The sequence below is a fragment of the Somniosus microcephalus genome, chromosome 9 (assembly GCF_052327205.1).
Source record: "Somniosus microcephalus isolate GS21.2 chromosome 9, FLI_Smic_1.0, whole genome shotgun sequence".
Classification (NCBI taxonomy): Eukaryota; Metazoa; Chordata; class Chondrichthyes; order Squaliformes; family Somniosidae; genus Somniosus; species Somniosus microcephalus.
Window position 1 is genome coordinate 178623683 of NC_140995.1, and position 69222 is coordinate 178692904.

The 69222-nt window shown below is 45.0% G+C and overlaps 2 protein-coding genes across 4 annotated transcripts in view; one reads left to right on the forward strand and one right to left on the reverse strand.

Annotated features, from left to right (window-relative positions):
- Nucleotides 1-292: 292 nt before the first annotated feature.
- Nucleotides 293-43998, forward strand: LOC147112875 (gamma-aminobutyric acid receptor subunit rho-1-like). Of its 3 annotated transcripts, XM_085997638.1 has the most exons (10): nucleotides 293-1405; nucleotides 7870-7917; nucleotides 14986-15092; nucleotides 22692-22759; nucleotides 27405-27628; nucleotides 34185-34267; nucleotides 35194-35334; nucleotides 37586-37738; nucleotides 40459-40655; nucleotides 43576-43998. In XM_085997638.1, exons 1-10 carry the CDS (start codon nucleotides 1299-1301, stop codon nucleotides 43873-43875), a joined length of 1428 nt encoding a protein of 475 aa, XP_085853764.1. In that variant the 5' UTR covers nucleotides 293-1298; the 3' UTR covers nucleotides 43876-43998. The 3 variants fall into 3 exon arrangements, with proteins under 3 accessions (XP_085853764.1, XP_085853765.1, XP_085853766.1); XM_085997639.1 differs by lacking the exon at nucleotides 7870-7917; XM_085997640.1 differs by lacking the exons at nucleotides 293-1405; nucleotides 7870-7917 and adding an exon at nucleotides 11594-12243 and having other exon boundaries at nucleotides 43576-43997.
- A 21713-nt stretch (nucleotides 43999-65711) lies between these two features.
- The window catches only part of LOC147112876 (peptidase M20 domain-containing protein 2-like), a 214112-nt gene continuing 210601 nt past the window's right edge, over nucleotides 65712-69222 (reverse strand). The window contains exon 7 of the mRNA XM_085997642.1: nucleotides 65712-66899. Within this exon, the coding sequence (XP_085853768.1) occupies nucleotides 66763-66899 (137 nt within the window). The 3' untranslated portion in view covers nucleotides 65712-66762. The remainder of the gene's footprint in view (nucleotides 66900-69222) is intronic.

Consider the following 69222-nt stretch of genomic DNA (forward strand, 5'->3'; position numbering starts at 1 on the left):
GGACTGTGGGAGGAAACCGGAGCACCCGGAGGAAACCCACGCAAACACGGAGAGAATGTGCAAACTCCACACAGACAGTCACCCGAGGCCGGATTTGAACCCGGGTCCCTGGCGCTGTGAGGCAACAGTGCTAACCACCATGCCACCCAGAAGTTTGAAACCAAAACATTTATAGAGCAGGGAGGAATCTCTGCTCTCTAAATATTCAAATTAAGGTCAGGTAGGCGTACAAGTTGCCCAGGGGGTCCAATACACCTATCTGAACACTTGCAAAGTAGGCTTGACACCTAGGGTTGCTACAAATATTGATCTGTCATAGCTACCTTCTTGGGTTATGGTGGTAATCCAGGGAAATAACAATTGGAGGTTTCATCACAGGACCTCCCACCTCCAACTACCCTGCCCAGTAAAACTGCCTTTTCCCCTATCTCACAGCAGTTTCTAGGAGATTAATCTCCAATTCCTGGTGACTCGAGGGCAATCCTGGAGGGTTGGCAATCATATTGACACCACACTGAACTTATACAGCGTGTGGTGACAAATCAGAGCGATGTGAGATGACCCAATCCAGGGAGTCCCACCTGTCTTTTCTGGGGGGTCAGATCAGGCTCTGATTCCTGGAGCTATGCTTCCAAGCTAGCACTGGTGCAAAGCTGAAATCACCTCGTACCAATGCTAAACTTGCAGTACGGATAACAATACATTTTACAGAATCGGAAAATGCTAACTAAAGTTGACGCGATTCATTCCTAATAATTAGCAAATAATATTTTTGGTTTAGTGGTAATTGTTTGTGACTGTTCTAGAACCGCATTGCTAAAAAATATCCTCACTGCCTAACTTCCAGTTGGCTTTAAGTGGGCAGCAAAGCAATCTGACTATCACCCTCTACATATTGAAGAATCCTGAAAATTCCAGCAGGCTGCCACTAACAGACAAATATACTTATTGGATCTCTGATCAGATCATTTGTTACATGAAGGAGCCAGGTCTGGTTTGGAAACTTATGTATATTTGGCATTGCTGTATCAGTTAAAGGAGGTATCTGCCAATCTCACATGTGTGGAATTAGATTTTAGCTCACTGAAAATCCTCTCATATGACTCAGTGGGATTTACTGGTTTAGTTCAAATTGCTATGACCACAGACAAGATTAAATGTTTCGTGATGTTTTTTTTTCAACATTTGAGCCATCAGTCAGTGAGAACTGAAAGAGAATAGCAGGGTTTGAAAAGAATTAGGATTGTGTGTTTTTTTTCCTTCTTACCCTACCTTATTGTTTGGACTACTCACTCACTATGTGGTTTGGCGATCTCTTGCTCTTTTGCTGCTTTTTTTGGGCTGTAGAAAGCAAATCAGAAAGCCAGAGGAGAGAAGATCAATTGGAAGAATATCGTCAGAGCAGGTAAGAGAAACAACGGCAACCAAAGCTGATAGGAGAACCTGGATTAAGAATAATGGGAATGTGTTGCATTCTTTGTACTACCTGGGTGGTTTTGTCCCTAGCTATCTGAATGATAATGCTCTTTTGATTGATACTCGGTACCATTTTATACACGTAAATATTTAAACTCCTTAAAATTAACATGAATCATTTGATTATGCATACTCTGTAGATATATATTTTATTTAGGTATATATAATGCATAAACATATAGCTGCACAACGTCAAAGATTTTAGCAGACTGACGTACTAGATGCAATGAGCCTTGGCTCAGTGATAGCATTCCCACCTCTGAGTCAGAGGGTTATGGGTTCCAGCCCCACTGTAGACAGCCCTGGCAAGCAGATCTGAGTGTTCCAGTTTCTGAATACCAGGGTTGACATCTAGTGAGGTCTCACGCCTGACGGGTGCAGAGTGGTCCGCCTCCCCCATCGTGCACTCAGCTAGCAGAAGACCAGTGATCCGGCCTCGGACATCCAACGGGGTACCCGCGTCCAATGGGAGCAGAGTAGTGAGCCTGCGCCATTGCATGAAGCTAATCTCCACAGTCAGGTGAATCGCCTGGTCAAATAGAGGTCTTTGTTATGGAAACACCCAGAGCATGACCTGCTGGATGTAAAACTAGCAGGGGAAACAGGATGCCTCTTGTGTCATTAGGCACAGCAGAGAATAAGAAGTTACTAGATACAGAACATCTATTATGGGCAAACAGATCTCAAAGTTACCTAAATAAAGGGAGACACAAAGATTAAGAGAAAATAAAAACAAAATAGGTGGATGCAAAAAAGACAGGTAGATAATCATGTTGACTTAGTAATTGTTTGATTGTTGCATTACATTCTGGTTATCATGACATTAACATTGGGTATTGCTTTTTATGTTACCGTGCTAAAATTCTTGGTATGCTTATCTGGTTTATGTGTATTTCATCAAAATGAAATGTTGCTATTGGAACAAAAAATGAAGCTAGGAGAGTGAGCAGAAATCCAGGTTAATGCCATCTCAAGTATAGTTTCTGCAAACAGAAATCTAGACTAAGGTCATCACCGATGGAGTCTGTGCAAAGCGAAACATTGGCTCGCAGAAACGAAGGAGTGAAAGACCATAGCAAATTGTTTAGTTTATCACTTTTATCAAGAAAGAGACTATGGGGGTGAAATTGCGTCCAGTGATATTTGTATCAATCAGATTAGCATGTTCAATTAAATTCCTTCATTATTATTTTAACACAGGTGTGCCTTTTACTTTAAATGGGTTAATGAATGTGTTAAAATGGTTCACAGAGGAATTCAAAATAAATGTGCTAAAACATTTATTACAAATACTGTTGACAGCAATTTCATCCCAATGTTACCTATTTAATCTAAATATCAATGGTCACTAGCTAGATAAAGATGAGGAAGGCCATTCAGACTACATTAACTCATCCATCCAGAAACACCCTACAGTTCCCCAATACAACAGACAATTGTTTTTTAAAATAGCAATTCCAGCACTCTACCTCAAAGATCATTGCAAATGCTGTTCACTTGTTGTGTGAAAATAAACTTTATGACACCTATTTTCTTCTTAAATGTTAGGCAGTGTGGGCAGGAGCCTTGTTAGTAAGGAAATAAAGTACCTGGGAGGTCGAGCAGACTGCCGGAGTATTTTTCAAAACCAAATTCACATTTTTCAAAATTCATGTGGTGCCAAGCACAAGTGGTGTGAAACAGCTTCCTGGGAGCAGGAGGGAGGGAAGAGGTTTTCTGACCTCTTGATCTCTTGCTGACACCAGATCTAGGACCTGATTCTGGAAATAAGTTGATGCTTTAGCTTCATTGCGCACCCAGAATCACTTCACATTGATGCAAAAGTGCAGCCTCAAACTTGATTGAGGGTGCTTGCCATCTAAATCTGAACACACAGATTTACACCGAGCGAAGGGTTGGAAATTAAAATGGTTTTCCTTTTATGCATGGATTATCCCCATGCAAGCATTATCCACAAGCATTGAATAATTATTGTATTTGGTACTGTATTCTGATCATGTCATAAATATGGTACAAGCTATGATTTAAAAACAAGCCTATAGTCTTAATAATTTTAAAGGAGAAAGGAGTTGCAAGGTACATATCCTAGGTGTGTCCCTAGCATTTTCTGACAATAATTAGTTGTTAAACAGAATGCCGTTTTGAGCCCTGTTGGTACTCAGTGAAAAGGAAAGAGGACATGCCTAGGTGATGTCGGCTAAGGGGATTCCCTGTGTGGACATCCTGTTAATATCAGCGTCAGCGTGATCAGTCTGTTTTCAGAACCATTGTGCGCCTTCTCTTATGGGATCTATAACAGAAAATGAATTGGTAGGAGTATATTAATTCAAAAAAAAAATCTTCTCTATACATCACAGTAGGCCAGCAGTAATTGCCATCCATTCCTGAGTTCCCACTCGTTCTTCAGGAATAGCTTTAAGGGCAAGACAAAACAGACAGTTGCTAGAGTCCCATCACCAGCAAGGGTGGGGGGGGCTCCGGCTAAGCATGCCCCTTACTTTTGTGTACTTTTTAATGTAAAAATCCTATGGTCAAAACTTGCTGTCCTCAGCCTGAGGTCACTCCCGCATGATGGAGTTTTGAAGTCAGGCGAACAATAGCTGATTCCCAAGAGCAGTGATTTTAAATATTTGAATACATTTCTCACATTGCTCAGTAGAAGATATCCCGAGAGAAGATCCTCACAAATATCTTTTAGCACAAGGCTTTGCATCTACTCCTGGGAGCTGCATCCCTTTGATAATTAGCTATGATGTCCCCTTCAAAACAGATTTTTAAAAAGGCAGCTAAACACTGGGATTTTCCATTATTGAGGAATACAGCACACAATTTTCTACCCCCACAATTTTCCCAGGTCAAGGTCCTTTGCATTTATTAGGTGGGATCCATGGTCTGCACCAAAGAATCTGCCTAGGGGAGGGGTGGGCAGAGATAGGCCAAGACTGGCCTCAGAGGTCTGTGCTCCCTCCAGTGCCCATACCCAGGGATGAACAGGTATCTCTTGCACCAACATTGTAATGCACAGATGACAGGAATTATGCCATACATAGAAACATAGAAACATAAAAGATAGGAGCAGGAGTAGGCAATTCGGCCCCTCGAGCCTGTTCCGCCATTTAATGAGATCATGGCTGATCATCCAAATTCAGTAACCTGTCCCTGCTTTCTCCCCATATCCCTTGATCCCTTTAGCCTTAAGAAATATATCTAACTCCTTCTTGAAGATATTTAATGAATTGGCCTCAACTGCCTTCTGTGGTAGAGAATTCCACAGGTTCACCACTCTCTGGGTGAAGAAATTCCTCCTCATCTCTGTCCTAAATGGCTTACCCCTTATCCTTAGACTGTGACTCCTGGTTCTGGACTTGCCCGCCATCGGGAACATCCTTCCTGCATCTAGTCTGTCTAATCCTGTTAGAATTTTATAAGATTCAATGAGATCCCCTCTCATTCTTCTAAACTCTAGCGAATACAAGCCCAATCGACCCAATCTCTCTTCATACGTCATTCCTGCCATCCCAGGTATCAGTCTGGTGAATCTTCGCTGTACTCCCTCCATGGCAAGAACATCCTTCCTCAGATAAGGTGACCAAAACTGCACACAATACTCAAGGTGTGGTCTCACCAAGGCCCTGTACAACTGCAGCAAGACATCCTTGTTCCTGTACTCGAATCCTCTCGCTATGAAGGCCAACATACCATTTGCCTTCTTAATCGCCTGCTGCACCTGCATGCTTATCTTCAGCGACTGGTGCACAAGGACACCCAGGTCTCGTTGCACTTCCCCTTCTCCCAATCTATTGCCGTTCAGATAATAATCTGCCTTCCTGTTTTTGCCACTAAAGTGGATAACCTCACATTTATCCACATTATAATGCATCTGCCATGCATCTGCCCAATCACCCAAACTGTCCGAATCATACTGGAGTTTCTCTGCATGCTCCTCACAGCACACACGCCCACCCAGCTTTGTGTCGTCTGCAAACTTGGAGATATTACATCTAGTTCACTTGTCTAGATCATTAATATAAAATGTGAATAACTGGGGTCCTAGCACCGATCCCTGCGGTACCCCACTAGTCACTGCCTGCCACTCGGAAAAAGACCCATTTATTCCAACTCTTTGCTTCCTGTCTGCCAACCAGTTCTCTATCCAAGTCAGTACCTTACCCCCAATCCCATGTGCTTTAACTTTGCACGCTAATCTCTTATGCGGGACCTTATCGAAAGGTAAAATATATATTTTTTTAAATACGATGTATTGGCCCTTTTTGAGTATACATATAATGGCCCAGAACTTGGTGTCGGGGGCTTGCCGCGCGTGCAAGCCCCCGATCAGCACTCACCCTGCGCGCCGACATCTGAAACCTGGCCCGCAGTGGATTTCCTTTCAGTGGCCAGGTTCTGATGTCGGCGCGCTGTGCTAACCTGACCCAGCGGCGTAGTTAGTGCGATGTGCCGGCTGGGATCAGGTGAGCACTGTTCAGCCAATCAGGGGAGGGGAAACTTCATTCATAAGTTTGAGAGTAAGAACTGTCAAACTCATGAGAAGTACTGCACCCCAAAACACTGCTTAAACTTTAAATAAAATTTTAAAAATCATCGCAATCATTAAATTAAGTATAAATAAGTTTAAAAAAATAATTTAAACAATTTTTTTTTGTTGAAAAAAATAAATGTTTAATAAAAAGGGTCTAAAACTAAACTTACCTTATTGTAGATTCTTTAAAATAATAAACCTGTGGAAAAAGAATTCTAAATTACACTAAAACACCACTTACCTGTAAAAATAAATACTTACGTGTGCTTTTTACAAGCGTAAAGACCGGAGGCCTTTAGACATGCGCAAATCCCCCAAAACAGAGGAAATCCAAGATGCACGCGCTGTCCCCTACAGCGCACGTGCTAGCCTCTTCACCTCTTGGGTTAGAGGAGAGGAAATGCCGGTTTTCAGCGCATGCGCTGTGCATGCTGAAAACCGGCATTTCCTCCGGCCAGACGCGTGAGTACCCCTTCCGTACTCACGTGTTTGGGGAGGAATTACTGCCCCAATATGCCAACACATATGTGGGTGGGCATATTATATACCCACCGGTATTTCTGGCAGAAAATGTCAAAAGTGAGTGGAAAGCCAACAAGTGACTCCCTGCCCAGGCTGCTATCTCATTGATGTTCATGGGATCTTGCTATGTGCAAATTGGTTGTCGCAATTCCTGACATAACAACAGTGACTGTACTTGAAAAATCCTGTGGTACTATTTGAAGAAGAGCAGTGGAGATCTCCCAGTGTCCTGGCCAACATTTATCCTTCAACTGACACCATTTAAAAAGATTATCTGTTCATTTATCTCATTGCTACGTGTCGGTCCTTGCTGTGCACAAATTGTGCCACGTTACCCTACATTACAATAGTGACTCCACTTCAAAGGTACTTCATTGACCACAAAGCTCATCGGGACAGCCTGAGGTCATGAAAAAGTGCTATATAAATGTAAGTTCTTTTCTTTCTTTCCTTCTCTCCTCATTCCCTCCTTCCTATCAAATATTTGTGCAGGTTTAACCTTACCTTTTTGCTTGTACTCTATGCCTCTATTTATAAAACCGAGAATTGCACATGCTTTTCTTTGCAGCTTTATCAATTTGTCCTCAGCAACCAGTCAACTGCTACTAGGAGAGCAGCTAGAAGAAGCCCTAGGTTTGGGTTTAATAAGCATCAATCATACAGGGGCTGAAATTGCTCAGCCATTCCAGTAGACTCCTACTGTAACTCTTGGGGGGTTCACTGGAATGGCTGCAAACTCTGGGCACACTGGGCCCCAGTGTTGTATGGGAGTTTCCTGTGGCCTTGTTTGGGAACAGAGACTCCACCCATCCCAAACAAGGCCATTGATGTGGAAGGGATAAGGTTGCATCTTTAGCCTTACAGGGACCTAGCAAAACTTTAAGAGGCCATGGGTCCTACAACCCTGGACCTCCAAAAAGGAGGCAATGGGAAAAAGAATTTACATTCTTAGTGCGGCCACCAAAGGCATGGTTTGGTCCTTCTGAGGAGGGGAGCCCCAATACAACCCCTTGGCCAAACAACCAATGCAGGTTTCTGGAGCAGGCTGTCATCCAACATGCTTATCCAGTGGTACCCAGTAACGTGGGTGTCCACCAGGATAGTAGTTATCTTACTGGACTAGTAATCCAGTGGCCTGGACTAATTATCCAGCACTGAACGTGCGTTCAAATCCCACCATGGCATTTGAGAATTTGAATTCAGTTCAAAAAAATCTGGAAATAAAAAGCTGGTGTCAGTTAATGTGCCCATGAATCTGTCGGATTGCTTGCGAAGATGATCACTTTCATATAATCTTTCTTTACTAATTGTTTCTGGTTTATGGAGAGCAGATTCCAGAGGCATGGGAGAGATGTTGAAGAAACAAACAAACAGGGCAGGTAAGAGATCAAGGTCTTGGAAGCCCTGTACAACTTATCTGCTATTCTGCCAATCTATCATGGTGACTAGCTTCTAATACCTCCACATGTTTGTGCCAAACATTTGTGTAACTGTTCTTATTTAAAGATTTTTTTTAGTTTGTTATCTTGAGGAATATCAGTACTTAGGAATGAGAAATTAAAAGGTTTCTACATTTTGCATCCTGTGTTAAACCTTTATTGGCCATGTATATCATGGGGTAATTTGAACCTAACCTGCCCAATGGAAAACTGACAAGATTGGATCGCCCGCCCGATTTACACCCCGCCCAATTTAACTTTCCATTGAGTTCAGTGAAAAGTAAACTCAGGCGAGGTGTAAAACAGGCAGCCGATCCAATTCCATCAGCTTCCTGCTGGGCGGGTGAGTGTCAGTTTGGCTCAGTGCCTCTGTAGGTTGTACGTACTGCAGCCACAGTGTGCCGGTGGTGGATATTGAATCCAATGGCAGGGGCACCAATCAAGCAAACTGCTTTATCCCGAATAGTGGCAGTCAGAGAAATCAACGGTTTAAATCAAACATGGCCACAGTAAATAATAATTCAAATAGGTCTAAGAGCGTTAAAAAAATAAGCCTGAAGGCTTTGTGTCTTTAATGCGAGGAGCATTCGTAATAAGGTGGATGAATTGGCTGCGCAAATAGAGGTAAACGAATATGATTTGATTGGGATTACGGAAACGTGGCTCAAGGATGGCCAAGGCTGGGAACTCAACATCCAGGGGTATTCGATATTCAGGAAAGATAGGCAAAAAGGAAAGGGAGGTGGGGTAGCATTACTGGTTAAAGAAGGGATTAACACAATTGTAAGGAAGAATATTAGCTCTGATGATGTGGAATCTGTATGGGTAGAATTGAGAAATACCAAGGGGCAGAAAACGTTAGTGGGAGTGGTATATAGACCTCCAAACAGTAAGGCGGAGGTTGGGGATGGCATTAAAAGGGAAATTAAAGAAGCGTGCAATAAGGGCACAGCAGTCATCATGGGCGACTTTAATCTACATATAGATTGGGCTAACCAAATTAGTAACAATTGTGGAGGAGGAATTCCTGGAATGTGTACGGGATGGTTTCCTGGACCAATATGTTGAGGAACCAACCAGAGATCAGGCCATCTTAGACTGGGTATTATGTAATGAGAAAGGATTAATTAGCAATCTTGTTGTACGAGGCCCCTTGGGTCGGAGCGATCATAATATGATCGAATTCTTCATTAAGATGGAGAATGAAGTAGTTGGCTCAAAGACTAGGGTCCTAAATTTAAATAAAGGAAACCACGATGGTCTGAGGCGCGAGTTGGGTAGGATTGATTGCGGAATGCCACTCAAAGTGTTGGCGGTGGATAGGCAATGGCAAACATTCAAAGACCGCATGGATGAACTACAGAATTTGTTCATCCCAGTTTGGCATAAAAATAAAACAAAAAAGATGACTCAACCATGGCTAACAAGGGAAATTAGGGATAGCGTAAGATCCAAGGAGAGGACATATAAATTGGCCAGAAAAAGCAATAATCCTGAGGATTGGGAGCAATTTAGGATTCAACAAAGGAGGACAAAGGGATTAATTAAGAAGGGGAAAATAGAATATGAGAGTAAGCTTGCAAAGAACATAAAAACTGACTGTAAAAGCTTTTATAGATATGTGAAGAGAAAAAGATTGGTGAAGTCAAGCGTAGGTCCCTTGCAGTCAGAATCAGGGGAATTTATAATGGGGAACAAAGAAATGGCAGACCAACTAAATACATATTTTGGTTCTGTCTTCACAAAGGAGGACACAAATAACCTCCCAGAGATGCCGGGGAACATAGGGTCTGATGAAAGGGAGGAACTGAAAGAAATCAGTATTTGTAGGGAAATGGTGTTAGGGAAATTGATGGGACTGAAGGCCGATAAATCCCCAGGGCCTGATAATCTACGTCCTAGGGTACTTAAGGAAGTGGCCCTAGAAATAGTAGATGCATTGCTGATCATCTTCCAACATTCGATGGAATCTGGAACAGTACCCATGGATTGGAGGGTAGCTAATGTTACCCCACTATTCAAAAAAGGTGGTAGAGAGAAAACGGGGAATTACAGACTGGTAAGCCTGATCGGTAGTGGGGAAAATGCTAGAGTCCATTATAAAAGATGTAATAGCAGAGCACTTGGAAAACAGTGACAGGATCGGACAAAGTCAACATGGATTCACAAAAGGTAAATTGTGCTTGACTAATCTACTGGAATTTTTTGAGGATGTAACTGGTAAAATAGATAAGGGAGAACCAGTGGATGTGGTGTATCTGGACTTTCAGGAGGCCTTCGATAAGGTCCCGCATAAGAGATTAGCGTGTAAAGTTAAGGCACATGGGATTGGGGGCAAGGTATTGACTTGGATAGAGAACTGGTTGGCAGACAGAAAACAAAGAGTTGGAATAAACGGGGCTTTTTCCGAGTGGCGGGCAGTGACTAGTGGGGTACCGCAGGGATCGGTCCTTGGACCCCAGCTATTCACAATATATATTAATGATCTAGAGAAGGGAACTAAATGTAATATCTCCAAATTTGCAGATTACACAAAGCTGGGTGGGCGTGTGTGCTGTGAGGAGGATGTCGAGAAACTCCAGGATGATTTGGACATGTTGGGTGATTGGGTGGAAACATGGCAGATGCAATATTATGTGGATAAATGTGAGGATGTCCACTTTGGTGGCAAAAACAGGAAGGCAGATTATTATCTAAATGGCAATAGATTGGGAGAAGGGGAAGTGCAATGAGACCTGGGTGTCCTTGTGCACCAGTCGCTGAAGGTAAGCATGCAGGTGCAGCAGGCAGTTAAGAAGGCAAATGATATGTTGGCCTTCGTAGCGAGAGGGTTTGAGTACAGGAACAAGGATGTCTTGCTGCAGTTGTACAGGGCCTTGGTGAGGCCACATCTTGAGTATTGTGTGCAGTTTTGGTCGCCTTATTTGAGGAAGGATGTTCTTGCCATGGAAGGAGTTCTGCGAAGATTCACCAGGCTGATACCTGGGATGGCAGGAATGACGTATGAGGAGAGATTGGGTCGATTGGGCTTGTACTCGCTGGAGTTTAGAAGAATGAGAGGTGATCTCATTGAAACTTATAAAATTCTGACAGGACTGGACAGACTAGATGCAGGAAGGATGTTCCCGATGGTCGGGGAGTCCAGAACCAGGGGACACAGTCTAAGGATAAAGGGTAGGCCTTTTAGGACAGAAATGAGGAGGAATTTCTTCACCCAGAGCGTGGTGAACCTGTGGAACTCTCTACCACAGAAGGCGGTGGAGGCCAGTTCATTAAATATATTCAAGAAGGAGTTGGATATATTTCTTAAGGCTAAAAGGATCAAGGGGTATGGGGAGAAAGCAGGGACCGGGTACTGAATTTGGATGATCAGCCATGATCGCATTGAATGGCGGAGCAGGCTCGAGGGGCCGAATGGCCCACTCTTGCTCCTATCTTCTATGTTTCTATGTTTAGTATCGAGCATCTTGAGTGCTGCTGCGACTGCACCCCTGTAGGCGATTGGTGAGTATTGAATCACACTCCTCACAAGCCTTGTAGATGGTGGAGAGGCTTTGAGGAGTCAAGAAGCGAACCATTTGTCAGAATACCCAGTCTCTGCAGGAACATAGGAATTTCTAGATGTAAAATGCCCAAGGTCCATCTAGTTTGCCTTCTGCCATCCTGGTAGTTGCATAATATAACAATAATGGAGCTGTTGACTAATCATAGCAACCAATTGCTACAATTAGTCTGCAACAGACCCAGACATGAGGTGAGGAAAACCCTAATGGTGGAGAGCTTTGGGAACAATAGGTTCGAAGTCACCTGTTTCTCCCAAGCATGCTACACTTACTATATGTTATGTCTCAAATTACTCTTAAACTGTATCCCAAAATATTATTGTCTGAAAGAAATATATCTAATTTGCATTTGAATGAATCAATACTGTCTGCGTCCACCATTTCCCTAGGGAGTCTGTTTCATAGATTGATCACTCACTCACTAAATAATATTTCCGCAGATTAGTTTTGAATTTACCACCCTTCAAGCGCAGGCCATGTTCTCTGATGACTCTTATTGATGATTTGGCCTATTAGAATCCTGGAATTCCCTTTGAGGGGACCACCACCAGCACAGGGACTGCAGCTGTTCAAGGAGAAGGCCCATCACCACTTTCTCAAGACAATTACAGATGGGGAATAAAACCCATTGCCTGCATCGGTTACATCCCAAGAACAATTTATTTTTAAATGTTTCTGGACCTGCCAGCACTGGACCCAAGAGGTAACTCAATGCTGCCAATTCCTGCCCTTTAGGCGGATACCCCAGCTGCACCAATGCTGGCAAGAGAGCCCACCCATTAAATGTTAATTGCTTGACCCAAATTCTGACATGGTCAGGCACGTTAGTCAATGATGGGCTGCAAGTCCCATGCCGCAAAGAAGGTTTTCAGGGGACTGATGGCTCACTTTAAATACCTTAAGCTGCCACAGGTAATCCCACTTTAGGTGCCCTGGCCAATTCTAGTGACAAGTTCAGCTACTTGGATCACTTTCAAAGATGGTACACAACTAAGCAGATATGTCTTAGACACTATATAGGGGGTGATTTTCTCACTGGAGGTGGGTTTCAGTTTGGGTGGGTTTGAAGCCCGCCTCCACTGATAGTTTTCAAAAATTTGCGATTTTCCCCTGATTGGCCAGTTGATTTCAGAGATGTGGGATGCCCTTGGTCAATTAGTGTTCTGGGACTGAAACTTGCCTCAGTTGACAGCACTTTTCCAGTCTGATTTTATGTTTCTTGCTCCCCTGGCTAATTCCACAGGATTTCTGCATATCCTGCACCTCCTGCAACATATTTTGAGAAACCACTATGCCCAATTCCAAGGTAAGGGCCTCCCCGAGGCTCTCGGATGAGGCGCTGCAAAAATTGTTTGAGGGGGTGACAGCTAGCATGGAGGTGCTCTTCCACTCATCTGGGAGGAAGAGGCCTGCCAAAGAAACCTCTATGGGTACGGCTGGCAAGTGATATAACCTCCAGATCTGTGTGCAGATTGGGAGAATGTTTATGTGTATTGATGAAATGCCATCCCTGTTGGAAAGCATTAAAATGATTTGAAGCCAAAATGTTGGTGTTATGGCATCTGTTCTTTCGCCTTGGCAGCTCCACATTGCGGCCTCCGCCACACTTGCGTTGTTAGGTTGGTAGCCTGAGTGAAAGGAGGCCAGAGAGTCATGTCCATTGTCAATGATGTCCTAGGCTGGAGCCAAGGACATGTGCCAACTTGGGCAACCTATGCAAATCTGGCCAGGATAAGTTCATCCCTTGCATCCCGGGCAGCCATGTGCTCGCGTGCTGCCGCTGCCGCTGGTCGATACACCGGCGCTCTGACCTCCTCCTGCTCCTCCTGCTCCTCCTCCTCTTCAGCCTCCTCCTCCTCCTCACCTGAGGTCCATGCAGAAAGAAAATGAATGGTTCCCATGATGCTTGCAGTTGTCTCCTTTGGGGAAGCGCTCATTGCAAGCGGGGAGAGGGTCTTCCAAAGAGGTCCCACAGTTGATTGATTCAAGCTGCAGCACCTCTGACTTCGGAAGGCCTTCTAAAAGTGCTCAGAGACCTTTTAAAGCCAAAGTCTGGCACCTGCAAGTAATCCTTGCTGCAATAAACGATGTCTCGTTAGACCCGCAGTTGCGAGGAGGCCACCCACGAGTCAACCCGCCAGGTTTACCTGGCATGGTTCAGGAGGTGCGTGGAGCATGCCAAAATTGTCGAAAAATCACAAGGACCTTTAAAAATGGGCTTAGAGAGGCCCTTAATGAGCATTTAATGATGACAAGTATCGCTATGCCCAGCTGGAGGCGGGACTGTTTCCCGACCTCCAAAACCGGCACCGGCAAAATCCCGCGGAGGTGGGTTGTAGGCGGCTTCCGAACCCGCCCTCATTGAATCTGATTTTCCCGCCTTTCCCGCCTCCAAACCCGCCTCCTCGGACATCAGAAAAGCACCCCCTATAATTGAAACATTAATTAGCATTAGAAAAGCCTCACTTCCAATTCCTCCCTTTTCCCAATGTGAAAATCAACAGCAAAGAACCTTACAATGAAACTAAGGCCTCTTGTTGTCGTACTATCAGAGTAAGTGTAAGAAGTCACACAACACCAACAGCTTTATTTGAAGTCACAGGCTTTCGGAGCGCTGCTCCTTCGTCAGGTGAAGTGGAGAGATGCATAAAGACACAGCTTATATAGTCAGAGAATAATGTCAGATGTTTACAGATAATCTTTCTAACTGCCATTTATCACACCTCGGCAGAGAGATAATCACAGCAATCAAAGGTATGAATGGTGTCCAAACAGGTCAGTCAGGTCAGTCAGGAAAACATTACATCAAAGAACAATGAGGTGGGGTCACAAGGGGTCAAATGTTGCAGACCCCTTGTGACCCCACCTCATTGTTCTTTGATGTAATGTTTTCCTGACTGACCTGTTTGGATGCCATTCACACCTTTGATTGCTGTGATTATCTCTCTGCTGAGGTGTGATAAATGGCAGTTAGAAAGATTACCTGTAAACATCTGACATTATTCTCTGGCTATATAAGCTGTGTCTTTATGCATCTCTCCACTTCACCTGACGAAGGAGCAGTGCTCCAAAAGCTTGTGACTTCAAATAAAGCTGTTGGACTATAACCTGGTGTTGTGTGACTTCTTACATTTGTCCACCCCAGTCCAACTCCGGCATCTCCACACCATATCAGAGTAAGGACAACGGAATATAAATCATCCTTTGTTTTCTACATAGTGGCAGATTGTAACCTGTGGCCAGTGGCCAGAAATTGTTAATTGTACTTAAGCTCTAGCTCCAGCTCCCATCTATATGTTATAAGAATTAATCGTACAAGTAGCAAAGTGATCCAATATATTAGGTAGGTGGAGAGAGAGAGAGAGAGATAGAGAGATAGCTAGACAGGTAGGTATGGTTACTGCGTTTTCTTCATTGTTGAATTTAATTACATTTTTCCTTCCAGTCCTATAGTAAAGAGGAGCACAGACGTAACAAAATCTTATTTGACAAAATCTGAGCAACTTCTCAGAGTGGATGATCATGATTTTACAATGAGACCTGGATTTGGAGGTAGGAACCAATGCCTAAGCTTGTGCCCTGTAATATTGAAAGCCCATTGTATGGAGTTGAAGTTTCCAGACATGTTATAGCACAGCTGTATTTTTGGTTTTAAGCATTTAGTTTGAATAGTTAATAGTCAGATGAGCAGGTTAACATTTCACAGGGTGTAAAAGGGAAAACGAATTAAGCCTGTGAACTCTCACAGACAAGCCTGACTGATGTTTAAAATTACCACTTACTTCTAAGGAGCCGTTGTCACCACTTTTGTTGAGACTACCACTACTCTCATGCCACACTCTTGTGGACATTTCAAGGTTGGCTTTCTTTTCTCTGTTAGGGAAGTCAAAAATTAAAATGAATTTTAAAGAGGTCAGAGCCCAGTTGTTTTCCACAGATATATAACCCAATATTTAATACAGTAATGTTTCAATTTCTAGGTTGCTCCATTGAAGAACATGTAGCATAAGAGCTATTTTTCTCTTAACAAGTGGCATGGTGCAATGAGCTAGGATGGTGGAGCTCCAATTGCAGTGTCACATGGGTGGGCACAGGTTCACCCGCTCTCTAAGCAGAGCTCTCATGATATGCATCACAGCAGGGAAAAGAGGTCAAATCAGAGGGAGTGCCTTCTCTTGTGCATCTCTTAGCAACCAGCTCAGAATAGCATTGGCAGAGGCTTTTAAGGCGCCACCCTTCATTCTTAGCTACCGTGGGTCTATGATCCGAGAAGACCCAGGGATGAGGGTCAGAGCTGGGCAAAAAAAAGTGAAAATCATACCCTCAAATGCATTTCATAAAAAAAAATATATTTCCTCTTTCTTATTTGCATTGAATAACATTAGTGTAAAGGAAAATTTTCTTATTTGTTCTTGTAAAAATTCTACTCATCCCTATGAGGAATTTGAGAATTTACTTTTAAATGTTCACGGTTTTGTCAATAGATGAAGAAGCTGTAAGTACATTTTTCTCTGTATGCAAAGCTAGAGTTCCACAGGGGCTCTCCTGATTATCCATTGTAGCTTCTGTTAAAGGTCTGTGGAAACATTAAAGAAACACGGTTTCTCCAGGATTTCCGCAGATCTTCCGCCAAAATTTTGGTAGACAAATCTACCGCAGAGAATAGTGAGAATTCCCGCAGATATTCAACCCCAAATTTGTTTACTAAACTGATATTATAAACCTCCCCAGTTTAGTTAAAAAATCTCTTTGACTTTACACACAGAACAAATTATGTCCTGATTTTGAATCCCCAAGGCCACTATTTGAGTTTATGGTACAGGTCTAAACTCTGAGAACCTGCAGAGTTCCCAAATATCTGTACGTTTTTCAATCATTTTTGGATTTGATTAGTTTTTAAATGAGAGCATTTTATTTTCCCTTCCTCATTGCCTAAGGGCTAGGAGCGCAGCACTCACATGTCATCTCCTGGTCTGAGAGTAGTACATATCCTGTGAAGTAACAAGCTCAGAGCAGAAACTAAAATAAAAGGGGAGGGGGTAAAAGGCAGGATTTGTATTTGTTAAGTTAAAGAAAGAAAGTCATGCATTTATATCGCGCTTTTTACGTCCTCAGGACATCCCAAAGCACTTTACAACCGATGAAGTACTTTTGAAGTGTAGTCACTGCTGTACTGTTGGGAAATGTGGCAGCCAATTTGGACATAGCGTGGTCTCACAAATAGCAATGAGATAAATTACTAAATAATCTTTTTTAGCGGCATTGGTTGAAGGATAAATGTTGAATAGGACACTGGGAGATCTCCCCTGCTCTTCTTCAAATAGTGCCGTAGGATCTTTTATGCCCACCTAAGAGGGGAAACAGGCCTTGATTTAAAATATCCTGACAGTGTAGCACCTCCTCAGTAGTGCGCTGAAGTGCCAGTCTAGATTATGTGCTCTGGTCTCTTGGGCTTGAACCCACAACCTTCTGACTCAGAAGCTAGAGTATGACCACAGAGCCAAAGCTGGCACCTCAATTATTCATGAAAATCTCAACATTATTTTACAGTAAACATTATGGGCCAGAACTTCGGGTCCCCACGGGTGAGTACGCGCTGGGTACTCACGGGTAGGCCCAACGAAAGTGCCGGTTTCGTGCATGCACTGCGCATGCGCGGGAAACCGGAACTTCCGTTCCCTTAAAGGAAGGGGTTCACAGATCGAACGCGTGCGCCGGAGAGGCAGCGCGTTCGCCTGGAACTTCCGTTTTTTTTCCAGATTTCTCCGGGAGGGTAAGTCTCCAGGAGCTATGCTTCTAAAAAGCAGTCGCAAGGTCTGCTTTTAACAAGGTAAGTGGTGAATTAAGTAAAATTAAAACATTTTTTCCATAGGTTTATTATTTTTAAATATTTTAAAGAAAGGGAAGTTTATTTTTAGCCCCGTTAGAAACTGTAATTAATTTTTTCAAAAATTTAAATTATTGGTTAAAATAGTTATTTTATGTAATTTATAGTTATTTTAAAAACGTGATTTAAAAAAATATATATTTGAAGTTTTAGTTATGTTTTGGGGCTGAATTGTATTCATAGATTTGACAGGTCTTCCTGTCAAATCTATGAATAGAGATTCCCTGCTACGATTGGCTCTCCATGGCCCACGTGATCCCAGGGGACGCTTCAAACTAACTGCGCCCCTGGGATACGCAAGCACTGCGCGCCAGCAGTTGGAGCAGGCCCAGGATTGGAATCCCACGCGGGCCCACAGCACAATGGCCGGCGCGCTAGGTAAGTGCAGGTCGGAGGCTTGCACCCGCAGGAAGCCTCCGACCCGAATTTCTGGGCCTATGTTCCTACTTCCCCATTTTATGAATCACTACTATCATTAAGATTAGGCCTCATTGCTACACAGTCCAATTAATTATTATAGCATTGATCCGACAAACTTCTTCGGGATTTAATCTCACACCTGTCAGGGAGAAAAACCCCTTTATGCTTGGCTTTCATTTTTATAAAATAATCAGTTAACCCTTCCAAAGAGAAGGATTAAAGGAAATGCAGTTTAGGCCCACTGGATTAGATTCTGCAGTAATTTATTTAACTTCCCTGAACGACAGATGGTCTTCCAGATAATTCATATTTTAAATTTAAAAAGTGCATTTGCTTAAAATGAAACAACATTTCAGAAACGTAACTATTCCAATGTTGTCTGGCACATTGAAACAAACAGAATTTATTTTAATTTTAAGAAGAGCACTAATCTGTTGTGAATGGCCATGATCTCTGTGACGGAGTCTTTAACTCCTTTTTAAACCAATGATTTTCTTCGTCGTCACACAATACAGTTAAGGATGGCCCATTTTATGTGCCCACTCAATTTTCCGCTGTCATTTCTGAGCAGGCACATTTAAAGGAGGTGGTAATAATATGGTGCTGTCGTATGCCCAGTTTTCCATCATTGCCAACTCATTTACGTTCAGCGGCAATCATGCCCGTATAAAACTGGCGCCCAGATTTACAGAAAAGGTAGGAGTAGATTTATAGGTCAAGCAGGTACTTTCCAATGATTCACAGAAAGCCTTTTTCTATGCAGATTTTGTTTTGTTTTCCTCTTTTTTGCTTCTGACAACACCTTTCCCATCTACCTTTGTGCCTTTTGCAATGGAGCTGCCATTCCCACCACCCCCCATTCCCCTGCATTTTAAAGAGGTTTGCCATAGGCAATTCCCCAGTGTTTTGTATTTTGGAGGGATGCCATGCTAATTAGTCCAGCAGCCATCTGCCGGGACTCCCATGCCAAAGCATACAGCTGTTGTCCCAGCTATCCTGGGTAAAAGAAAGACTTGCATTTCTATAGTGCTTTTCATGACCACCGGACGTCCCAAAACGCTTTACAGCCAAGGAAATACTTTTTGAAATGTAGTCACTGTTGTAATGTAGGAAACTAGAGGCTAGGTATTCACCTTCTGACTCCCCAAAGCCTTTCCACCATCTACAAGGCACAAGTAGGAGTGTGATGGAATACTCTCCACTTGCCTGGTGACTGCAGCTCCAACAACACTCAAGAAGCTCGACACCATCCAGAACAAAGCAGCCCGCTTGATTGGCACCCCATCCCCCACCTTAAACATTCACTCGCTCCACCACCGGCATACCGTGGCTGCAGTGTGTACCATCTACAAGATGCTCTGCAGCAACTCGCCAAGGCTTCTTTGACCTCCCAAACCCACAACCTCTACCGCCTAGAAGGACAAGGGCAGCAGGCACATGGGAACACCATCACTTCCAAGTTCTCCTCCAAGTCACACACCATCCTGACTTGGAAGTATATCGCCTTTCCTTCATCGTCGCTGGGTCAAAATCCTGGACTCCCTCCCTAACAGTACTGTGGGAGTATCTTCACCACACGGACTGCAGCAGTTCATGAAGGCGGCTCACCACCACCTTCTCAACGGCAATTAGGGATGGGCATTAAATGCTGGCCTTGCCAGTGACACCCACATCCCATGAACGAATAAAAAAAAGGCAGCCAATTTGTGCACAGCAAGCTCCCAGAAATAGCAATGTGATAATGACCAGATAATCTGTTTTAGTCATGTTAATTGTGGCCAGGGCACCAAGGAAAGCTCCCCTGCTCTTCTTTGAAATAGTGCCAAGGGATCTTTAATGTCCACTTGAGAGAGCAGATGGGGCCTCGGTTTAACGTCTCATCTGAAAGACGGCACCTTTGACGGTGCAGCACTCCCTCAGTACTGCACTGGAGTGTCAGCCTAGATTTTTGTGCGCAAGTCTCTGGAGTGTGACTTGAACCCACAACCTTCTGACTCAGAGGCAAGGGTGCTACCAACTGAGCCAAAGCTGACACCCTCCTTTTCCTCATCTATATACTGTCTCCAGGTGACATCATTTGTGAAACTTGGGTCAGCTTCCACATGTCTGCTGACGACACCCAGCTCTACCTCTCCACCACCTTTCTTAACCCCTCCACTGCCTCTGTATTGTCAGACTGCTTGTCCAACATCCAATCTTGGATAAACTGTCATTTCCAGTTAAACATTGGGAAGACTGAAGCAATCATTTTTGGCTCCAACCACAAACTTCGTATTCTTGCCATCCATTCTATACCCTTCTCCGGCCACTTTCTCAGGATAAACCAGTGTTTGCAACCTCAGTGTCCGATTTGACTTCATACCCTCACCATCACAAAGGTCACCGAGTTCCACTTCTGTAACATCGCCTGCCTATGCCTCTACCTCAGCGCATCTGTTGCTGAAACCCTCCTCCATACCTTTGTCACATCTAGACGCAACTGGCTGTCCTCCCATCCTCCACTCTCCCTAAACTTCAGCTCCTCCAAAACTCTGCTGGCCGTATCCTATCCCACATCGAGTCCTGCTCATCCATCACCCCTGTACTTGCTGGCCTACATTGGCTCCAGTCCACCCACGCCTCCAATTTAAAATTCTCATTCTCATGTTTAAATCGCTTCATGGCCTTGCCCCTCCCTGTCTCTGTAACCTCCTCCAGTCCTAGGCTGCACCGCACTCACCCCCCCTCCACACCGACCAATCCATTGCACTGACTCTGACCTTTTGTGCATCCTCCACTCCTTTCGCCCTACCATTGGAAACTGTGTCTTCAGCTGCCTAGGCCCTAAGCTTTTGGAATTCCCTGCATAAGCCCGTCCAGCTCTCCATCTCCCTCTCCTTTATGACCCGGAGGGAATTACAGAAGTAAGCGGGTGAGAAGGAGGTTGGTGAGGTCAACTGGGCAGGCAGGTCAAGAAGTTTGTAAGGGAGGAGGATGGCAGAATTAGGGTTTCTGCTCATATGGAGGCAGCGACGAGTGCCTTGATGGCCCTTCGGAGAATGCCGAGAGAGGCAAAGAGGATAGCAGTGGGCTTATTCAAGGGGGATTCAAGCCTGGGACAGTGGCAGGAGAGTAGGATGGCAGATGAGTAGTGATGGGTTGGGGTAGGGATTATGGGAGGCCAAGTACCCAAGAGTGGAGAAATTAAAGATGGCATGACTGGGTGACAGGATGGGGAGGAGGCAGGAGAGAAGGGCCCACAAGAGGCCAAGAGAGAAAAAAATGGGTTAGAAGTAATTAGCCTAGGTCTGGAGCAGCAGCCAAAATGCACAGGCAAATGTACACAGACGGAATTTGGGTAATGTGGGCATGACGGAGATTAGAAGAGACACATCTTGGTCATAAACAGAGGACTTTCCCTCTTACTCCAGGTGCCTTGTATCGGATGGATCAAAAATGGTTACACTTGGTATCTTAATGTTACAATAAATATTGTAATATCTGATTAACCAACTGTCTACCCACAGGTGCAAAACTTCACTGGATCAACAAACTCACCAAACATTAGGGCTGGGAATTTCCTCAGAGCTTCTCCCGCTCCGCCACCGTAACTTCCACAGAAATGCGGCTGCTCGTTCATACTACACTCATCAAACTCATTGTCCCATTCGATCCTGAGCTCAACTTCAAATCCCACATCCAGTGCATCATTAAAACCGGCTGCAGTATCGCCAGCCTCTGTCCCTAATGTCACTGGAACCAATATCAATGCCTTCATCACCTCCAGATTCAACTTCAATACTCTCCTCACCAGCGTCCAGATTCCCAACCCCCAACCTCTACTACTTAGATGGACAAGGGCAGCAAGCACATGGGAACGCCATCACCTCCAAGCTCCACTCCTAGTCACACACCACCCTGACTTGCAAATATATCGCCGTTCCTTCATTGTCACTGGGTCAAAATCCTGGAACTCCCCCCCCCCCAACAGTACTATGGAAGTACCTTCACCGTACAGACTGCAGCAGTTCAAGAAGGCAGCTCACCACCACCTTCTCGAGGGCAATTAGGGATGGGCAATAAATGCTGGCCTTGCCAATGACGCCCACATCCCAGGAACGAATAAAAAAAATCTTCCACCATAACAAATTCCAACTGATCCAGAACTCTGCCACCTGCAACCTAGCCCCTACCAGATCCTTCTCACCTATTACCCTTGTTCTCACTGACTTCCCCCAAAGCATTGATTTCAAAATCCTCATCCTCATTTATAAATTCTTCCAGCCCTACATTCCAGCACACACCCTCCGTTCTTCTGAGTCTGGACTACTTTGTATCTGCCATCCTTCTGTTACACCATCAGCGGCAGAGCCATCAACCCATCACAGCCCTGCTCTCTGGAATTCTTCCCCAAAACCTCTCTGCCCTAGCTCATCTCTCTCCAACTTCCACCTGCCTCTTTGATTTTTGGTAACCTCCCATCAAACTTTTCCCAAGCACTGACTGATGTCCAAAGTTTTCCTTTTGTTAAATGATATATAGATAAATGTATGTTGTTGCTTTTAAATATTCTTTTTTGCTTATGTTCTTGTATTGGTTGTAATTTTTAACATCTTGGGAATCCTTGAACGATGGAGGAAGGTTTTGCTGGCAATGTTACATTTGAAATAAATAAAAGCCTTGTTTCCTCCAAAGCAAATGACTCTATTAGTTCACAATCCACAGTGTCAATTGTAAGTCTGATTGTAGGATGTGCTGCAAAAATCCTCTTTTGATCTGGGAAAGAAATTCAGTTTAGAAAACCTGTCAAATTATAACATTCACCAAGAGATGTAACAATAATCTGTCTTTTTTTCCTCCCGCAGGTCCGTCAATACCCGTTGGTGTTGATGTGCAGGTAGAAAGTCTGGACAGCATATCTGAAGTGGATATGGTAATTCATTAAATTTGCATAATATATCAGCACTCATTGACTATTGAAATAAAGAATAGATTGGCCTTCCAAAGCTAGGCTTTATTAACTTTAAAAATCAGCAGCATATCTTTCTACATCCAGTCCCAACTAAAGCTAGAAAAGGACTGAATTTAAGGTAGCCACAACACATCATGTGATCATCAACTACCAATGAGATTACAACACATATCCCAAGGCAGTTAACAAACAACGAATCACAATACTTTTACTAATCAAGGAATAATCACCACATTCACCCCTCCTTTTAAAATATACTCCAACCTAATAACTTTTACAATTTACAATTAATTATTTACAACTGAACTATGCACGAGAATAAAACTATTTACATAACAATACTAAATGAACAACAACAAATAATAACATTACGCATAAGTATTAAGTATCTCTCAACTAAAACAATATACTATAATATTTCAACAATTTTTAAAACGTTACTATCAATTTAAAAGTCCATTTTCAATCGGTCGACCGGATATCTTGTTCGTGTCGACCTTCTTAACCTTGGTGAAATTCCTTGCCCTCCCACGCCAGAAGGCACAGAAGTATCTTCAACAGGAAGGCTATCCATATCCCGATTCTCAACGGTTTCCGGATTAGAAATCCCATCAGAAGATGAACTGGGACGGTCATAAACATCTATCAAAGGCTGACTAATAGAAGTATGATTATCTGCAATCGGATTGGAAATATTCGTAGTATCTGTAACAGCATCCACATTATCCGAATCATGACCATTATTAATATCCTCAGAAGAGGGCTGGCCCCCACAAGGAGCCAAGTCTTTAATTGAAACAGTACTTTCTTTCCCATCTTGGAATCGAATATGAGCATATTGGGAATTTGCCTCCAACAGCTCCACCTCCGGGTCATATTTTGACAATCTAACATGGCGTCGAAGCAACACAGGTCCCTGCATAGTAAGCCATGAAGGTACCGAATATCCCGTAGTAGATCTCCGCGGATAGTTAAAGAGCCTTTCATGGGGGGTCACATTAGTAGCCGTTGAAAGCAATGATCTAATGGAATGCAGGGCATCAGGCAGCACCATTTCCCACTGTGTATTCTTAAGGTTCCGGGATGTCAACGCCAACATAACTGCCTTCCAGATCACCCCATTGTATCGTTCACACTGTCCATTACCCTGGGGATTATATGGGGTAGTTCTACTAGTAGAAATTCCCCGACTCTGAAGGTATTCCTTCAACTGGGAAGACATAAAAGAACTTCCCTGATCCGAATGGATATACGCAGGCATCCCAAAGATGACAAAAAGTTGAGTCAAACATTTAATAACTGTAGCAGCTGATACATCTGCACAAGGAAAAGCAAAAGGGAACTTTGAAAACTCGTCCACAACAGTAAATATATATCGGTTTTGAGTAGTTGAAGGAAGAGGTCCCTTAAAATCGACACTCAAACGTTCAAAAGGAGAAGTAGCCTTTATAAGATGAGCTCGTTGAGGCTTAAAGAAATTCGGTTTACACCGAGCACAGATAGAACATGATGAAGTCATCCGCTTGACGTCTTCAACTGAAAAAGGCAAGTTCTTACTGCGTACAAAGTGTATCATCCTCGTAACCCCAGGATGACATAAGGCATTGTGAAGATTAATAAGCGTATCTCCGTGAATCACAGAACAATAAGCCCTCGACAGTGCATCAGCAGCAACATTATCCTTCCCCGGACGATAAACTATGTCAAAATGGTAACATGCCAACTCAATCCTCCATCTCATTATTTTATCATTTTTAATCTTTCCAAAATGTTTAACATCAAACATAAAGGACACAGATTTTTGATCAGTTACCAACGTGAAATGTCGCCCCGATAAACAATGTCTCCATTTACACAATGCTTCTACTATTGCGTATGCCTCTTTTTCTATTGAGGAATGTCTTTTTTCACTATTATTCAAAGTACGTGAGAAAAAGGCCACAGGTCTTCCATTTTGGTTCAAAGTAGCCCCAATTGCAAAATCCGAAGCATCCGTCTCAATCACAAAGGGAACCTGCTCATCAATGGAATGCACAACAGCTCCTAAAATATCCTTTTTAAAATTCTCAAAACATGTCCCGGCCTCCCATGATAGAGGATATGTCGTAACCCGAATAAGAGGCCGGATCTTCCGTGAAAAATTTGCAATCCAATTAGAATAATAAGAAAACAGTCCAACAACTCGTTGCAAAGCCTTAGAATTAGTAGGACAAGGTAAATCGATCAATGGTCGCAGACGTTCTGGATCTGGTTTAATCTTATTTCCCGAAATAATATACCCCAATAGATTTACCTCAGTAGTCAAAAAGATACATTTCTCTTTGTTAAAAGTTAAACCAACTTTTTCCGCAGCTTGAAGGAATCTTTTAAAATTAGAATCATGCTCCACCCTTGATTTGCCACACACTGTGATGTCATCTAAGTATGAAAAGGTGTCAGAGAGGGAGTTATCACTTATAAAAGCATCCATTGCCCGTTGAAAACAAGCAACACCATTAGTAACACCAAATGGTATTCGGCAAAACTGATACAGCTTTCCACCAGCCTCAAAGGTCGTATATGGTTGATCCTTCTTAACAATAGGAATCTGATGATAAGCACTCTTTAAATCAATAGTGCTAAAAACTTTATACTGAGATACTTTATTGATAAGCTCATCAATCTTAGGCAAAGGGTACGCGTCTAATTGAGTATACCTATTAATAGTTTGGGAATAGTCTATCACCATTCGTTTCTTGTGTCTCTCATTAGTCGTGACAACTACCTGTGCTCGCCAAGGTGAACAACTAGGTTCAATGATTCCTTCCAATAAGAGACGTTGAACTTCAGAATTAATAAATTCTCTATCCTGACTACTATATCTTCTTGACTTGGTAGCAATTGGCTTACAATCCGACATCAAATTGGAAAAAAGTGATAATGGAGGAATAGATAAAGAGGTTAATCCACAAATAGATAAAGGTGGCTTAGTCCCTCCAAATGAAAGACTAAGAGACTCGTGTAACTGAAGCACATCATGTCCAATCAAAATATCCGCACAGAGATTAGGCAAAACAGATAGGCGTATATCAGTATACGTATTACCTAGAAGAACCATTTTCACAAAGCAACAACCAGCTATTTGTGAAATAAGGGTCGTCTGAGCCATACACACCTGATACGTAATAGGCGAAATTTTCAAATACTTCTCCTTCGCAAACTGAAGACTTATAAAACTCTCAGTACTGCCCGTATCTATAAGGGCCTTCACTTCCAACCCATTAACTTGAGCCGTAACTATAGCTTTGTTTAGGCCATGAGCAAATGCAGCAGAAATTGATGCAATAAACGCCCTATCTAAAGGCTGAATAGTCACAGAAGAGGTAGTGGAGGAAGACCCTCCCACACCAGGAGAAGGGAAAGTTATTGAACCTGATGATTTGCACACATGTGCATAATGACCTCTCTTGCCGCATTTACTACACACAGCCTCCCGAGCAGGACACTTCAGACGAGGGTGCTGGATATTCCCACAAAAATAACACTTCTGAATCCTAGAGGCAACGGCCGCCAAAGTAGAAACTGTTTCAAAATCTAGTAAACCACTCCCATTAAGTCCACATAATTCCTTTTCATCCGAAACTGCCGAAACCATAGTCGCAGGCCGATTAAAAAGAGCATAAGAATCCGAACTTCTCTGAGCCACATCCAATGTAGAAGCTTGCTCAAAAGCACTTTTAAGATCCAGAGTCTTATTTTCTAACAACCGCTGACGAATTGATCTAGACAGTAATCCATTAATAAAAGCATTCCGTACCGATTCGTCCTTATATTCTTCAGCCGTCACAGCCTTATAATTACAGTCAACACTAAGGCACCGAAGTGCTTGTAAATAAGTATCCAAAGATTCTCCCACCTGCTGCCTACGGGCAGATAGAAGATGACGTGCAAATACCCCATTCTTTGGTTTAACAAAAATCTTTTCCAATGTAGAAATAGCCTCTTCATAAGTTTTACAGTGCAAAATATATTTATATACATCCGGGTCAATGTAGTTGATCAGCATATTCAGCTTATTTAGAGCCTCTTGATCCAACACGCCCAAAAAGTTTTTAAATGTACAATACCAATGTTTCCATTTATCATCCACTCCAGCAGAATTGGGGTCAGCCTTGAATCGTTCTGGTTGAAGATATCGCTCCATTCTAACATAAAGTTAATAAATTGAAATAAAGAATAGATTGGCCTTTCAAAGCTAGGCTTTATTAACTTTAAAATCAGCAGCATATCTTTCTACATCCAGTCCCAACTAAAGCTAGAAAAGGACTGAATTTAAGGTAGCCACAACACATCATGTGATCATCAACTACCAATGAGATTACAACACATATCCCAAGGCAGTTAACAAACAACGAATCACAATACTTTTACTAATCAAGGAATAATCACCACAACTATATATTCACATTGTGTTGAAATGGTTTAATTCTAAAAAAAAAAGTAGGCCTATGGATCAATGGATCAATGTGCTGACCCAGTTCTCAATTTCCTGTCTCGAGGAACAGAAACTAGTGCTTGAGGTTGGCATAAGCTAAGTCTGATTTTTTTTTGTGACATTTTCTCACAGGACTTTACAATGACATTGTACCTGAGGCATTACTGGAAAGATGAGCGCCTTTCATTCCCAAGCACTAACAACTTGAGCATGACCTTTGATGGGAGGCTGGTCAAAAAGATCTGGGTCCCTGATATGTTCTTTGTTCATTCAAAAAGGTCCTTCATACATGATACAACCGCAGACAATATTATGCTGCGAGTCTATCCTGATGGGAAGATATTGTACAGTTTGAGGTAAGCAGTCTATATAGTGAAGCTCAGTGGATGCAGTAGCAACCTGCATTAAGGGAAGAAATAGTTATTCATATTGTCTATGTTTATTTTTAACAACAAAGGACATTTTTCTTTTTTTTTACAAAAGTCGGATCCTGTTCCCATTATGACAGGATTCCAGACATTAAAATAACATCAGTTTGTCAAGTCTTTAAAAGAAAAAGAAAGACTTGCATTCATATAGCGCCTTTCATGACCACTGGACATCCCAAAGCGCTTTGCAGCCAATGAAGTACTTTTTGAAGTGCAGCCACTGTTGTAATGTAGGAAATGTGTCAGCCAATTTGCGCACAGCAAGCTCCCACAAACAGCAATGTGATAACGACCAGGTAATCTGTTTTTTAGTGACGTTGATTGGGGGATAAATATTGGCCAGGACACCAGGGATAACTCCCCTGCTCTTCTTTGAAATAGTGCCATAGGATCTTTTACGTCCAGCTGAGAGAGCAACCGGGGCCTCAGTTTAACGTCTCATCCAAAAGACAGCACCTCCGACAGTGCAGCATTCCCTCAGTGCAGCACTCCCTCAGACACTGCACTGGGAGGGTCAGTCTAGATTTTTGTGCTCAAGTCCCTGGAGTGGGCCTTGAACCCACAACCTTCTGACTCAGAGGCGAGAATGCTATCAATTGAGAATAATAAAGAAAGAATAGGTGAGTTACCAACTTATGTTCTCCCTGCACGTGTTCCTCATGCTCACCAATGAAAATGTCTCCACTGAAATCAGGCCACACAACATCCTTGGGGGGTCACCATTGACCAGAAACTTAACTGGACCAGCCACATAAATACTGTGGCAACAACAGCAGGTCAGAGGCTAGGTATTCTGTGGCGAGTGTCTCACCTCCTGACTCCCCAAAACCTTTCCACCATCTACAAAGCACAGGTAAGGAGTGTGATGGAATACTCTCCACTTGCCTGGATGAGTGCAGCTCCAACAACACTCAAGAAGCTCGACACCATCCAGGACAAAGCAGCCCGCTTGATTGGCACCCCATCCACCATCTTAAACATTCACTCGCTCCACCACCGGCGTACCATGGCTGCAGTGTGTACCATCTACAAGATGCACTGCAGCAACTCACCAAGGCTTCTTCGACAGCACCTCCCAAACCCGCGACCTATACCACCTAGAAGGACAAGGGCAGCAGGCAGCTGGCGGATCATATAACTAGGGCTGTAGAGAGGGCTTTAAACTAGCTAGTGGGGGGGAGGTTCCTAGAGAGAAAATAATAAAAATGACAACAGAGAAGGTCATAGACTTAGGTAGCAGTGGGGAAATTGAAAACCAGAGTGTGTCAGGAAGGGGCAGAAGGTATGGAGTAAAAGGTAAAGTAATAAAAAGGGCAAAAGCAGGAACTAAGTGTCACAAAACATCTTTGAAAGTTCTCTATCTGAATGCACGTAGCATTCGTAACAAAATAGACGAGTTAATGGCACAAATAACTACATATGGGTATGATCTTGTGGCCATTACAGAAACATGGCTGCAGGGTGACAATGCCTGGGAATTAAACATACCAGGTTATTTAACGATCAGGAAGGACAGGCAGGAAGGAAGGGGAGGTGGGGTGGCTATGTTAATAAAGGAAGGAATCACTGTAATACAGAGAAATGATATTGGGTCAAAAGATCAGGATAATGAAACAGTTTGGGTGGAGGTAAGGAATAATAAGGGGAAAAAAACACTAGTGGGCGTAGTCTATAGGCCTCCGAACAGTGGCAACTCTGTTGGACGGAGTATCAATCAGGAAATAGTTGAGGCTTGTAATAAGAGAACATCGATAATTATGGGGGATTTTAACTATCATATTAATTGGACAAATCAAATTGGGCAGGGCTGCCTTGAGGATGAGTTCATCGAGTGTATTAGGGATGGGTTTCTTGAGCAGTATGTAACTGAACCGACCAGGGGGCAAGCAACCTTAGATCTGGTCCTGTGTAATGAGACAGGATTAATTAAAAATGTCCTAGTAAAGGATCCCCTTGGAATGAGCGACCATAACATGGTTGAATTCCATATTCAATTAGAGGGTGAGAAGGTTGGATCTCAAACAAGCGTGCTAAGCTTGAATAAAGGAGACTATGAAGGTATGAGAGCGGAATTGAGTAGAGTGGATTGGGAAAATAGATTAAAAGGTAAGACGATACATGATCAGTGGTGTACATTTAAGGAGTTATTTTACAACTTCCAAAAAATATATATTCCACTGAGAAGAAAAGGGTGTAAAAGAAAAGACAGCCACCCGTGGCTAAGGAAAGAAATTAAGGATAGTATTCTACTAAAAACAAGGGCATATAAGGTAGCCAAATCTAGTGGGAGGATAGAGGATTGGGAAAACTTTAAAAGACAGCAAAAAATAACAAAAAGATTGATTAAGAAAGGGAAGATAGATTATGAAAGTAAATTAGCAAAAAATATAAAAACAGGTAGTAAGAGTTTTTATAGTTATATAAAAAGAAAAAGGGTGGCTAAAGTAAATGTTGGTCCCTTAGAGGATGAGACCAGGAAATTAATGGTGGGAAATATGGAGATGGCAAAAACACTGAATGAGTATTTTGTATCAGTCTTTACAGTAGAAGACACTAAGAATATCCCAACACTGGACAAACAGGGGGCTAAAGGGGGGGAGGAGCTAAACACGATCAAAATCACTAAGGAAGTGGTACTCGGTAAAATAATGGGACTCAAGGCGGATAAATCACCTGGACCTGATGGCTTACATCCTAGGGTCTTGAGGGAAGTGGCGGTAGGGATTGTGGATGTATTGGTAATAATTTTCCAAAACTCCTTGGACTCGGCAAAGGTCCCGGCAGACTGGAAAACTGCTAATGTAACACCCTTATTTAAAAAGGGCAGTAGACAGAAGGCTGGAAACTATAGACCGGTTAGCCTAACATCTGTGGTAGGTAAAATTTTGGAGTCCATTATTAAGGAGACACTAACAGGACATTTGGGTAATCATAATTTAATAGGACAAAGTCAGCATGGTTTTATGAAGGGGAAGTCATGTTTGACAAATTTGCTGGAGTTCTTTGAGGAAGTAACATATAGGGTGGATAAAGGGGAACCAGTGGACGTAGTGTATTTAGACTTCCAAAAGGCATTTGACAAGGTGCCACACAGAAGATTATTGCTTAAGATAAAAAATCACGGGATTGGGGGTAATATTCTGGCATGGATAGAGGATTGGCTATCTAACAGAAGGCAGAGAGTTGGGATAAATGGTTCATTCTCAGACTGGCAATCAGTAACAAGTGGTGTTCTGCAGGGGTCAGTGCTGGGTCCCCAACTCTTTACAATCTATATTAATGATTTGGAGGAGGGGACCGAGTGTAACATATCAAAGTTTGCAGATGATACTAAGATGGGAGGGAAAGTAGTGAGTGAGGAGGACATAAAAAACCTGCAAGGGGACATAGACAGGCTAAGTAAGTGGGCAGAGATTTGGCAGATGGAATACAATACTGGAAAGTGTGAGGTTATGCACTTTGGCAGGAAAAATCGTAGAGCAAATTAGTATCTTAATGGGAAGAAACTGGAAAGTACTGAAGTACAAAGGGATCTGGGGGTCCTGGTGCATGAAACTCAAAAGGTTAGTATGCAGGTGCAGCAAGTGATTAAGAAGGCCAGTGGAATGTTGGCTTTCATTGCTAGGGGGATAGAATATAAAAATAGGGAGGTATTGCTTCAGTTGTACAAGGTATTGGTGAGACCACACCTGGAATACTGCGTACAGTTTTGGTGTCCATACTTAAGAAAGGACATACTTGCTCTTGAGTCAGTACAAAGAAGGTTCACTCGGTTAATCCCGGGGATGAGGGGATGGACATATGAGGAGAGGTTGAGTAGATTGGGACTCTACTCATTGGAGTTCAGAAGAATGAGAGGCGATCTTATTGAAACATATAAGATTGTGAAGGGGTTGGATCGGGTGGATGCGGGGAGGATGTTCCCGATGATGGGTGAAACTAGAACTAGGGGGCATAGTCTTCGAATAAGGGGCTGTTCTTTCAAAACTGAGATGAGGAGGAACTACTTCACTCAGAGGGTGGTAGGTCCATGGAATATGCTGCCCCAAAAAGCTGTAGAAGCTACATCATTACATAAATTTAAAACAGAAATAGACAGTTTCCTAGAAGTAAAGGGAATTAAGGGTTATGGGGAGCGGGCAGGAATTTGGACATGAGTCTAGGTTCGGATCGGTCATGGCCCTGTGGGTAGCGGAGCGGGCCCAGGGGCCGTGTAGCCTGATCCTGCTCCTATTTCGTGTGTCTAATTCTGTTAGATTCAGGGGATGGTTCTGTGATAGTGGATTGGCGGTTAGGATCAGATCAGCCATGATCTTATTGAATGGCGGAGCAGGCTCGAGAGGCCGATTGGCCTACTCCTGCTCCTATTTCTTATGTTCTTAACACCATCACCTCTAAGTTCCCCTCCAAGTCACACACCATCCTGACTTAGTATATCGCCAATCTTTCATCGTCACTGGGTCAAAATCCTGGAACGCTCTCCCTAACAGCACTGTGGGAGTACCTTCACCATACGGACTGCTGCAGTTCAAGAAGGCGGCTCACCACCACCTTCTCAAGGGCAGTTAGGGATGGGCAATAAACGCTGGCCTTGCCAACGACGCCCACATCACATAAAACGAATGAAAAAAAACACACTCATTGGATAACACTCAATTCTTTAATTCTATATATGCTGCAGACAATAGCAAAAAAGCAGCTTTTAGTACGTGGACACAAGCTGCACACAATTCTTCGCCGGGAGCAAGCGGAAGCCAAGCACAAGCAGCGCAAGGAGCGCACGTCAGCACAAGCAGCGCAAGGAGCGCACGTCAACCCAAGCACCTCACCCATCCGCCCCTTCAACCATCGTCTGCCCCACCTATGACAGAGACTGTAGGTCCCGCATTGGACTAATCAGTCACCTGCGAGCTCATTTTTAATGTAGAAGCAAGTCATCCTCAGTTCCGAGGGACTGCCTAAGAAGAAGGAGACAATTCTTCTAACTTTGCATTCAATTTTGCAACAGGAAAATTGGGCTCTCCACATAGTCTCTCTCCATCACTGTAACTTCAGCCGAAGTTAATCGGAAAACCTGTTTATGCGTGGAAATAGTGGGGTAATTTTAACCTAACTCGCCAGGTGGGAAACTGACACGATTGGATGGAATGCGGGTTGTGCACCCTGCCCAATACAGGAAACTCTTTTTTATCCTGCACCAACGGGACCGGCGTGGTGCGGTTTATCAAAAAGTCCGGATTACAGAGAGGTATAGTAAAAGGTACGAGAGCCCCGTACACAGCCACAGATCCAGGCATCCCTGTTGCATAGCAACAGGTGCAGGAACCCCGGCCACAAGATCCAGGCGTCCCTGTTGCATAGCAACAGGTGCAGGAACCCCGATTACACAGCCACAGATCCAGGAACGGCCACTAATATGAAGTAAAACTTACCTGAACCTACTCCTGAATTTTGCCAGTTAACAGAGATTTCCGGTTAATTTAGGTGCCAGTAAATCGAGAGTTTCCTGTCCAAGCTGACTGATGCATCAGTTACCTGTTCGATAAATGTGTGGCCAGTGTATTGACTGATATTGCAGTTGCTCCTTATGTTGTCCTGGAAAAATATAGATGCAGAAAAATTAAGAGATTGCTATGGTGTCCTTGCAGCAGATGGCACAGTGCTGCAGCTGGCTCCCTGCTGACCCATGAGGGTTGATTTTATCTTCTGGCGGGAGCAGACGGTTATCCCACGCGGGAATGTGAGTCAGAGGTCCGACAAATTGTAACTGCTGTTGGAATCTCGCTGTCCAGCTGCTCAGTTGTTTCTGGCGGAAAGCAGCTCCGCAGAATGGTCGTCAGGGACGGGTTGTTTACAGGATCTCATGTCTGGGGAGCCCCATCTGCCACCAAAACCAGTGGCGTTAAATTGCAGATCGGCGAGAACGGAGCGCGAAATGGAGCCACTCCATTTTAACAGCCCCCCTGTTCTCGTCGATCGGGATGAGTTATAATCACCCCTGTTGTCTGCAAAGCCAATTCCTCTCAGTCATTGCCAGGTCAGTGTGCAGCAAAATGATCTCTGTGCTACAGCTTCTTTCACCCATTTCAACCATGAAATATTGCATTTGGGGTGCATTTGAAATTCACCCCCATCATTATTTTCCGCTTGCCTTTGTTGCCCCTTGATTTCCCATGCAAGTACTGTAAGAGCTCCTTTTTGGTATCCCTTCTTTCTTCAGCTATTCCTGTTCTGCTGAAGTGATGAGGAAGTTTATATTTGATCTAAATATGCGCATCACCTCTCTACAGTCAAATATTGGCTTTGAGGCTATTGAAAGCTACAAGGGACACTCATGTAATATAGTCTTGCAACTGTGCAGTAACAGTTAAAATTACCTGATACAATGATGTGGTCTGACTATTAAATATCTGCTTGCTCAGCGTTACTGTATTTGTGCTTTAGCTCAAAGCATTAGTGACAGTATTTCATATGTTGCCTGCAGGGTTACAGTGACATCAATGTGTTACATGGATTTCAGTCGCTTTCCTCTCGACACCCAGAGCTGCTCGCTGGAGATTGAGAGCTGTAAGTTAGGCATTGTGTCACATCAAAACATAATCATTTAATATAAACATGTTCATGGCTACCCTCTAACCACACCACCAGGAAATTCATAGCAAATTCATAATGTAACTTAACATTCTCTAATTATAAAATATAATAGTTCCAAAACGTTTTCAACACTATTTAATATTGAATTAACTAAAGAATTAGAATTAGGTGGTTGAAGGTTGTAAGGGGTTGAATTTCTGTGTGGGTTCTGCCAATCGTCTGCTGTAACTTTGGCGGAAAATCCACTCAAACATAAGAGAAATGGGGATGGGTGAGGCTCCTGCCAGACTCCGGGGGAGCCTCATTAATACATGCAAATTGGGGATCCATGACGTACATGGGACCCTGATGGCATTCGAACCGGGTCCTGAGCAGGTAACCCACAGTGGCCTCCCCACTAGCTGTCGTGAAGCCAGCAAGGCCACTGAAGGCAAGTGAAACAACTTTCCTTGGTGGGACTAGGAGGAGCAGGAATGCTCATCCTGGTCCCACAAGGAATGTCTGTCCCTCCGCTGCCCTGGGTGCCCCCTTCAGGACACCATCTCCCGGATTTACCTTAGCACCAGCAGCTTTCACTTGGTGCCAGCGGATGGGCTCCGTGCCGCCCAATCTTCATCGCCAGCCAGCTAAACTGTGAAGTGCTACACTGTATTGCAAGGCTGGATTCTCATGGATCTTTGTTAGCTGGTTATCATTGGTCTGTGTGATCAGCTTGCTTTGCACGGTATTTGCAAGTTTGTTTTCTGTCTCCGCAGAGATCTTGCTGTATGTTATCGAGCTCTGGTTATATGTCTCAGATGTGAAATTATATCAGAATCCGCAAAATTTACTTAATTGTCCTTCATCTTATTTGTCCAGGCTACTAAAACCATGTTGTATTTGATCCATGTTGTCTCCAGATGCTTACACTGATGATGACCTCATGCTGTACTGGAAGAGTGGCAATGACTCATTATCGACAGATGGAAAGATTTCTCTATCTCAGTTCATGATACAAGAATTTCACACAGTCACAAAGCTGGCCCTTTACAGTAGCACAGGTCGTACATTTATTTTAAGGTTTTTTTTTAGTGAGTTTTTTTCCCAATTCACATTTTAATTTGTATGTTTTGTTACTTAAATCAAATTAATTCTTATCTTGTTCGGGGAGTGGTAGGGGGAGGGTGAATGTTGAAGCAAAACCTTGCAGGAATGATAAGGCGACCGACTATGCTGGACTTAAAAACCTAGAAAAGTAAGCAATTTTCAAAACTTCATTGGAAGATCAGCATTTTTAAATGACTGTAGGCCCCACCACTACCAAGAACAGGTCCTTCCACCCTAGTGTGACTGCATCATGTAGTCACACTTGGGGGTGAATTTTAACTTCCAAAAAGGGGTGGGTTGGGGTTGGGTCAGATGCTACAATTTGAAAAATCTGAAACTCGCCCACTTTCAGATTTAACGGAGGCGGGACAAAGGGCGGGCAGCCAACCCGCTCCCAGGAAGCAGGTTGGCAAGTTAAATATTTTAATGAGGCTGGCAGCCTCTGATTTAACCTCATTTGCCGGCAGGGTTTCCCAGACCTCGGGAAACCCGTCAGCTTTGGGGAGAAGGAAGTGGGGTGGGGGCGGGGGCATGTGCAGGCACAAGAAACACCAGCCTCCACTATCCGCGAAATTTGCCTTTGCCCCGATTTCCAGTCTACGTAACCTTCATTGTGCTGGGAGTGCACTCCCGGCACAGGAATTTCTGGGCCACAAGCCATTGAGCCCATTGTGCCTGTGCTCGTTCTTCAACTGGAGCGATTTACTTTACTCCCATTTCCCAGCCCTTTCAACGTATCCTTTTATATTCTTCCTTTTCAAATACTTATTCAATTCCCTTTTCGAATATGTTATAGTCTCTGCATCTGTGTCCTCTTGTACTAAAACATTCCATGTTCTGATAACTCTGTGAAAAACCCCTTCTAACTGCCCCCTTCATTCTTCCATTGATAGTTCTGAGTTTATGCTCCTTTGCTGCTGATTCACCAAACAGTGGAAACAATCTTTCACTATTTACCCTCTCAAAATCTTTCATCTTTTTTTTATAACTTCTGATAGATCCCCCTTTATTCTCTATTCCAGTTTTTTTTTTAAAGCCCCAATTTTTCAAGCTTTTCTGCATAACTATAACCTCTCATTCCGGATATCATTCTAGTGAATCTTTACCACACACTTCTCGTGACTCTAATGTCCATGGTAGAGAACAGGCTTACAAGGGAAGGTAATTGGGGCCTATATGAAGGCAGAGGAAGCCTCTACTAGGCTCTCTCAGTCCATTGGGGTACCTTGGGGCCTATCGGCACCTTACACAGGTTGTCCCCAGGGAGCGGTGATAAGTGTGGGGGGGGAGGGTTACACAAGGAAAATCCACCAGGGACTCAGGCCTCACCCCCTCCACCACCATTCACATGCAGCAGATGGGGAAGAGGCGGCTAGCAGACGTTTACTAATTTCATCCCATATTATGGTCTCAAGAAATGTACCCACCACAGAGTTAAAATGAACTGTCTTGTAATATTTTGGCTCATTCCTCACCTTTCTTGAACGGTGGTGTAACAATTTTGCTATCTATTGGTACCATTGTAATTTCCAAAGCTTTTTTGGACAATTCTGGTTCGTGCCCCTGCCGTTCCTCCCCACAGTCCCGCAGTATTCTGGGATGCACACGCTCTCCAGTGACTCTAAACCCAAGGCATGAAATCTATATTTGTGCTTCAGTACAATTGGGCCAGGGATCATCCATGTTGCCCTGTTCTGTACCCTCTCCAATGCCACAATGTCCTTCTTGAGATGGAGGGCACCAAAATTGTAATGTTGAACAAACTTTATTGTTTAAAAAAAATTGCACTGTACAGGAAACTCTTTTTTATCCGGCACCAACGGGACTGGCGTGGTGCCGGTTGATCAAAAAGTCCAGATTACAGAGAGGTATACTTACTAAGGTACGAGAGCCCTGTACACGGCCACAGGTGCAGGAACCCTGGTTACACAGCACTTGTGCAGGAACCCCGTTACACAGCCACTAATATAAAGTAAAACTTACCTGAACCTACTCCTGAATTTGCCGGTTAAGAGAAGTTTCCTGTTATTTAGGTGCCGGTTAAAAGAGAGTTTCCTCATTTGCTTTGTCTATCATTGTCATCTAAACAGCCTATTTTGCTCAGTTTAAAACTAAAAATGATCTGTTTGTTAAATGTTCTCTTCACTGCACTGCTGTGTTAATAGGACATAATGATGACCATTTATATCCTATGTCAACCCACAGGTTGGTACAATCGCCTGTACATTAATTTTACACTGCATCGCCACATTTTCTTCTTTTTGCTACAAACCTACTTCCCAGCGACTCTGATGGTCATGCTGTCCTGGGTGTCATTCTGGATTGATCGCCGAGCTGTACCAGCCAGAGTTCCGTTAGGTGAGAAAAGCAAAAACCAAAGTAGCTGCACCAATAAGATGGGTAAATGTTTGTGTCCTGGTGAAATTCAGGCCAGACTGGCTAAGATCTAGCAAGTATAACTAGGAGTGTTGGGAGGAATCCAGGCCATAACATGAGCGGTCGATCCGCTACTGCCTGTCTGATGCCACTGCCAAGGTCGAAAGTTCCGCCCATGGCGCGCTACCTGCAAACAGTGTTTCTGGGTCAGGTTATTTCTGTATTTATCCACAGCTCCAAGTGTGGCTTTGGCCTCGTGCAGAAAGCTAGCCTAATGAGGGGACTGGAAAAATCATGGCGTAGGTGACATTCATAGGCTGTTAACAGGTTGAAATGACTTTTGAACTTCTGTAAAGAAAGTAAGCATCTTGCCCTCCCTCCCCTCCAATTCAGGCACTTGCCTTTAAGTAAGTGGGGGGGGGGGGGGGTGGTGGTGGAAACTTCTTGAATGGAAGTGAAAAGCAACCCAATGTGTAGGCATGGTGCAGAGTCTGGGGGCGAAAGACAAAGTTGCGTAGGACTAACCGCTTATTTAATGGCTGCACAAGGTGGGTGTAAGAAAGCGTGCCCTTTTCAGCAGTCCTATAGAGTCATACTTGCAGTAACCCTGAGGCATAAAAGAAAAGGGTCAAAGTGACCATCGCAGCCACTGGCAGTCACGTGCCTATGTTGCAGTTTGGCTACAGGTATTCTGGCAGAAAATGTCAAGTCCTCCAACTGGCTTCCTGCTGACGCATAGCCTGTGCAAGCAGTTGTCCTCATTCATTAACAAATGGGTGCACTGAGGCCTGCTGGTAAGGTTGGTGCCATAACGTCAGATGTGGCTAAGGTGCCTGCTGATCTCACTTGCATGCCTTCTCTCATTTTGTGACACTTCAACCATGATGTACTGTATTTAGGGATCATCCAAACTAACCCCCTTCATAAACTTTACCTTCACTTGTTGCGTGGCATAGGACACTGCTGTTTACACTTAGAAGATTGTGATTCCTGAGCTCCTCTAAAAATTGGTCGTGAAAAAACTCCTTTACATATGCCTTCATTTTCACGTCTTCCTCATCTCCTGAAATCCTGCAAATGATTCCCTCACAATCCATTTTCTGCTGCCTTAGTGGGCAATAATATTTGGGGGGAGGTGATATTTAAAACCAAATATATGGTTATGAGTAAATAAAAATAATACCATACAAATTCATTAAGAAATATTGAAAATATCAGTTATTCATTTCAATATTTTTGCATGCATCCTGGGGGCTCAATGGCAATGACATGAAGGAATACATTTTCATCTTCAGTGCTCCTAGTGCAGAGTTTTCCATACCAAGAATGCATGTTGGGAATTTGTTGCCTATGATCCATGATTTTCTGTCCATTAGGGCCAAAGATGAAAATTAACTCTGAAATGTGTGCAAACATTCCAGCATACAAAATGCAGCTAGACAGATATGGTTTGCAGATAAAAGGAAAAGAAAGACTTGCACTTACACAGCTCCTTTCACAACCCAAAGGGCTTCACAGCCAATGAAGTACTTCTGAGGTGCAGTCACGGTTGTAATGTAGGAAATGTGGCAGCCAATTTGCGCACAGCAAGCTCCCACAAACAGCAATGAGATAAATAACCAGATAATCAGCTTTAGTTGTTGGCCGAGGAACACATATTGGCCAGGACATTGGGGATAACCCCCCCTGCTCTTTTCTTCAAAATAGCACCATGTGATCTTTTACGTGCACCCGAGAGGGCAAACTGGGCCTCGGTTTAACGTCTCATCTGAAAGACAGAATTTCTGACAGTGCAGCACCCTCTCACTACTGCATTCGAGTGTTAGCCTGGAGTTGGAGTTGAACTTGAACCCACAACCTTCAGATTCAGAGAGCGAGAGTGCTACCCACTGGGCCATTGCTGATGGTCAATTGTAATTGGATGCAAAGCATATTTAAGACTTGCTTTCCAAATCTTCTCCCTTATCAGGGAGATTTCAGTGGATTGATTGGGCACAGCAAATATTGGAAAATCAGGCAGATTAGAGCATATGTCCAATTTTCTCATTCACTGTGCGCAGAGCCTCTATCATTGTAGATTTGTACAAATTGTCCACCCTTTTCAATGTATTGTGACATACTTTTGGGACAATGTAAAAATGCTATTGTCATAATATGCTTCATGAGGTATGGTTTTTCAGAGATTGCCACTGTAACAATGTTTCAGTGTTTAATCCCTTAATTATCAACCTTTCCCTCTATCATTATCTTGTCTATCTTTCTCCCTACTTTATGGTCATTGTTCCTCTTAACTTTCCTTCTTTGTTCCTTTTAAGATCCTCTTTATATCTCAAAATCAAAACTCATTACACCATCTCCTAGATTAATTCATTCTTTCCCAGGATCTGAGAACTGTGCACCTCCTTGCCACCCTCAGTTTTCCATTCCTCTGTAACCTGCAGAGTTTAAAAACCCAAGTTTTCTATCACTTTATCAATACTGCTTAAGTTACCTTTTTTTCTAACCTTTTCAGTCTTGATAATGTCCTTATTGTTGGTCTTGGTCCTCCTGTTAGGATTCTCAGTTAAAAAAAGACCTGGCAAATAACAGGTTACATTTACATCAGTATAATTAGCTATCATACATTTTGTGAGAGTTTTTGTCTAAATTCCTGATTATAAACGGTGTCATTTGTAAAACATGTCCTCTCCCTGTAATTCCAGGTATAACGACAGTTCTAACTATGTCCACCATCATCACGGGTGTGAATGCTTCCATGCCACGGGTGTCATATATTAAAGCTGTGGACATTTACCTGTGGGTTAGTTTTGTGTTTGTCTTTCTGTCAGTGCTGGAGTACGCAGCTGTGAATTACCTGTCTACGGTACAAGAGAGGAAAGAAAGAAAACTCTGGGAAAAGGTGAGAACAATAATACTATGTCCTTTGAATACTATTTTTGTTTTGTAGTGTGGAATCAACATATCAAGAAACGGCTGAGCGCACTGGATACAGCAAAGGCAATGGGCCCCGACAACATTCAGCTGTCGTGCTGAAGACTTGTGCTCCAGAACTAGCAGCGCCTTTAGCCAAGCTGTTCCAGTACAGCTATAACACTGGCAGCTATCCGGCAATATGGAAAATTGCCCAGGTATGTCCTGTCCACAAAAAGCAGGACACATCCAATCCAGCCAATTCCCACCCCATCAGTCTACTCTCAATCATCAGCAAAGTGATGGAAGGTGTCATCGACAGTGCTATCAAGTAGCACTTACTCACCAATAACCTGCTCACCGATGCCCAGTTTGGGTTCCGCCAGGACCACTCGGCTCCCGACCTCATTACAGCCTTGGTCCAAACATGGACAAAGGAGCTGAATTCCAGAGGTGAGAGTGACTGCCCTTGACATCAAGGCAGCATTTGACCGAGTGTGGCAGCAAGGAACCCTAGTAAAACTGAAGTCAATGAGAATCAGGGGGAAAACGCTCCACTGGCTGGAGTCATACCTAGCACAAAGGAAGATGGTTGTGGTGGTTGGAGGTCAATCATCACAGCCCCAGGATACTGCTGCAGGAGGTCCTCAGGGCAGTGTCCTAGGCCCAACCATCTTCAGCTACTTCATCAATGACCTTCCCTCCATCATAAGGTCAGAAATGGGGATGTTCGCTGATGACTGCACAGTGTTCAGTGCCATTCGCAACTCCTCATATAATGAAGCAGTCCATACACGCATGCAGCAAGACCTGGATGACATTCAGGCTTGGACTGATAAGTGGCAGGTAAAATTCGCACCACACAAGTGCCAGGCAATGACTATCTCCAACAAGCGAGTGTCTAACCACCGCCCCTTGAAATTCAACGGCATTATCATCGCCGAATCCCCACCATCAATATCCTGGGGGTCACCATTGACCAGAAACTTAACTGAACCAGCCACATAAATACCATGGCAACAACAGCAGGTCAGAGGCTGGGTATTCTGCAGCAAGTGTCTCACCTCCTGACTCCCCAAAGTCTTTCCGCCATCTACAAGGCACAAGTAAGGAGTGTGATGGAATACTCTCCACTTGCCTGGATGAGTGCAGCTCCAACAGCACTCAAGAAGCTCGACACCATCCAAGACAAAGCAGCCTGCTTGATTGGCACCTCATCCACCACCGGCATACCGTGGCTGCAGTGTGTACCATCTACAAGATGCACTGCAGCAACTCGCCAAGGCTTCTTCGGCAGCACCTCACAAACCCGTGACCTCTACCGCCTAGAAGGACAAGGGCAGCAGGCATATGGGAACACCACCACCTCCAAGTTCCCCTCCAAGTCACACACCATCCTGACTTGGAAATATATTGCCGTTCCTTCATCATCATTGGGTCAAAATCCAGGAACTCCCTCCCTAACAGCATTGTGGGAGTACCCTCACCACACGGACTGCAGTGGTTCAAGAAGGAGGCTCACCACCACCTTCTCAAGAGCAACTAGGGATGAGCAATAAATGCTGGCCATGCCAGCGACGCCCACATCCCATGAACGAATATAATTTTAAAAATCACCTGAAGTCCATCCCTAGTATCTCTAATCGTTTGCACTAACACTTCTTTAAGGGCTTACTTTAAAGCAGGGTAAAAAGAAAAAGAAAAACTTGCATTTTTATAGAACCTTATCACCTCTCTTGGAAAGCCCTGAAAATGCTTCACGTGAATTATTGTCACTTTTGTTAGATAGGCATACATGGCAACTGTTTGTGCACAGTGGGATCCTATAAATGGTAATGAAATGAATGAATGGCCAATTAATGGTGGAATTGGCTAGTCCACCAGAAGAACTCACTGCTCTTCTGCAAAATAATACCATAGGATCTTTGGGCAATAGGGCCTTGATTTAACGTCTCATTTAAAAGATGGTACCTCTGACAATGGAGCACTCCCTCAGTACCCGCACTGAAGTGTCAGCCTAGATTATGTGCTCAAGTCCCTGGAGTGGGGTTTGAATCAACAGCCTTTGATTCTGAGGCAAGAGTGCTACCAATTGAACTAAGTGGAGAGAAGTCTAACTACTTACCCTAGTTTGGATATTATGGAGCAAAGTTTAAATATTACCTTGTTATCTAACAAAAATAGTTTTCTAAGTTTTTACTTTTTTATTGAAAATCCTTACAGAAGTTAATACTTTCCAAGATATATTTTATTCAAATGTTATTATTACTGAAGATATTTTACTGTGTTTTTTGCCTCCCAATTTGAAATTACATTAGAACATTGAATGGATAGCTTCAGAATAAGACCATTTTGATCTATCTGGCTGGTGTCAGAATTCAAAGAACATACCTCAATTGATTTTCTTGCCAATGCCTTTGTCATTCCACCTCATCTTTTCCATGTATATATCACCTCATCCCACGTCGCAGGAATGTCATGTACTATTCTCCGGCTAAGACAATAGGTCGATGACTTGTGCCTAGGCTTCTGTTACTGTTCCGAGTTGACTGCAGTTTCCACCCAAGTTCAGGGACTCATTATATATGGAACTGTGCAGCCGAACTCTGCACCTTTGGACTCTGTAGTGCACTACAGCAAGCCACTGCACTACTGGATCACCTGTTATTTTATGGTACCTGTATAAGTGTTTATAAATCTTTGACACTGTTTAATCCTGATGTATGGTTATTTTGTTTCATAGAATCTTACAGCGCAGGAGGCCATTTGGCCCATCGTGCCTGTGCCAGCTCTTTGAAAGAGCTATCCAATTAGTCCCACTCCCTTGCTCTTTCTCCATAGTCCTGCAAATTTTTCCCCTTCAAGTATCCTTCTATTTTGATCACTAATATAAGCCTCTCCTCTTACAGCTACCTTGCACATGTGGAATACCTCAGGCAAAACCATTAATGGTAGAGCGTACTTACAGTGATGGGGAAGTCAGCAACCTGGCTGAATTTGCTGGACCTGATTATGTGCCACAAAATGGAGAAAAACAGGACAGTGAGCTGGTACATCCACCAATTGGTGATGAGACAACTGAAAACAAGGAAAACAACTTCAGCGGACACATTTGGATTGACACTCATGTTATCGATAAATACTCCAGACTAATATTTCCAGCTGCTTACGCACTTTTTAATATGATATATTGGTCTATTTACTCATAGAAAGCTGCATGTAGAAGGTTCTAAAGCCTTATCTTCCCCCCTCAGAAAGAACTTGTTATGTTCATAAATAAATAGACGTTTTCATTATGAACAGCTAGCTTGAGCTAGTCATTTATTCAGCCATGTGGACTAATGTTCAGGCATCCATCTTGACTACTGCATCGTGGGTAGCCCACTACTAAACATACAGCTCCACCTAGTGTATCATTCTAGGATGACATGTTACTGATCATTACAGAACTCATTGGGAGGGGGCAATGGTTTCACTGGGGATGCTTTCTAACTTCCAATTATGATGGGATCAAGCCAATAGCAACGATTAGTCACACTCTAGTCTTTGAAATATGGAAAGCAGCGCTGGCTGATGTGTGAGGTGATGGCTAAATGATTTAAAGTCTCCTATTCACAGTGAACCGCTCAATTATGTGATATTGTAGGAACGGAGGTTCCTATCTGAATAAGGTATTCGACTCGATGAATCAAATCAACAGGTTTTAATGAACAACGAAGTTAACAGGGAAACTACAGGAGAAACGGTACACAGGTCTAATCAGCTTGCTGGGCACTCGATGACTACTGGAAGATTCTGGAAGCTGACGTCATGATGTCATCGCGTTCTTCGCGCCACTGGTGGTCACGTGATCGGCGCCATGACGTCATCACGTGGAGTGCAGGAAAACACAATACAGTACAGTTAACAGGCAGTTTAAAGGTGCAGTCCGCGGCTGCACTACACTGTAGTTAAAGGGATTATTACTAATTGTTCTGAGACCCTTGGTGGCTCCGCCACAGGCGCCCCCCCAGAATCCACTTTAACGGACATTGTCAACCGAGTAGGAGGTTTAATGATCCTGGCCGAACGGCGACGAAACTCAGGCAGCGGAAACGGGGCGTTAGTAGACGAACCAGTGCCGGATTGCGGCAGAAGCGGCATCTCGGGCGAGGCAGAAACGGTAGTCAGAGGTGCAGGCGCGTCTGAGGCCGAATTGGGCTGTTCGACGGTGGGCTGGTGCACGGCTGGTCTGGCGGCCAATGGCGGTCAGCCGCGGCGAGGCGGTTGGGCGGCCACGACAGGCTCACTCCGATCGAGGTGGGCTGGTTTGAGCCGGTCGATAGAGATGGTATCGGACTTTCCACCGACTTCGACTGTGAAAAACTTTTTCCCTGATGAGATGACACGAAAAGGTCCGGTATACGGCAGCTTGAGCGGGTCTCTGTGACCGTCCTGTCTAATAAAGACATAGTCCGAACTCATGAGCTCTGCCGGGACGTGAGGCCTCTGCAGGTCATGCTGCGAGGTTGGGATGGGCAGGAAATTCCTAGCCGCCTCCTGATGTAGCAGGAGCTGTTGAACTGCAGACCATGGTTCGGTGTGTGGAGGGAGAAAGTCACCTGGCACTCTGAGTGTCTGGCCATAAACCAGCTCAGCCGATGAAGACTGAAGATCCTCCTTTGGGGCTGTCCGGAGGCCCAGCATCACCCATGGGAGCCTGTCCACCCAGTTGGGTCCCCTCAAGCTGGCATGGAGGGACGCTTTGAGAGACCGATGGAACCTTTCGCACAGGCCATTCGCCTGCGGATGGTACGCGGTGGTACGGTGCAGCTTGGTACCCAGGCCTTGTGCCACTGCGTTCCACAGCTCTGATGTGAATTGCGGACCGCGGTCCGAGGAGATGTCCGATGGCACCCCGAACCGAGCCACCCACGACGAAAGAAACGCCCTGGCGACGTCTGCTGTGGTGGTAGCGGCCAAGGGAATCGCCTCTGGCCACCTGGTGGTCCGGTCTACCACCGTCAGGAGGTGTGTGAATCCACGTGACCCGGGAAGGGGACCTACTAAACCCACGTGAACATGGTCGAAACGGCGCTCAGGCACCGGGAAGTTGGCCACCGGAGCCTTGACGTGACGGTGGACTTTAGATTTTTGACAATCGACGCAATTGTTTGTCCAGTCCCGGACGTCCAAATGCATGCCTTTCCAAACAAATTTGCGGGACATTAGCCGTTGAGAAGCCCACATCCCCAGGTGAGATAACCCGTGGATTGCCTGGAATACTTTCTTGCGCCATTCGACCGGCACAATGGGCCGGGGCACTCCCATGGATGTGTCGCACAAGAGCGTGGTTCCTGCCGCTTGAAACAGCACATCTGCAACCTGCCAACTGGAAGGCGTGGTCCTAAACGCTTGTACCTCTGGGTCTGCCAGTTGATCCTCTGCCAGTCCGACAAAATCGATGCCCAGGTGGACTGCCTGGACTGGAACCCGGGAAAGGCAATCCGCCACGAGATTATCCTTGCCTGACACGTGCCGCAAATCCGTTGTGAATTCGGATATAAACGTGAGATGGCGCTGCTGCCGAGCTGACCAAGGTTCCGCCATTTTGGCCATGGTGAAGGTGAGCGGCTTGTGGTCCACGAATGCAGTGAACGGACGGCCTTCTAGAAGGAAACAGAAATGCCGGATGGCCAAAAACAGGGCTAGCAACTCTCTGTCAAAAGTGCTATACTTTCGCTCGTTCTTGCGCAGTTGGCGGCTGAAAAAGGCTAACGGCTGCCAACCCCCGTCGACCCACTGCTCTTGAACTGCTCCGATGGCGTAGTCGGAGGCATCCGTAGTGAGGGCAACAGTCGCGCCCGGGAGTGGGTCTGCTAGCATAGTTGCATCCGCCAACGCCGCCTTGGTATCGCGGAACGCCTGGTCCATTTGCGGTGTCCAAGTGAGAACATCCTTGCCCGACTTTCCTTTTAGTGCTTCGTACAGAGGTTGCATTAACCGGGCCGCCTTGGGGACGAAACGATGATAAAAATTTACCATCCCCAAGAACTCTTGCAGGGGTTTGACTGTGTGAGGCCGCGGGAATGCGGTAACTGCTTCTACCTTGGTGGCTAGCGGGACGGCGCCTTCTGGGGTAATCCTGTGTCCCAGGAAATCAATACTGGATACTCCAAACGTGCATTTGGCCGGATTGACAATAAGGCCGTGTTGGCTGAGCCGGGCGAAAAGTGTACGTAAATGGGCCATGTGAGCTGTCGTATCCTTGCTGGCTATTAGGATGTCGTCCAAATATACAAAAATGAAGGGCAGGTCCCGTAAGACAGAGTCCATCAACCGCTGGAATGCTTGAGCTGCATTTTTCAGACCGAATGGCATGCGGAGGAACTCAAAAAGGCCGAACGGAGTGATGACTGCCGTTTTGGGGACGTCTGGAGGGTGCACCGGAACTTGGTGATATCCACGGACGAAATCCACTTTAGAAAATATAGAGTTGCCAGCCAGATGTGCCGAAAAATCTTGGATGTGGGGAATAGGATACCTGTCTGGTGTCGTGGCGTCGTTTAAGCGTCTGTAATCCCCGCAAGGTCGCCATCCGCCGCCTGGTTTGGGTACTATATGCAGTGGGGAGGACCAAGGGCTGTCCGAACGCCGGATGATCCCGAGGCGCTCCATGGTCTGGAACTCAGCCTTTGCGGCTGCCAGCTTGCCGGCTTCTAATCGCCGCGCCTGAGCGTAAACGGGTGCTCCGGTCGTGGAGATATGGTGCTCCACCCCGTGCCGTGTGCCTGCAGCCGAAAAAGTAGGCCTGGTGAGCTCCGGGAATTCGCTGAGCAGGCGCGTAAACCCGTCTTGCGACAGAACCGCACAGGCCACCGGCCAGGACACGGCGGTGCTGCGGTGGCAGGGCACTGTGTGGAAAGTGGACGCATTAATGAGTCGGCAGTGTTGGACGTCGACCAGCAGACCGTTGGCACAGAAAAAATCAGCCCCCAGGATGGCCTGTGAGACCTTAGCTGTAATAAAGTCGCAGACGAAACGCTGACCGGCGAAGGTTAAGTTTACCGTCCGTTTACCGAACGTACGCATGGCAGCGCCATTTATTGCCACGAGGGAAGGCCCCTGGCCGCCGGATAGTAGGTCCAGCTTTGAAGCTGGCAGGATGCTGCACTGTGAACCAGTGTCGCACAAGGATCGTCGGCCCATAACGGAATCCGTAACGTAAATGAGTTTGCCCGCTGAGCCCGCTGCCATAACGAACTTGCCGTGCTTTTCAGACCTTGTCGTCCGTCCGGGAGGACGCGGGCTTGTTGAAGTTTTTTTGTTTTCTTGAGGGAAACTGCAAGGAGGCCGGCAGCATCGAGCTTTGGCGCCAAAACGGGCATGGTACGCGCACCATCCTGCTGGGGGAGGGCTGGGCTTCGCTCGCGTGGGGGAAAGGCGCCTCGTGGCTGCACAACATTGCTGAGTAACAGTAAATATCTTGTCTGCCTCTGCAGCGAGTTCAGCACCGTCTGTGATGGCAGTGTTGGCCAAGGCCGCCTGAACCGGTTCGGGTAGCTGGCAGAGGAAAAGCTCACGGAATAAAAAACATTGGGGTTCCGTGCCCAACAGCGTGAGCATTTGACTCATCAGCTCTGACGGTTTTGAGTCCCCGAGGCCGGGCATGGAAATAAGCTTGCGTGCCCGCTCTGACTTATTAAGATCAAATACCTGTAGCAAACGGGCTTTAAGCGCTTCGTACTTGCCCTCCTCCGGTGGGCTGCCAAGGATGCTGATGACCCGCGAGGCCGTGGCACTGTCGAGAGCGGCAACCACATAATAATAATGGGTTGCATCCGCTGTGACCTCCCGGAGAGCGAACTGTGCTTCTGCCTGGAAAAACCATGCTGCTGGCTGCTGTTCCCAGAACTGTGGCAGTTTAAGGGCGACGGCGTTCGTGTTCATCCTCGATGAAAGTTGTCCAACGAGATCGGGGTCACCAATGTAGGAACGGAGGTTCCTATCTGAATAAGGTATTCGACTCGATGAATCAAATCAACAGGTTTTAATGAACAACGAAGTTAACAGGGAAACTACAGGAGAAACGGTACACAGGTCTAATAGATACATAGATACATAGAAGATAGGAGCAGGAGTCGGCCATTCGGCCCTTTGAGCCTGCTCCGCCATTCAATGAGATCATGGCTGATCATTCAAATTCAGTACCCGGTCCCTGCCTTCTCCCCATATCCCTTGATCCCTTTAGCCTTAAGAAATATATCCAACTCTTTTTTGAATATATTTAATGAACTGGCCTCCACCGCCCTCTGTGGCAGAGAATTCCACAGGTTCACCACTCTCTGGGTGAAGAAATTCCTCCTCATTTCAGTCCTAAATGGCTTACCCCTTATCCTTAGACTATGACCCCTAGTTCTGGACTCCCCGGCCATCAGAAACATCCTTCCTGCATCTAGTCTGTCCAGGCCTGACAGAATTTTATAGGTTTCGATGAGATCCCCTCTCAATCTTCTAAACTCCAGTGAGTATAAGCCCAATCGACACAATCTCTCCTCATACGTCATTCCTGCCATCCCAGGTATCAGCCTGGTGAATCTTCGCTGCACTCCTTCCATGGCAAGAACGTCCTTCCTCAGGTAAGGCGACCAAAACTGCACACAATACTCAAGGTGTGGTCTCACCAAGGCCCTGCACAACTGCAGCAAGACATCCTTGTTCTTGTACTCGAACTCTCTTGCTACGAAGGCCAACATACCATTTGCCTTCTTAACCGCCTGCTGCACCTGCATGCTTACCTTCAGCGACTGGTGTACAAGAACACCCAGGTCTCTTTGCACTTCCCCTTCTCCCAATCTATTACCATTCAAATAATAATCTGCCTTCCTATTTTTGCCACCAAAGTGGATAACCTCACATTTATCCACATTATAGTGCATTTGCCATGTTTCTGCCCAATCACCCAACCTGTCCAAATCGTGCTGGAGTTTCACGACATCCTCCTCACAGCATACCCTCCCCCCCAGCTTTGTGTCGTCTGCAAATTTGGAGATATTACATCCAATTCCCTCGTCCAGATCATTAATATATATTGTGAACAGCTGGGGTCCTAGGACCGATCCTTGCGGTACCCCACTAGTCACTGCCTGCCACTCGGAAAACAACCCGTTTATTCCAACTCTTTGCTTTCTGTCCGCCAACCAGTTCTCTATCCAAGTCAATACCTTGCCCCCAATCCCATGTGCCTTAATTTTGCACGATAATCTCTTATGTGGGACCTTATCGAAAGCCTTCTGAAAGTCCAAATACACCACATCCACTGGTTCTCCCTTATCTATTTTACCAGTTACATCCTCAAAAAATTCCAGTAGATTGGTCAAGCATGATTTACCTTTTGTAAATCCATGTTGACTTTGTCCGATCCTGTCACTGCTTACCAAGTGCTCTGCTATTACATCTTTTATAATGGACTCTAGCATTTTCCCCACTACCGATGTCAAGCTTACCGGTCTATAATTCCCCGCCTTTTCTCTACCACCTTTTTTGAATAGTGGGGTAACATTAGCTACCCTCCAATCCATGGGTACCGTTCCAGAGTCTATCGAGTTCTGGAAGATGACCAGCAATGCATCTACTATTTCTAGGGCCACTTCCTTAAGTACCCTGGGATGTAGATTATCAGGCCCTGGGGATTTATCGGCCTTCAGTCCCATCAATTTTCCTAACACCATTTCCCTACAAATACTGATTTCTTTCAGTTCCACCCTTTCATCAGACCCTATGTTCCCCGGCATCTCTGGGAGGTTATTTGTGTCCTCCTTTGTGAAGACAGAACCAAAATATGTATTTAGTTGGTCTGCCATTTCTTTGTTCCCCATTATAAATTCCCCCGATTCTGACTGCAAGGGACCTACGCTTGACTTCACCAATCTTTTTCTCTTCACATATCTATAAAAGCTTTTACAGTCAGTTTTTATGTTCTCTGCAAGCTTACTCTCATATTCTATTTTCCCTTTCTTAATTAATCCCTTTGTCCTCCTTTGTTGAATCCTAAACTGCTCCCAATCCTCAGGATTATTGCTTTTTCTGGCCAATTTATATGCCCTCTCCTTGGACCTTATGCTATCCCTAATTTCCCTTGTTAGCCACGGTTGGGTCACCTTTTTTGTTTTATTTTTATACCAAACTGGGATGAACAAATTCTGTAGTTCATCCATTCGGTCTTTGAATGTTTGCCATTGCCTATCCACCACCAACCCTTTGAGTGCCATTCCCCAATCAATCCTACCCAACTCGCTCCTCAGACCATCATAGTTTCCTTTATTTAAATTGAGGACCCTAGTCTCCGAGTCAACTACTTCATTCTCCATCTTAATGAAGAATTCGATCATATCATAATCAGCTTGCTGGGCACTCGACGACTACTGGAAGATTCTGGAAGCTGACGTCATGACGTCATTGCGTTCTTCGCGCCACTGGTGGTCACGTGATCGGCATCATGATGTCATCACGTGGAGTGCAGGAAAACACAATACAGTACAGTTAACAGGCAGTTTAAAGGTGCAGTCCGCGGCTGCACTACACTGTAGTTAAAGGAATTATTACTAATTGTTCTGAGACCCTTGGTGGCTCCGCCACAATATATTGATTGGTAGATGGTTTGGTCTAAATCATTTTAGATTTATTTCAGGTAAATTAATTTATTCTGCTTTTTCCATAGACACTTAGGAATTTTCAATATGCTAAGTTTTATTTAATAAGTTTTTTCTCATATAGGTATGACATCTTGCATTTGTTCTTTTGATCTTTTAATTCTTCAATTCCACACTTTTTATTAAAAACATTTTTTTAAATGCATGAATTCTTTGGAGGAGCCAGTGAAATAGATACTACACCACCACTAAATAGTTATTGTTGGCCAACCATAGATTTTGCTCAACCATCTGCTAGTAGGTATTCAACACAGCTGAGAGAGTAAACCCTGAAGGGCAAGGTTTCCATAATTAAGATTAACTGTGACTAATTATCTACCATGTATCCATGGAATTAGGTAATTATTAACAGCACATCAATCTAAAATGCACATCTTTCAGTTTAACATTGCCAAAGGATTACAGATTAATTTTTGTTATTTAACTGTTGAAATAAACACCAGTATTAAATAAACTGCTATATGTTTTAGTGAAGCCTCAGGTGACCAACATGCATTCTGATTCTTCCTAATCTAATAAAGCTTCAAGTGCCAATTTTATGAGGCTCTGCCACTGATCATCGCGAGTGACAAGAGATCATAAAATCATGAGCCCGAAGTGCAGCATACTGCATTTTATAGCAAAGAAACTTGGGTACTTTCCAGAGACTGAATTACCAGTGAGTATAAATCTCATAGTAAGTTGAAAATTATGTAAGTGGGTTCCTTTCTGGCCAGCTGCAATCCCATCACTGAGCTCACCCGTATCTTATGTGGGCATCAGCAATCCTTTGTTCTGGGCTGCTGAAGTTGGATTGTTAAAGATAGGTTACTGCAACAAACCATGATTAGAAACATCCATTTTTGTTACACAGCACTAACATTTGGATGCATTTGCTTCCTGTATTAGTTCTTGTTGCTGTGGAGTGCCCTATGATTGTTTTTTCTTTGCAGTATTTTCTGCAGTATTGTTTCTTGCTGCTGCAATTCAACTTGCGGCAAACAAAGTGGTGAGGATGAAAATTTCTTTGGGAGGTCTAAATATTTAGATGATGAGGAAGAAGCGTTCACGAGGTGCCAACAAATGCAGGTTCAAAGACACCTGAGGGGTTACATAAAATAGTCTGTTATCCCAGGATCCTTATTTAATCGCCCAGATAATCCAAGCATGGAACATCAGAGGATATCTGTCTTCACGGCTTCTGCTGTATAGCAGTGTCATTTCCTGGAGGCTTACCTGCAGACAACAGGTACCACATTGACGGCTTTTCTCACGGGTATCTATTAAACATTTATACCACTGGATCTTTCCAAGCCACCAATATATGCAAAATCTGCCACTTGACTATATACAGATGCATTAGGAAAGTGACAGAAACTTTGTTTACAAGGAGCAACATGTTCATCAACTTCCCTGTGAACAGAGCCCAGAATATATCCTGGGTGCCAGGATTCCCAAGCGCACAGGGCATAGTAGATGGCACCTAGGTGGTTTGATCCCTCTAGGGAGGGTGCCCTGAAATGCCAAATGGGGAAGCCCTCCTTGCACCCACCTCATGCAACAGCACATCCATTTTCCCAACGGTCATTGGAGGTTCAGTGTTGCACCACTCAATCACATCTCCACAAAATACATTTTCTGCCTTTACATTGGGTTTCATTTCACTTCATTTTTGCCTTGCACATTATCCCTACCGCATCCCTCTGCAGCCTTGAAAAGGTTGGCAGATATTAAAAAATGATTTTAACATTTTATATAGGCTGAAACAATATGTGCTCTCATATATAGTTACTCACACCATGCTAATTATTCTAAAAACTGACCCCACAAATTTGGGAATAATCAACTCAGAACACTGTAAACCAGCCAACAAATCAATCCCAACACAGATTTTGCTGGTCTCAGAATCAGTGCTACAAGCCTAGACTTTCATAAGAACATAAGAAATAGGAGCAGGAGTAGGCCATTTGGCACCTTGAGCCTGCTCCGCCATTCAATAAGATCATGGCTGATCTTCTACCTCATCTCCACTTTCCTGCACTATCCCCATATCCCTTGATTCCCTTGTGGCGTTGCCACATTGGGGAAACACTGTGTGTATGTAGATAAACCTGTATAATCCCCTTTTAACTGCTGTATTCCCCTCCCCCCACAAGACAGTTGCAAGCTGAGAAGAATAAGGCACGTTCAGACTTGCCTGCTGCTGATAGAAGGAAAACCAATCAGGTTCCAGCAGGTGACCAATCCGCGAGTCATCACAGGTTCGCGGGCTTCACAAATTCAGTACTGTATTGTGAGAGTTGGAGTAAAGACCTATTTCTTGTAGCTCGCTGTGTTGCCTATTTCTTTACGCGGGAGACCGTAGTCCCCCACATTGGTGACCCCGAATGTCGGCGGCCGAAGCCCCCGACTCACGCAGCCCTATAGAGGCCAGCAACGACCCGATGGCAACCAGCAGCAGCTTGATGTCGGCCGGCGCCGCGTCCTTGAAGCTCCCCACCTTCTGGGAACACCAAGCACCAGCTTGGTTCGCGCACTCGGAGGCCCAATTCACCCTTCGCAGGGTTCAAGACGATGAAGAAAGGTACCTCCACGTAGTCTCAGCACTAGCAAGCTCTACCGCTGCCGAAGTTCTCGACCTGCTGGGGAACCCACCACAGACCGGCAAGTACTCAACCATTAAGGGCCGCTTGCTGCAGGCTTACGGCCTGTCCAAGGAGGAGAGGGCCCGCAGGCTTCTCTCACTACCAGGCTTCGACGATTCTACCCCGACCCAGTTGATGAGCCGGATGCTTGCGCTCCTGGGCTCTGAACCGCAGTGCTTTTTGTTTCGGGCCCTTTTCCTCAGCCTGCTTCCTCAGCAGGTACAGACTGCCCTCGCGGGGTCCCCGATCACGGACTGCATACAACTGGCTGCCGCCGCGGACAAGGTTTTCACCGTCGCCCAACTCGGCTGTGCAGCCGCGAGGCTCCCCGACACCACCGAGCGCGCGCCGCCACGCCAGGCCGCAGAACTATGCTACTACCACGCGCGTTTCGGCCACAAGGCCCAACGCTGCAGAGCACCCTGCTCTTTCGATCAAACCAAGATGGCCGCCCGGCCCAACGCACCAGCCCCGCGCCGCCGCCTAGGCCCGCTTGACCGCACCCCCGCCGCCACGATGGCTATTGGCACCGCAGGTAAACTGCTGTACATAACCGACTCTCTTTCAGGGCGCAGATTCCTTTGCGACACCGGAGCCCAATGCAGCATAATTCCTGCCTCCCAGCTCAACATCTAGGCAGGCCGCAGCGGCCCACCCCTCGTGGCGGCAAATGGCGCAGCCATCGCTACTTTCGGAAAGCGACGGGCCGATGTTTGTTTCAACGGCCAGCGATTTATGTGGGATTTTGTGACGGCCTCGGTGGCACATCCTTTGCTGGGCGCCGATTTTCTTTGCGCCCACGGACTCCTGGTCGACGTCCGCGACAGGCGCCTGATCGACGCAGCAACTTTCGCTTCACTGGCCTGCCAGCAGAGCAACAGCCAGGCCCTCGTCAGGTCCTGCTCCGCCCCGGCGCATGACGACTACGCCCGCCTACTCGCAGATTTCCCGAGGCTCACACAACCGACCTTCTCAGCCGCGGCAGCCAAGCATGGGGTTGAGCACCACATCGCCACTACGGGACCACCAGTGTTCACTCGAGCCAGACGCCTGGACCCAGCCAAGATGGCAGTGGCCAAGGAAGAATTCGCCACGATGGAAAAACTGGGCATCCGCCGCTCGAACAGCCCTTGGTCGTCCCCCCTCCATATTGTGCCCAAGCCGGACGGTGGCTGGCACCCCTGCGGCGACTACAGACGGCTCAACTACGCCACCACGCCTGATAGATACCCCATTCCGCACATCCAAGACTTCTCGGCAGACCTAGCAGGAAAGTCCTTTTTTTCCAAGGTCGACCTGATTCGCGGCTACCATCAGGTCCCCGTCCACCACGCAGACGTCTAGAAGACGGCGGTCATCACCCCCTTCGGACTGTTCGAGTTCCTGCGCATGCCCTTCGGGCTTAAGAACGCCGCACAGGCCTTCCAACGGCTCATGGACTCCGTCCTACGGGACCTGAGCTTCCTGTTCGTCTATCTGGACGATATCCTCGTGGCCAGTACCAGCAAGGCCGAGCACATCGCGCATTTGCGCTCCCTTTTCCAGCACCTCAGCCAACACAGGCTAATCGTCAACCTGGCCAAATGCCAGTTCGGAGCAGCCCAAATTGACTTTCTCGGCCACAGAATCTCGCCAAGGGGAGCCATTCCCCTACCTTCCAAGGTGCAGGCGGTGGCGGACTTTCCCCAGCCCACCTCGGTTAAGGCGCTGCAGGAATTTTTGGGGATGGTCAATTTCTATCATCGGTTCGTGCCCAAGGCCGCCGCACTCATGCGCCCCCTCTACGAAGCCACCGGGGGCAAAACGGGCAAAGAGCAACTCACCTGGTCCAGCGAGATGGCGACAGCCTTCCACCAGACCAAAAGCGCCTTGGCCAACGCCACACTACTGGCCTACCCCATCCCGGGCGCCAAGACCGCCCTCACCACGGACGCCTCGGATTACGCCGTCGGCGCCGTCCAGCAACAGTGGGTCGAAGGCGCGTGGCAGCCACTGGCATTTTTCAGCCGACAGCTGCGCAAGAACGAGCAGGCTTACAGCACGTTCGACAGAGAGCTCCTGGCCCTGTTCCTGGCAATCCGGCACTTCCGTTTCCTTCTGGAAAGCCGGCCGTTCACCGCATTCGTGGACCACAAGCCGCTCACTTTCGCCATGGCCAAAGTAACCAAGCCCTGGTCCACGCGCCAACAGCGCCAACTGAACTTCATCTCGGAGTTCACCGCGGACATCCGCCACGTCGCCGGCAAGGATAATTTGGTGGCCGGCTGCCTCTCAAGACCCTCGCTCCACGCAGTGCACCTGGGCGTTGACTACGCCAGCATGACGAGAGACCAGGCTGCCGACGCGGAGATCCAGGCCCTCAGGACGTCAACAACCAGTCTCACCCTGGCCGACATCCACTTCCACGCAGCCGGCACAACCCTCCTGTGCGACATCTCAGTCCCTTCGCCTAGGCCGGTCGTTCCATCCGCCTGGCGCAAGCGAGTTTTCGACATCATCCACGGCCTCTCACATCCAGGGATGCGTGCGTCTCAGAAACTTATATCCGCCAAGTTCGTCTGGCCTGGACTCCACAAGGATGTGAGAGACTGGACCATCACATGCGTGCCATGTCAGCGCGCTAAGGTCCAGCAGCACACCAAGGCGCCATTGGAGTGTTTCCCGGTGCCCGAGAGGCGTTTCGACCACGTCCACGTCGATCTGGTAGGCCCCTTGCCGCCGTCGCACGGTTTTACACACCTGCTCACGATCGTCGACCGCACAACCAGATGGCCCGAGGTGGTTCCCCTCGCCTCCACCACCACGACCGACGTCGCGCGAACATTCGTCTCGACATGGGTGGCCCGGTTCGGCGTGCCGACCGACATATCCTCGGACAGAGGCCCCCAGTTCACCTCCCACTTGTGGAATGCCATCATCGCCGGCCTCGGCACCAAGTTGCACAGGACAACAGCCTACCACCCGCAGGCCAACGGGCTCTGCGAGCGCTTTCATCGTTCTTTGAAAGCCTCTCTCCGCGCCAGCCTGGTCGATACCAGCTGGATCGACAAACTACCCTGGGTTCTCCTGGGATTGCGTACCGTGCCCAAAGAGGACCTCCGCGCCTCTGCGGCCGAGATGGTCTACGGCCAACCGCTCAGAGTACCAGGCGACTTCCTCCCCCTGACAACGGAGCCGTGGTCGGCTGCCAGACAGTTTTCCCTGCACCAGGACGCGGCCCAGCAATTCCGTCCAGTGCCCACTTCGCAACACGGCCTGCAGCCGTCCTACGTGCCTCGAGACTTACGACATGCGGAGTTCGTCTTCGTGCGCCGGGACGTGCAAAGAGGCCCGCTGCAGGCACCATACACCGGCCCGTTCCCAGTATTGGAGACGGGGGACAAAGCTTTTCTTATCGATGTCGGCGGGAAGCCGGACCTTATTTCAGTAGACCGCCTCAAACCGGCGCACCTGGACCTTAGCTTCCCTTTTTGGCCGGCTCTTCCCCCACGGCGGGGCAGACCTCCCGCGTTGGCGGCGGCCCCACAAGAGGACCAAGACACGCCAGAACCTTACTTTCCGGCCGCCGCCCCACCTTCGCCGGCAGCCCGTCCAGCCAGCCCACCGGCAGACCAGCCGCCAGACCAGCCGACGAACCAACCGGCCGACCTCCCAGACAGCCCTCCTCACACGCCAGATGGCTACTACAGCCGCTACGGCCGCTTGGTCAAACCTCCGCAGAGACTGACATTTACAGTTAACGAGGATTCTAGGGGGGCGTATGTGGCATTGCCACATTGGGGAAACACTGTGTGTATGTAGATAAACCTGTATAATCCCCTTTTAACTGCTGTATTCCCCTCCCCCCGCAAGACAGTTGCAAGCTGAGAGGAATAAGGCACGTTCAGACTTGCCTGCTGCTGATAGAAGGAAAACCAATCAGGTTCCAGCAGGTGACCAATCCGTGAGTCATCACAGGTTCGCGGGCTTCATGAATTCAGTACTGTATTGTGAGAGTTGGAGTAAAGACCTATTTCTTGTAGCTCGCTGTGTTGCCTATTTCTTTACGCGGGAGACCGTAGTCCCCCACACCCTTAATATTCAAAAATCTATTGATCTCGGTCTTGAATATAGTCAATGACTCAGCCTCCACAGCCCTCTGGGGTAGAGAATTCCAAAGATTCACCACCCTCTGAGTGAAGAAATTTCTCCTCATCGCAGCCCTAAATGGCTGATACATTATTCTGAGACTGTGACCAGTAATTCTTGACTCCCCAGCCAGGGGAAACAACCTCCCTGCATCTACCCTCTCAAGTCCTGTAATAATTGTGTACATTTCAATGAGATCACCTCTCATTCTTCTAAATTCTAGAGAATATAGGCCTAGTCTACTCAATCTCTCCTCATTGGACAATCCCCCCATCCCAGGAACCAGTCTGGTGAACCTTCGTTGCACTCCCTCTGTGGCAAGTATATCCTTCCTTAGGTAAGGAGACCAAAACTGTACACAGTACTCCAGGTGTGGTCTCACCAGGGCCCTATATAATTGCAGTAAGACGTCTTTACTCTTGTACTCAAATCCTCTTGTAATAAAGGCCAACATACCATTTGCTTTCCTAATTGCTTGCTGTACCTGCATGTTAACTTTCAGTGATTCGTGTACAAGGATACCCAGGTCCCTCTGAACACCAACATTTCTCAATCTCTCACCATTTAAAAAATACTCTGCTTTTCTATTTTTCCTTCCAAAGTGGATAACTTCAGATTTCTCCACATTATATTCTATTTGCCATGTTCTTGCCCACTCACTTAGCCTGTCTATATCCCCTTGAAACCTCCTTGTATCCTCCTCACAACTTACATTCCCACCCAGCTTTGTATCATCAGCAAACTTGGATATATTGTATTTGGTTCCCTTACCCAAATCATTGATGTAGATTGTGAATAGCTGAGGCCCAAGCACTGATCCTTGTGGTACCCCACTAGTTACAGCCTGCCAGCCCAAAAATGACCCGTTTATTCCTACTCTCTGTTTTCTGTCCGTTACCCAATCCTCAATCCATGCTAATATATTACCCCCAATCCCATGAGCCCTAATTTTGTTTAATAACCTCTTGTGTGGCACCTTATCGAATGCCTTCTGAAAATCCAAATACACCACATCCACTGGTTCCCCCTTATCTATTCTGCTAGTTACAACCTCAAAAAATTCGTCAAGCACGATTTCCCTTTCATAAATCTGTGTTGATTCTGCCCAATCCTATTATTATTTTCTAAGTGCCCTGTTACCACGTCCTTAATAACAGATTCTAGCATTTTCCCTACTACTGATGTCAGACTAATTGGTCTGTAGTTCCCCGTTTTCTCTCTCCCTCCTTTCTTAAATAGTGGGGTTATATTTGCTAACTTCCAATTCGCGGGAACCATTCTGGAATCTATGGAATTTTGGAAAATGACAACTAATGCATCCATTATCTCTATAGCCACCTCTTTCAAAACCCTAGGATGTAGGCCATCAACTCCAGGAGATTTATCGGCTTTCACCCATTAATTTCTCCAGTACTATTTTTTTACTAATACTAATTTATTTCAGTTTCTCATTCTCGCTAGAGCCTTGGTTCTCCACTATTTCTGGGAAGTTTTTTGCCTCTTCTTCTGTGAAGACAGACACAAAGGCCGTGATTTTTTCATTGGAGGTGGGTTGGGTGCGGGTCAGGTGCTTTCTGGCTTCCAGCCCCACCCCCAACTGCATCCGGCCCACAGGCTTGATTTTACGTTGATTGATGTAGCTTTTAAAAGCTCTTTAGAATAATTTGTCCGTGACTACACAAACCACTCTGGGTCCAGGTATATTGTGTATCAGTAAAATAGGTTTATTAAGCATTAAACATCCAGTACAAAGAAGTAATACTTAACAAGAAGATAGTTGCAGTCTGTTCATTGAACCCCGGTGTTCCTTCTGAGTGACTGTGGCGCGGCCTCTTTATTCTCTTGCTGTGTGCTGTTGACTGAAGCTTCTCATCCTCTGGTTTTGCACTGCTTTCGGCGTTCAATATCTGTATTTTTATCCCCTTTTTCTCCCTTTTGCCTATGTGGCAGTTAGTAAGCAAGCTATCCTTATCTGAGAACAACCTTCACACTAAATTCTCACAGATGTGTATTTGCTTTTTAATCAGCTCATTGTTTAGTCGGTTCTGCACTTTTGAGAAGACAGGGAAGTGGTGACTGTCCCCAGCCCCCTATCTTCTTTTTCAATGTTGCTGAATTTCTTGTTCCCCACTATCTCGTTTACTTAAGACCCATTTTACAGAATTACCTCAATTTCTAAGAGTTTAGGCAGGATGGCATATTTCACCATTTTATACAGGCTTTTTAGGTTTTTAACATACAATTTCACATATTATAGTTATTTAATAATGGTTACAAAATCTTAACAATGTTTACTAAATCCTACAGGTACACTCTATCCTACATTGACCTTGTTAAGCCCGCCCTGCGGGCTTGCTGGCCAATTAAGAGGAAGCCGGTCAGATGACGTTATTTGATGACGCGTCATCGGCCGGTTTTCTTAAAGGGACCATGCACAATTTTTTTTGACAGCTGATTTTTCAGTGTTTGACAGCATTGAGGTGCTGCAAGCACTGACAATCACTGTACAAAGGTGAGCTCTTACATCCAGGCTCTCCAATGACTCCCTCCATAGGCTGGAATAGATGGCAGCTGCAGGTGAGGTGACAGAAGTGATCTGTCACTGGTGAGAGAGGTTCTCCCAATGAGCTGCCACTGGACATGGATTTCAAAACTTGTTACCTAAAGAAATGTGCAAATGCATTAAAAATGAATTTCCCAACAGTTTCTTACCTCTGAGGCGCACCAGTGCACCATTGGATCCTTCACACCACTTCTGCAGCTGTCATCAATCCAGAAACATTACAGCAGACTCACAACATGCCACACTTACCTGGCATGGTGTCCAGACATCGGGAAACCTGAGGCAGAAGTGGCAAAATTTAAAAATAGCCCATCAACTACTATCAACTACCTATTAATAGGCAGATAATTGGCTTTAATCCTCTTCCTGCTACTAGGTGTTAGGTCCATGCGCAAATCGGGGACCCGACACTTGGGGAAATTGTTTGGAGGCGGGTTGACGGTGGGATCGCAACCTGCCATCAATCTAAGCAATTTTAACCTTTGACCCGCCTCCAATCCCGCCCTCTCAGTGCTGATAAAATCGCGCCAAAGTATTTGTTTAATTTCTCCGCCATTTCCTTATTCCCCATTATAATTTCTCTTGTCTCGGCCTGTAAGGGACCCACATTTAATTTCGATAACCTTTGCCTTTTTACATACCAATAGAAGCTTTTACAGTCTGTTTTTATGTCTCTTGCTAGTTTTCTCTCATATTCTATTTTCCCTTTCTTTATCACTTTCTTGGTCCTTCTTTGCTGAATTCTAAAATCCTCAAGCTTACTACTCTTTTTGGCAACATTAGAAGCCTCTTCCTTTGATCTAATACTATCTTTAACTGCTCTTGTTAGCCACGGTTGGACCACTTTTCTTGTGGGGTTTTTGTGCCTTAAAGGAATGTATATTTGTTGTAAATGATGTATTAATTCTTTAAATGCTAGCCATTGCTTGTCTACCATCATACCTTTTAATGTAGTTTCCCAATCTACCTTGGTCAACTCACCCCTCATACCTACATAGTTTGCTTTGTTTAGATTTAAGACCCTAGCGTCAGATTTAACTAAATCACTTTCAAACCCAATATAAAATTCTATCATATTATGGTCACATATCCCTAAAGGCCCCTTTACTACACGGTTATTAATTAACCCTTTCTTATTGCACAATACTAGATCTAAAATAGCCTGTTCCCTAGTTGGTTCCTCAACATACTGATCTAGAAAACTATCTTGCATACATTCCATGAATGCGTCCTCCACACTATTACTGCAAATTTGGTTTGCCCAGTCTATATGTAGATTAAAATCCCCATGATTACTGCATTACCCTTGTTACATGTGCCTCTAATTTCCTGATTTATACTCTGCCCTACATTACAACTACTGTTTGGGAGCCTATAAACAACTCCCACCAATGTTTTCTGTCCCTTGCTGTTTCTTAGCTCCCCCCAAACTGATTCTACTTCTTGATTTTCAGAGCTAAGATCCTTTCTATCCACTGTCTTTATCACATCCTTTATTATCAGGGCTACCCCTCCTCCTTTTCCATTTTGCCTATTTCTTCTAAAAGTTAAGTATTCTGGAATATTTAGTTCCCAACCTTGGCCACTTTGCAACCGCATCTTCGTTATGGGTATTAGATCAAACCTGTTAATTTCTATCTGTGCTATTAATTCATCTATTTTGTTGCAAATGCTTCGCGCATTCGATATGGTGTCTTTAGCTTTGACTTATTTCTATTTTTCCCTGATGTCACCTTAGTCACTGATGCCTTATTACCTTTATTACTCTCAATCCCTTCCTGACCCACTCTGCTTATTTTTACCCAAAACTCAACTGACATTTCTCTCACTGCTTTTCAATTTACTCTTTCCTGAATCCTCCCACCCACCTCCCCCACCCCACTTCATTAGTTTAAAGCCCTGTCTACTGCCCTAGTTATTCGGTTCACCAGGACACTGGTCCCAGCCCCATTTAAGTGGAACCCGTTCCAACGGGACAGCTCCCTCTTTCCCCAGTACTGGTGCCAGTGCCCCATGAACCAAAACCCCTTCCTCCCATACGACTCTTTGAGCCACGCATTTAAACCTCTAATCGGTTTGTCCCTATGCCAATTTGTGCCACAGCAGAACCTCATTCCTAGTTCTACCTATGTCGTTGGTTCCTACGTGGACCACGACAACTGGATCCTCCCCCTCCTACTCCAAGTACTTCTCCAGCCATGAGGAGATGTCTTCAACCCTGGCACCGGGCAGGCAACACAACCTTCGAAACTCTTGGTCGCAGCTGCAGAGAACAGTATCAATCCCCCTGAGTATACTGTTCCCTACCACAACTACATTCCCTTTCACTCCCACTTGAATGGCCTCCTGCACCATGGTGCATGGTCAGCTTGCTCATCCACACAGGCAGCAAGAACTTCATACCTGTTGGACAAGGGCAAAGGCTGAGGCTCCTCCAGCACTGCACCTGGGGTCCCCTTACCTGCCTGAGTTGCTCACACTTGCCTGTCCCTGACCACTAACCAGACCTGTACCACTACTTAACCTAAGGGGTGTGACTGCCTCCTGGATCAAAGTGTCCAGGTAAATCTCCCCATCCCTGATGCCCTGCAATGTCTGCATCTCAGACTCCAGCTGAAAAACTCTGAGCTGAAGTTCCTCAAGATGCAGGCACTTACTGCAAACGTGGTTGTCCAGGATCACATTGTTCTCCACAAACTCCCACATGCTGCAGTTGCTGCACACCACCTGCACTGCCATCCCGAAATGACCTTGTTTTATTTAATTAAATTTGTATTTAGGGAACTTAGTTTACAGTGTACTTTCTTGACTACTTATTTGATCTAGATTAAGTTAAGGGTAATGAAATTAAATATCTACCTTAACACAAAGCACTACAAATAGTGTAGACAAAAAGCAGCAACTCCTTCCCCCTCTTCTCCGTAATTCCCACTCTTTCCAAATAATGCTCTATTCAAGTCCACTCCGTTTAATCCTGCTCTGTGCAGACTCACCAGCAAAACTCCAGTGGAATGGAGCAGAAACTTCAAGAATTGTTCACTCAGCACTTCCATCATTTTCTGCCAGAAGTAATGTTGGGTGTATAATACGACCACCAAAATATGGATGGACGTATTATAATTACACGCAGATTACAGGAATAAGTCATGCAGGTTTTTCTCCATCATTTGTGCCCTAGAAACACTGTGCACACGGGATGCCTGTTTTATTCAAGCATCCAGCATTGCTAAGTGTGGAGGATGTTTCATAGATGAGCCAGAACATTTTTGCAGCTTAATAACAGCAAGACTGAAACCCTCCTGTTCAATCCCTGCCAGAAACTCCATAACTTAGCCCTGATCTCATCACCCTTCCTAGATTCCCACTCAATTCAACCTGATGATGCATAATCATACTACTCGTGAACTTCAAACCCCACATCTAGTCCATCACCAAGGCTACTCACTTTCCCCTCTGAAATTTTGCCTGTCTCTATCCCTTCCTCAATCCCATTGCTGCTGAAACCTTCATTCATACTGTTGTTACCTCTGGACTAATCTTTCCCAATGCTCTCCTTGCTGGGCTTTCAAGCTTCACCCTACATAAAGCCCAAGTCATTCAGAACTCGGCTGCACATATCCCATCCTGCACTCACCTATCAGCTCTATTTCCTCCAAGTCCTTCATTTATTTTGATAATTATTATACTATTACATGCCAACAGCACAGTGCTGCCCTCTATTGGTTTCTAGTGAGCTTGTAATGAATGTTCCAGAGTTTCTTGCAACATTTAACATAATATTGCGAAACAACAAATGGAACTGACCTTGTACCTTATAGAATAAAATTCCAATTGTCAGTTTCCTTTTTTAAATCTGTAAGTCACAGTAATCATGAATTATCTAGTACCTGCCCAGAATTGCTGCACATTCATCCTTAATCCTGTAATGTATACATCTCACAGTAGAGAATGTAGAATAATGTATAAATAGTACAGGGAACACACTAGTGGTGGAAGCAGAAAATTGTGCGCATGGTACCTTTAATATGAAATTTAGTGTTGGAACAATTAAAGGTGAATGTCAGAATTTTTAAAAATTGGTTCTTGGGATATGGGCAATGCAGGAAATGCCATATTTATTACCCATATCTAGTTGCCCTGGAAGGGAACCGCTGTAGACCGTGTAGTGATGGTGTTCCCACGATGCTGTTAGGTAGGGAATTCCAGGATTCTGACCCAGCAGTAATGAATAAACAGCAATAAACGTTCAAGCCAGAATGGAGTGTAAATTGTAGAGGACGGCGTTCCCACAACACTGCTCCTCATTCTTTTATGGTGGTAGAGGTCGCAGGAAAGAGGGGTACAATTTAAGTAACCTTGGCGAGTTGATGCAGTGCATCCTGTCGATCGTACATACTGCAGCAATCGTGCACCTGTGGTGGAGGGGCAACACCACAATTATACCACTCGGCTGTCTTGCTCAAATAACTCCAGATGTGCAAGATACCATGCAGGATCAGGCAACAACTTGGGGAAACCTGCTCTGTAATAAAATGCAGGCTTTCTCATTCACTAGCTGGTGTTCATGAGGAAATTGATGAATGAGTTCTTCTCGTCAAAGAAGGTATCTGCTACCTGTTGAAATATCAGTGCACTGAAGGTTGAGAGATTTAGGAGATCCTGAGTTGCGTGAAAGAAACCAGTGGCATAAACTTGCCACGTTGATGGCCACTTGCAGAGCTGTCCCTGTTCTGGAACTGGTCTGAAGTTCCGACTCCAGGATGCTGCATATTTTTGTCTCTGTCTTCCTTCAGAGTCATAGCTTTCTTAGGCCAATCTCTTCTGACGTGTCACAGTAGGTAGTCTGTACACAAAGATGGGTGGGTGAAGGCAGCTACAGCTTGACTATTTAAGGTGTAAACAGAACTCCTCATGCCTGATCAGATCTTCCTCTTCCAGAACCAGCAACTATAGTGGTGAACTCAATGGGTGAACCATAATCAAAACTGTAGTACCACATTACATTGTAGTTGTTAAGCATCCACAGATGACACATAGGGTCCAAAGTGAGAAATTTTATTGATACAAATATCATAATTTTCTTGTAAATTTTGCAACTTTTTAGTCTTTATTATGCTCCAAAGCTTATTGCCGGTACCAACTATCAGTGCCAAGTTTCTCACCTCAGTGAGAAGTTGAAATAGTAACCTAAAAGCATTGCAAAACAATATGAGTGATTTCTTGGATTCCTTTTATAAAAAATATTGGTAGTTGTTTGCTGACTGGCTAGCTTTGATTGGTAGTGTTTGAATTTGGTGATTTTCATTCATGTGCCCATTGGTATGTTTCCTACTTGTTCAGTTATGACTGGTTGCTTGAATATGCCATTTAATGAATATGAAAATTGAGCCAATCAGTTGTAATAAATTTGCAAGTATGACAGAGGTGTGTTTGACAAAATGCATGCTAGCCTCAAAGCTGATCATACACAACTATATATTTATTCTTTTCAAATAGTAAGCAAAAATAATTCTGTCTGTATATGTTAAATTACAGGTGTAAAAGACAAATATCTTGAACACATTCTTTCTAGAATTAATGTTGAAGCATAGCTCGGTTGAGACCGAGTACAGTTGGCTACTGATTTCTATAAATGAGGATTTTATTTTTCTTCTTAGTGACATTGAAACTACAAACCCATTCTATACCAAACCAATTTTTTCAGGTTGCAGTAAATTGGGTTGTAAAATTATACCACATAATAGATTTCCCAAGTAAGATTAAAAACATCCAAGATGTTTAACACTGGGCTGCAGAAATTCTAAATTATATTTCAATATATTAAGCAGACTAAGAGTATATAGCTACATTACAGAACTTGACTTGCTTTTGCAGGTGACTATGTTAAGCAATGTAACTGCAAAATAAACTACCAACCTATTCTGGCAGTTTTACCTAGGTCATAAGACAGTGATCGTTTGTTGTGATGGATTGTAAACCAATCATCAATAGTGCACAGTAATTTTTTTTTTAAAAACAGTCAATCACTATTATTTAGTGACATCCATTTCAATCTCCACTGCAAGAGACTTGTATTGTTCCAACTCTGTCTCATTCTTCCTGTAACTTAACCTTTTTAAAATCTTCCTTCATCTGCTGCAACAGATCTGGGTTTAACACAACATCCAGCGCAGTCATTGCCAAGGCCTTTGCTGTTCGCAATGTATAATACTGTGCTTCTTTAGATCCTGCAACAACAGCATATTATGAAGTGAGCACAACAAATGCAAGACAATCTTATTCATTAAATAGTCATTTAAACTAGTTTCTACCTGGACTACTATACAGACACAGAAAAGTTTCTTTTCATGAAACATTGTTTACAATTATACATCCCGGAACCACGTTTCAATAATAATGGTTAGTTAATTCAGCCAACCCCTCAAGCCCCACCCTACTACATTCATGCAATAACAGTGTTGTCTATTTGAAGGTTTACAACATTTGGCTGTACTTTCCCTCCCCTTTCTGGTTTATTCTGTATTTAAATAGTAAATAGACAAAATCGGCTTTAGAACCACATCTTGGTGACTCGGAGTCTAATGATAAAGTTCTAACCTCGTGTCGATGTGACCTGAGGGATGCATTACTAATTGTCACAGCTGAATATAGAATTTTGAAGAACATGTCACTTTGAAGTAAAATTGGAGACATTTATTTTGAAGTTAGTAGTTACTTTGGTGGGATACAGCAGAGTTGATTGCAAATGACTGAAGGCTGGAAATCCCTTCATGAGGGATAAAGCAATTACAGAGAGGAGTAAGGCTTCTAGGCAGTCATATTAAAATATCCTCAGGCCTCTATCCATTATGTGCAAAATTTTCTTGGCTCTTCACTTTTGGAATGGATAACGTTTTGCTCTGACATATTCTGATGACATACACCTCAAAAAACTGCGCCTTTGCTATGGTCTTCCTCATTTTCCAATGGAAAGCCAACTTCCACATATTGTGGGATATTACTAATCATCCATACTATGGGTGAGGGAAAATCACCTGGGGATACTTCCCTTTTAGGAAGCTCCATTCTTTAGGTGACCTTCCTGCAGACTCACTAGCTCTTGCTCCAGAGGAAGCAGCATAAGTGACTGTTCAGTGTTTCTGTGCCATCAGTTAAAGGAATTCTCACCAGGAACAATTTCTGCATGGAGACTGAACTTCAAAATTGAAAAGACCATGCAGCATGAGGGGAAGGGGAACTATAGGGACTTTCTGAATGGATGTTTTAAGATGAAAGTTAAAGTACTTCTAAAACATTTTTGGTAAAGCTTTTTCAAAAAAAAAATAAGATACTAACCTCGATGAGCATATTTTTAGGTTGAGGCAATGTGGTTTTTAGCTTGAGGCAATAGCTGCCAGATCCCTGAGCTGAGAATGGTTAGTCCCACCCACACACACACCGATAGGTCAACCATCAGGTGACTGAACTGTAGGATTGGTCAATCATCATGGCACAGGATTGGTCGACCTTGACGTCAGTCAATGATAATGAGTGGATAATGAGTGGAATTTTGAAGGTTTTTTGTATAATGTGCGAACAATTTTTGTCCGACCAAAAAGTAAATACACCTACAAGAGTCCCCTAATGATGAGCTTTCTTTTGATATAACATATGTGTAGGTACGCTCTATAACTTTTGATTGTATAGCCGGACAGACACAGAGAGACAGAGAGACATCTATATATATAAAAATCGGTACTTCTGTCTGTCTGTCTGTCTGTCTGTCATTCTGTCTGTCATCGCCTGTGCGTCTGTCGGGCTATGTGCTCGAAAGTTACAGGGCGTACCTACGCGCGCGTTACCTCCAAAGAAAGCTTACGCTTCCGAGACGGTTTTAAACGTAATAACGTTTCGGCCGGGCTAAAATCGCGCCCGCGGTATCCCAAAAACCTTCAACGTTCCGCTCATTAGCATCTCATTATCCACTCATTAGCGACAGAGTGACCTCGAGCTCGACCAATCGTACGCCGGGTTGCTGGCGTGTGCCACCAGGCCAATCGGTGCGTGTGTGGCCGGACCTTATCATTCTGAACCGAGGTGAGTCGCCGCCATCTTGATTCCAAACTTTTCCTTTCTTTTTCCCCGCTTTCTGCGTCTTTAAAAAAAACGTTGCTTTTAAAACACATATTGTTTTTAAAAAAATGATTTAGAAAGTAATTAACTTATCTAATCTCATTAATTTTCCTACCTTTCCCCGTTTTTCCAGGTAGGCCTAGAAGCCTCGGCGTCTCCTCCGCACCCACGCCCGAGCTAGGCACCTCCCGGCCCCACTCGAAGGCTGGAGGGCCGAGCCTCAGCCCAGCGCCGCTAGGGTGCGCGCGCAGCAGGAGCTGAGACGCGGCGTCTCTCTCTGGCTCGGCCAGGGGGCGGGGCTTGCTGAGCGTCGACGGTTACCCTGGCAACCGGCCCCACTGGCCGAGCCAGAGAGAGACGCCGCGTCTCAGCTCCTGTTGCGCGCGCAATCTGCGGTCTTCACCTCCGGGGGGGGGGGCGCCGCCGCGACCCTCGGGG

Bases quoted from the DNA above. Each gene is read 5' to 3' on its own strand.
- LOC147112875 (XM_085997638.1), top strand. From the start codon at position 1,299: ATGTGGTTTGGCGATCTCTTGCTCTTTTGCTGCTTTTTTTGGGCTGTA. The intron at 15,093-22,691 runs GTAGGAACCAAT...TTCCTCCCGCAG, and splicing joins AATGAGACCTGGATTTGGAG to GTCCGTCAATACCCGTTGGT. The intron at 34,268-35,193 runs GTAAGTTAGGCA...TGTTGTCTCCAG, and splicing joins CTCGCTGGAGATTGAGAGCT to ATGCTTACACTGATGATGAC.